The sequence below is a fragment of the Notolepis coatsorum genome (assembly GCF_963971535.1).
Source record: "Notolepis coatsorum genome assembly, chromosome: 5".
In the NCBI taxonomy this organism is placed as follows: Eukaryota; Metazoa; Chordata; class Actinopteri; order Aulopiformes; family Paralepididae; genus Notolepis; species Notolepis coatsorum.
This window is the reverse complement of record NC_140169.1, coordinates 92,826,201-92,891,312: the sequence shown is the minus strand read 5'-3', so window position 1 is coordinate 92,891,312 and position 65,112 is coordinate 92,826,201. Positions and strand designations below refer to the sequence as shown.

Here is a 65,112-nt window from a genome sequence, read left to right as displayed (position 1 = left end):
GTGTCACTGTCCACAATGCCAGATTACCACCCACGGCTTCCCTCCCCCTAACCCAGCCAAACGAGTTAGTATGACGACCGGCCCAAGCCCCAGGCAATGCTGACTCCGGGAGTCGAGACCGCAGCCTCTTGCATTGGTGACGAGCGCAAGTTTGTGTGTAATGCTCCGACGAGGGAGACAGAGAGGAGAGATGCGTCCCCGACACACACGCAGTCAAGTTTGTGTATGTGTGTGTCCCCGACGAGGGAGAGAGATGGCACACACACATTTACACACACTTCTGCAGTCCCTCCCGCCGTCTCTCTCTCTCTCTCTCTCTCTCTATCTCTCTCTCTCCCTCTCTCTCCTCACTCGTTCTCTGCCTGTCAAACCCCGTTTGAGGAAGTGTGAATGAATGAATGAATTAAAACTTTATTTAACAGATTGCAGAATGGGTACAATACAGTACGGCTCAATACATACAATTGTTAAGGGGATGCAGACCAGAGAAAGATGTTTGTCTTGTTTACATCAGGGTCCCCCATTTTCAATTCATAGTGACATTTATGACATACATGACATCATGACATTTATGGCATAGGGACATACATGACATACAGGTATATAGTACTGTTACATTTGTGACATATATGATATGCAAATATACAGTTACCCATAGATCCTGACAGAGAGTATATACATATGATGGGGAGGAGACTGTACATTAGGAGGGAGTGGGTGAGTGGGAAAGAAATATACATACGGTGGGGAGAGAATATATACATACGGTGGGGAGGAGATTGCACTGTACATTAGGAGGGGGTGGGTGGGTGGGAGAGAAATATACATACGGTGGGGAGAGAATATATACATACGGTGGGGAGGAGACTGTCTATTAGGAGGGGGTGGGGGGGGTTGGACATTTACGGTGGCAGTTTCGAATTGCAGCCTCCCGTAGGTTTTGAATGTGGGTAGGGATTCACATTCCTTTACAGCTTTGGGTAGGGCGTTCCACATTGATGTGGCATAATTGCGAAATGTGTTTAGTCCCTTGTTTGAGCCGAATCTGGGTTTAACATGATTTGTTGAGCTTCCTCTGGTGTTCTGGTCGTGGTATTCACTGACCTTTGGGAAGTATTTTGACATGTACATGGGTACCATAGTCGTATAGTGTATCTTGTAGACCAGGCCCTTTGCAAGTTGCTGTACTCTGTCGTCTACTCTAAGCCATCCTAGGTAGTCAAAGTGGGCAGGGGTGAGGTGGGTTCTAGGAGTAAGGTCAAGTAGTAGTCTGACCAGTTTGTTTTGTGATGTTTGTAATCTTGTTTTTAGCGCCTTTGAGGTGCTTTGGTACCATGAGGTGCAAGCATAGTCGTAGTACCCTTGAATGAGTGCTCCTGCCAGAGGCTTCAGGGTATTCTTGTTTACCAGAGAGGAGATCCGGTACAAGAATCTAGTTCGTTGGTTGACTTTTTTTTATTACCGTGGATGCCATTTTGTCACAGGAAAGATTTGCCTCTAGGATGGACCCTAGGTATGTAATTTCATCTTTCCTTGTGACAATATTGTCACCCACTGTAACTGAGTTACGGTCTTGCTGAGTTTGTTATTTGATCCGAAGAGAATGGACTCTGTTTTACCCAGGTGTAATGATAGTTTGTTATCAGCGAGCCAGGTGCAGATTCTGCAGAGTCGTCCGCGAAGAAGAACAAGTTGCAGTCACAAGCTGACGACATGTCATTTGCATAAATTAGGGTTACAATGCGGTCTCTGATCTCTGCACTATAATGGTTGATGTAGGCGGTGGAGGTGAGTACAACCAGGGGCGGAGTTATGCAAATCAATGCTATATTAACGTTACGGAAACCGTCAGATCAGAACAGTTTAGTTGAGTGAGGGAGGATCTCGTGAACTCGAGACTAGACTGATGAGTCAATATGGTAATTAGAGACACAGACCCATTGATACTAACCTGTATTACTATAACACCATGCTAAACACAGAAAAAAGGCATTTATAATGCATTTCCCCTTTAAGTTTTCATAGATTTGAGAAATCAAACCTTTACCGTTGATTATTAGACACACATTTAAACAGATACGTACATCAAATATTTCCCTAAACCACTGGCTCTCTTTAACCCTTTATCTCTAGGGTCATATACTGGGTAGGAATTTAACCCTTAGAGCACAGGAAACAAAAAAGTTCAGTATGTCAGTCTTCTCTTTACCATCTATTGGTTTATGATTGAAGTTCAGTCTGTCAGTCTTCTCTTTACCATCTATTGGTTTATGATTGAAGTTCAGTGATAAGAGCTACGGTTGTCTATCTATCTCAATCACCTACTCGAGATAGAACCCCGTGGCCTCTCGATATCCCCCAGCGAGGTGCTAAACTCGCCAAGTTCTCGAGTCAATTACTAATCCTAATCACGCTTATTTCATAGTCACTAGTTAGTTATATCCAGTTCATATGAAATATAAGCGTAGAAGAGTTGTTAACCTCTTCTTTGTTTGTAATAAACCGAATGTATGTCTGGGAAAACTCCTTTCCTATAATAATAATTATATATCATCATTATCATCACCATCATCATCATTATAGGAAAAGCCTATAATGCTAATCATTTGTAAGCCTGATGATATTACTACTCTTTTAATAAGTAGTACTACTACTAATAGTGTAATATTAGCGTAATAATAGCAATAATCATTTGCAAGCTCCAGAACCTCCGATCAGTTTGATAGACCCATAACTCCATGGCCCGATCGTCCGGCCCTGCAGTGGCCAGACTCTCAAATCCCCACAAACCCAATAGGCCCGTCACATCTAGAGATATTGGCGCTTGCAAGCAACAAATAGTGATATATATATATATTATATCATTTATATAACTTTAGCTAAAAGCAATAACCAGCAATTTATTTAATCTGTATGGCTTCCAGAATATAAGTATACCGTGTTACCTCAGATGAACGCAGGGCGCGGCCAGCGTCTTGAAACACTGTGATAGAGCAGCACAATGAAAGCAGTCCACGAATTCGATAAAAGTATTTTAACAAAGTTGGTTTAATTAGAAAAAGTAAGTTACAAAGATTCTGTCTTGGAAATGTCCAATCCAGTGATAATAATATAAAAACAACAACATGGCTTAAAGAACAATAAAAAACTCCTGTAAAAAATCATCTAAAAGATTTAGCTAAGAGTTTTGCATAGATCTTTGAATCTAAAAAACAAAGTATTGTCATAGGGACTCCACTCTGAAAAATAAACAGACTAGGTTCCAGTACAGCGCTCAACCTTGTCTGTTGCTATAAAAATCTCGATCTAACCCGGAGTGAGCGAGCCGGGCCTTATATACCCAGGTCTGCATCATATCAAGACATCTTATTATTGGTCTAAAAATACAGTCATGTCATTCTACCAGCCAATCAACACACAATTCAGTAAGGATGAACCCTCCTCCCTTTCTAGTCGTTACAGTAACTGGATAAACATATGCTTAATCCTTTACATCATACAAGTGACAGAGAGAACAGGATGTCAAAATAAAAAGGGTCACTTCGTGGCTCTTCAACATTCAGTCTGCCAGTCTCCTCTTTATGACTGACTGATCAGTCAGAGCACAGACATGAAGTACAGACATGGAGTACAGACATGGAGTACAGACATGAAGTACAGACATGGAGTACTGACATGGAGTACAGACATGGAGTACAGACATGAAGTACTGACATGGAGTACAGACATGAAGTACTGACATGGAGTACAGACATGAAGTACTGACATGGAGCACTGACATGGAGTACTGACATGGAGTACAGACATGAAGTACTGACATGGAGTACAGACATGAAGTACTGACATGGAGCACTGACATGGAGTACAGACATGAAGTACTGACATGGAGTACAGACATGGAGTACAGACATGGAGTACTGACATGGAGTACTGACATGAAGCACTGACATGGAGTACTGACATGGAGTACTGACATGGAGTACAGACATGACGTACTGACATGGAGTACTGACATGGAGTACAGACATGAAGTACTGACATGGAGTACAGCCATGGAGTACTGACATGGAGTACAGCCATGGAGTACTGACATGGAGTACATACATTAGATTCGATTAGATTCAAATGCATTATCATTATACAGCACAAGTACAGTACAACAAAAATATGTTTGGCATCCAACCAGAGTGCAAATGTAACAGTAAAGTTCAATAGTAATATACAATGTATAGGTGATTAAACTGAGTATAAAATATATAAGTTAGTACTACTGGGTGTAGTGCTAATCAGGTGTATGTACAGATTTGTAATACAAATATGTACAGTGATACAGGTATAAAGACAGTATCAGATTCCTTTATTGTCACTTATTTCAGTACTTTACAGCAAGAAGAGTGAACATCTATTTATTGTGGTCCCTCGACTATAGCAGCTTCCAATAATAAAATAGAATACATTTAGCATAGAATAAAATAAGATGACTAAAACAAGATTACTATATACAGTTCTAAAAAGTGTGCAGTGCAATACAATACATTTAGCATAGAATAAAATAAGATGACTAAAACAAGATTACTATATACAGTTCTAAAAAGTGTGCAGTGCAATACAATACATTTAGCATAGAATAAAATAAGATGACTAAAATAAAGATGACTATATACAGTTCTAAAAAGTGTGCATTGCAGATCAGGATTTAGATATTATACTATGAAATTGAATAACAAAATGGCTATGTACAGTTCCAAAAAAAAAGAAAGTATGTGGTCCACCAGCTCTGTCCCCTGTCCACCAGCTCTGTCCACCAGCTCTGTCCCCTGTCCACCAGCTCTGTCCACCAGCTCTGTCCCCTGTCCACCAGCTCTGTCCACCAGCTCTGTCCCCTGTCCACCAGCTCTGTTCACCAGCTCTGTCCCCTGTCCACCAGCTCTGTCCACCAGCTCTGTCCACCAGCTCTGTCCCGTGTCCACCAGCTCTGTCCACCAGCTCTGTCCACCAGCTCTGTCCCCTGTCCACCAGCTCTGTCCACCAGCTCTGTCCCCTGTCCACCAGCTCTGTCCCGTGTCCACCAGCTCTGTTCACCAGCTCTGTCCCCTGTCCACCAGCTCTGTTCACCAGCTCTGTCCCCTGTCCACCAGCTCTGTTCACCAGCTCTGTCCCCTGTCCACCAGCTCTGTCCCGTGTCCACCAGCTCTGTTCACCAGCTCTGTCCCCTGTCCACCAGCTCTGTCCCGTGTCCACCAGCTCTGTCCCCTGTCCACCAGCTCTGTTCACCAGCTCTGTCCCCTGTCCACCAGCTCTGTCCCCTGTCCACCAGCTCTGTTCACCAGCTCTGTCCCCTGTCCACCAGCTCTGTCCACCAGCTCTGTCCACCAGCTCTGTCCACCAGCTCTGTCCCGTGTCCACCAGCTCTGTCCACCAGCTCTGTCCACCAGCTCTGTCCCCTGTCCACCAGCTCTGTCCACCAGCTCTGTCCCCTGTCCACCAGCTCTGTCCCGTGTCCACCAGCTCTGTTCACCAGCTCTGTCCCCTGTCCACCAGCTCTGTTCACCAGCTCTGTCCCCTGTCCACCAGCTCTGTTCACCAGCTCTGTCCCCTGTCCACCAGATCTGTCCCGTGTCCACCAGCTCTGTTCACCAGCTCTGTCCCCTGTCCACCAGCTCTGTCCCGTGTCCACCAGCTCTGTCCCCTGTCCACCAGCTCTGTTCACCAGCTCTGTCCCCTGTCCACCAGCTCTGTCCCCTGTCCACCAGCTCTGTCCACCAGCTCTGTCCACCAGCTCTGTCCCCTGTCCACCAGCTCTGTCCCGTGTCCACCAGCTCTGTCCCCTGTCCACCAGCTCTGTTCACCAGCTCTGTCCACCAGCTCTGTCCACCATCTCTGTCCACCAGCTCTGTCCCGTGTCCACCAGCTCTGTCCCCTGTCCACCAGCTCTGTCCACCAGCTCTGTCCACCAGCTCTGTCCCCCGTCCAACATGCCACTGCTCATATAGCCGAAACACAACCAATCTTTCACCATCGACTAAAAACACACTTCTTCAATCAATATCTGAAATGAAAGAACATTTATTTTTTTAAATAAATAAATACTAACCTTCTTACTGTCTTCTACTATCATGCACTCTTCCACTAATTAATCTTTCTTGTCTATATTACTACCTACTATACTAATATGTCTCTACTACTATGCACACTGCAGCACCCAAGTTTCAACACTGTTTGATGAACATTGTTACTCAGCTGAAAGAGTTGTACCCTTCCTGCTGACTTGTCGTATAGAACTTGTAAGTCGCTTTGGATAAAAGCTAAAGTCAGCTAAATGACTAAATGTAAACGTACATACAGCACTGTTGTACATGCTATCATACAGAGTATATGGGTAGACTATAGTGAGGTGGGTAGTTAAGATTATTATGATTATTATGATTACAGTGTAGAGCAGTTGTAGACAGTGAAAGCACTATAGGTATAAATTGAGTAGGCAACAGAGTTCAGAGTCGTGCAGTATGGGTAACAGAGCCTAAGGTGTAGGCAATGGAGTCAGAGTTCAGAGTTAATAGGGTATGGGGGGGGGGGGGGGGGTGCTGTCAACGTGGCACAGAGTTCAGGGAGATGACAGCTGAGGGAAAGAAGATGTTCCTGAGTCTGCTTGACTTAGGGGCCTTTCTCACTCACTTTATTCGTTTCCATTCCATTCCGTTCTAGCCCGTTCCGAGATCTAATGCGAACTTCCCCCCTCCCTCTCCCCCCTCTAGTTTGTGTACACACTGCAGTCTTGGTTCGCTCCGGGTTCTGTTTACGGTTTGCCTTTTGAGCGTTTACGCTTGCCGTAGGCGATGATGTCACGTTCGAAAATGTAAACAGGAAGTGTCTTAACACGACGGCGGAGACTGGATGATGATATAAAATGAACAAATAACCAATAAATATGAAGTTATATTTGAACCTCTGTTGTCAAGCCTTGTCAATATAACCCACCCCATTTTATCACGAATGGATGGTGTTGTAGAGTCCGCTTTTGAGCGTTTTGCAGGGTTAGCGATAACACTAAGCTAACGGCTAACGCTAGTTATCTTAGCCTTTTACTAGTAACATTGCTGCATCGATTATATTGAATGTCATTGATCTACTGGTCGACCACGGCCGACTGGTTGGGCACCACTGGTCTAATAGAAATAAATGCATTCGAACAAGAAAGTATAGTATACAGCAATGGCTAACGCTAAGCTAATGGCTAACGCTAGTTAGCTTAGCCTGTCCAGCAGCTAACATTATCCCATCGCTCGTGGCAATTATATTACATGTCATTGATCTACTGGTCGACCACGGCCGACTGGTTGGGCACCACTGGTCTAATAGAAATAAATGCATTCAAACAAGAAACCAATGTATAGAAATAGCATGGCAAACAAAAATTGCCAGGCCTAATGCGAGCCAGAAGTGCTGTGCTTTGTAACGTGGCTTCATGTTTTCATCCACTGAGCTGTGAGGCTCCACAATGCTTGTTTTTGGTTGAGGTCTGAACTCTCAAATTGCCCATAAATATCGTTTTTCAAGCAAGCATGACAGTAACGACGTTGTGTGTGTCACGCCCCCCGCTCCCACTGGCCCGCAACCGAAACCACCTAATCCAGGTGTCCCAGGTTCAGCGGGGGGTAAAACGAATCAGCGCCGGTTCGATCCCAAAAGGGGTGTGTCCGTCTGAGTGAGAACACTCCCCCCCCGTTCCCGGGAGCACTGATTCGATCCCAATACGTGAGTGAGAAAGGCCCCTTAGTAGTGTATCCCGGAGGGGCTGATTCAAACAGTCCATGATTGGGATGAGAGGTGTCCTTGACAATGCTGCGTGCCTTCCTCAGACACCGTTTGTGATGAATACTGTAGACTCAATGGCGTACCTGTGATTTTCAGGTGTGAACAGCCAGGCTCCTGCTGGTGTGAATCGAGAATTGACACTTCACAGCGCTTTCCACGTCCTGTGTGTCTGGCATAAGGCTGGTGTTACACAAGCATACTTCTACATGCAATCAGACTGTGTGTGCCATGCTGTGTGTTGTACAAGAGTAGAGGCAGCGCTGCATAGGACTGTGTTTCAGGCTGTGTGACGTAGAGACAGCTCTGTGTAGGAGTCTGTTTCAGGCTGTGTGACCTACAGGCGTAGAGGCAGCTCTGCATAGGGGTGTGAGCAAACACGGCAACAGTAAGTAAACTCTGTTCCATTGAGAATGTTTATCTTGTAAGTTGAAACCGGCTATACACCGGCAATGGCATTCCAACTCCTGTGTCACCAGATAGGTGCCAGATAGGACCCGTAGACCCCAGGGAGATAGGATTAGGACTGTGAGGGCCCGTAGACCCCAGGGAGATAGGATTAGGACTGTGAGGGCCCGTAGACCCCAGGGAGATAGGATTAGGACTGTGAGGGCCCCGTAGACCCCAGGGAGATAGGATTAGGATGGGTAGGGGGCTCGGGTGACAAAAGAGGAGAGACATTGCAAGGTTCATCAGGGTTGGGGGACTCTTGAGACACAGGGGTTGAGAGATCACAGAGTTCATGAGGAGCAGATCCTCCCGGGATTACATAATGTAACCTCCAGGGGCCACAACTGGGGTTACAGACGTAACCTTGCTGTGGGGATAATGATTCTGCCTCGGCAGAACCTCCCCAAGTTCTGACTTGTTTCCCTGGACGGGTCTTCCCTGCATTGTGGGGCACCTGCCAAGGTAGTGACCTGTCTCTCCACAATATAAACAAGCTCCACTGCTCATCCGACCTCTCTCTCGCTGAGCGTGGAGCAATTCAGTGACTTCCTGAGAGCCGGTGAACTCCTCTCCTGACGTGGGACAAGTGAGAGCGCTCTTTCTCTCTTGGTTTGCGTGCACGGATTCAGCTATCTATCTTAATAGCTAACAAGATGAACCCCTCGAGCATGTCTGAAACGTCCTGAGAGGATAATTCATCTTAAAAGTGGCTGTCAGTGCCTCCCTATTCCACCCCTTATTGAATGGCTAGGGTACGGAATCGAATAGCGAATTCTGCCACGCTGATTGAACCCTGACATCACCCCATCAGAAGATTAGCCGCATGGTGGCCGCTTATATCATGGTCAAAAACACTCTTCCTCTCCGCTATGAAAAGATTTGCACAGGCCGGAGTCTGCCTATGGCTGTAGCCCATGAGAGGGCTTCATTAGAGAGAAGATCAATTATATAGGCTACTCTGGCTCTCTGTGCTGAATATAGAGGGTTGTAATTCAAAAACCAGACCGCACTGGGGTGATAAACCCTCTGCATCTTTGTTATAATTATTTAATTCTGAGGATGCCTGTAGAATCGAAGTGACCACAATCACCATGATTGATCAGAAATGAAGCTTTCAGAAGATTTGCCTAAAAATAGTTTTCCAGTTTCAAGTTTCTCTATTAGTTGTCATAGTAAAAAAATACAGAATAAGTTTCCATGAAATGCTTTTTTCTGTATGAGCTCCTGGGAGTGTGCTAGATAAAAATAGATAAAAAGTATAAAATAGAAAGTCAAAAGTATGTAAACAAAAAGTCAATATACAATATACAATACAGAGTAAAAAAAGAGTAACAGTGAGTTACAGTACAATACAGTATGCAGTACAATGCAGAAATGGGATGAGGTACAACTTAGGGTAAGGTGCAATGAGGTATGAATTGTAGTGCAAATCTCTTTACCAATATATATAAAGTGTGTTAAAGTGGGTGTTACGGTGCGTGTTTATTTAAAGTGAGTGTGTACATGTGGATGTGTGTGCTGTTGATGTTTTGCTACATAGTGTCATTGTCGTTGAGCATCCTGATGGCCTGGGGATAGAAGCTCCTTCTGAGTCTCTCTGTACTGGCCATGAGACTCCGGTATCGCTTGCCTGACCACAGCAGTTCAAAGAGGCAGTTGTTTGGGTGGCTAGAGTCTTTGATTATTCTCTTAGCCTTGCCCCTGCAACGCTTGTTGTAAATGTCCTGGAGAGTGGGAAGCCCACCTCCAATTGTGCGTTCGGCTGAACGGGCCACTCTCTGTAGTCTGCTACGGTCTTGTGTGGTGCTATTCCCAAACCAGGAGGTGATGTTACCAGTCAGGATGCTCTCTATTGTGCATGAGTAGAAGTTCTTAAGGATCTTCTGACTCACTTTGAAATTCCCTAGGTGCCTAAGGAAGTAGTCCACAATAATTTATTTTGTTTTGCTGACATTCAGGGAGAGGCAGCTCTCCAGTCACCACCGCGCCAGATCCTTTACCTCTTCCAGGTAGGCCCTCTCGTCGTTTGCAGAGATCAGGCCCACCACTACTGTGTCGTCCGCAAACTTGATGATTGTGTTGTTGTTCCGCTGTCAGGAAGTCCAAGACCCACTGGCAGATGTTGTAGTTCAAGCCCAGGTCTCTGAGCTTGACTATGAGCTTGGAGGGGACTATGGTATTGAGCTGTAGTCAATAAATAGCATTCTCACATAATTCCCCTGCCTCTTGTCCAGGTGTGATGCTGCTGTGTGCAGCACATGGGCTATGGCGTCCTCCGTGGACCTGTTGGGGCGATATGCAAATTGCAGGGGGTCCAGGTTGATGGGGAGGGAGGAACAGATGTAGCCCTTCACAAGCTTCTCAAAGCACTTCATGGCTATGGAGGTGAGAGCTACAGGGCGATAGTCGTTGAGGCAAGCAGGCGAGGATTTTTTGGGTACATGGATAATGGTGGACTTCCTAAAGGTGGGGATGACAGCCTGTTCTAAGGACAGGTTGAATATGTCAGTGAATACAGAGGCCAATTGGTCGGCACAGAATTTTAGGACGCGGCCGGGGATACCGTCCGGTCCTGCTGCCTTCCTGATATTCACTTTCTTAAAGGTCCTCCTTGTAGTGTAGTGTAGGACTACAACTCCCAATGTTATTGTGTCAAGTGTCTTGCGTATGATTGGTTACTGTTACGTTAACCAGAGGCGCCTCGGAGCGCTCTGAGTCAGTGTGAGGCAGCCGCCAGAGGGACTGCCTGCGGTTCTACTGTTTACCTGCATTAATACAAACTGTGAATAAAGCACAACTGAGCACTACCACGGTCTCTTCTATTAAGATACAACACTCCTCACCTCATGTTCTGTTCCTGAACACTGAGTCTCCATCGGCAGAGTCCCCCCTGCCGTAAAGAGAAGACTGCTCCACTTCTACAAGGTCCATTTGCATGTTCTTGGTATCTAGGGACATCTATGGATCTCAGGGAATGTATTACCAGTGTCAAATATTGTGTCTGTTACTAGGCTTGAGTAAATTGTAATGACCCAAAAAAAAAGAATTTCATCTTTGACGGTGAATAACACCATGCGAACATTGACCAGTGAAAAATTCAGCGCCTTCTTGAGATCACATGTACAAAAACTCTAAGCAAATGAATAAAGGGAAGATGATTTACAGGGGGTTTTGTAGATACATACAGTACTGCATTTTGCCATCCGGACACATGCCATTTGAAATATGAATATAGAATATATAATATCAGGCCTATAAATTACATTATGGCCAAGTTACACATCTATGGATCAGGCCAAATCTCTTTCCAATGGCAGAGTTCAATCTGGATTTATTACCACCAGACGCCCCTGACTGGGCAGCAAAAACCGTGAATGAAATCTAGTTTAATGCTGGAAGTCAGATGATTGACAGGGGCTGGCGTGAGCTGGGAAGTGTAGTTTTATGAAATTCGAAAGCCCTGGGTCTTCCCGTTCATAGGACTACACACACGTATGACAGCTTTCTTTACTTCCGCCTACTGTAAATCCTCCGCTTTCCGATGCAATACGCAGAGATTTTTACAAGCTCATATTTCACTAATAACACTTAAAATCATTGGTAAACAAATGTAGTGCTGAAAATATACACTTTGAGTGCTGTTTTGATAGGGTTAGGGTCTTTCCTCTTGGCTACATTTGAAAAAGAAACGCAACATTAATTACGTTCTGTATTGATCGACTTTTATAGCATGATGTGAATATCGTACCGAACCGCTCAGGCTTAGGTTAAGTTTAGGTTTAGGTTTACTTTATTTGTTCAAGGGGGACAGTGTACATTAATAAAACATTTTACAAATGTAAATGCACCCAATTTTGGCCAAAAGGCTAATTTCCATTGGCAGTCCCCCTGCCAGAAGGTACAGGCTAAAATCCTGTGTAAAAAAAGGGTTAGCAATAAAAACAGAATAAAATCAAGATAAATAACATTAGAATAAAAACACAACAAAAGCACATAGACATAGTAGGGATACAGGTCACAATACAGTCATGGACACAAGGACAGAGCACATCATGACATATTAAGAGACCCAGACATAGACAGACGCACCATATCCACACACACACATACACACACAGACACCTCAGTGTTGACAGTGCTGGTTTTCAATGAGCCATTCCCTAACCCTGCACTTGAATGAATGGTATGATGTGGACACTCTAATTGTTTGAGGAATTGAGTTCCATTGGTGGGATGCTCTGTATGAGAAGGGGCTTAAGGGGTTAACCAGTTTAATCACCTGTGCATTGTATGTTACTATTACACTTTACTGTTACATGTGCACTCTGTTTGGATGCCAAACTTATTTTCGTTGTATTGTACTTGTGCTGTATGATGACAATACATTTGAATCTAATCTAATGTCATTTTGATCAGTCACAAATAGATTTCGCTCTACAGAGCATGTGTGTGTGTATGTACAGTAACCTCACAATCTCCTGCATCAGCCGCTGCATTGTTAATAAACTATAGATTTATATGGAATTTGTTCATCTATTCTTAGTCCACTATATCCGTGCGATTGGGTTATTAACGCTGCAGCGCTGTGAGGCAGGCGGCTTAGTGAAGATACTGTACATAATGTGTGTGCACTGTAAAAATTATCCAGCATTTCACAACATTTAACAGTATTATCTTACAGTGACATATTGTAATCAAGGCCCCCTGTAATATCCCAACAAATACATGTAAAAAAGACAGTATCCTTTGATTTCACATCATTTAATTATTATTTCACAATAAAATACTGCAATCAAAATCCTCTGTAATATCACATCAGATGTTGTAATCTCACAATAGCATAGCAATATTTCACATAATTTAATTATTATTTCACAATAAAATATTGCAATCAAAATCCTCTGTAATATCACATCAGATTTTGTAATCTCACAGTAGCATAGCAATATTTCACATTTCACAAAATCCTCTGTAATATCACAATCAATGTGCAGCCCCCCCCCCCCCCAGTAAGGTTAGTTAGGGTTAGATTATTATTATTATTATTATTATTATTATTATTATTATTATTATTATTATTATTATTATTATTATTATTATTATTATTATTATTATTATTATTATTATTATTATTATTATTATTATTATTATTATTATTATTATTATTATTCTTTTTTTTTAATTATTATTTCAGATAATGGTTGAAGAAGTGTGTCTTTAGTCGACGGCGAAAGATTGGACGGGTTTAGGCTGTCCTAACTGTTCATTCAGTAGTTCATTCCACCATTGTGGGGCAAGGACGGAGAATAGGCGACTTCTCTTTGATGACCCTCCCGGAGCTTGGATAGGAGTAGGTCTGAGACGGCCAGAAGATGCAGAGGGTGTGTAGTTAGAGACCATTGACCGGAGGTAGGCAGGAGCGGTTCCCTTTGCTGCACGGTATCCTAGGTCGAGGGCCTTGAAGCAGATACGTGCAGCAATAGGGAGCCAGTGCAGGTCCCTAAGAAGTGGGGTGACATGGGCCGACTTCAGTAGGTTTGAGATCAGGCGAGCCGCTGCGTTCTGAAGAGGCCAGCGAGCAGTGCGTTGCAGTAGTCGAGGCGGGAGATGACTGTTGATTGGACGAGGAGTTGGGTGGCTTCTTTTGTCAGGAAGGGGCGGATCCTTCTGACGTTGCTCAGGAGGAATCTGCAGGTTCTGGTTGTCGCTGCGATGTGAGCAGAGAAGTTCAACTGGTCGTCGAGGACAACACCAATGTTCTTGGCGGTCGGGGACGCGGTCACAGCTGCATTCTCGACTGTGATGGAAAGGTCTGTCAGGGGGGAGGATTTGGCCGGCAGGTGGAGCAATTCTGTTTTGCTTAGGTTCAGTTTGAGGTGGTTGGTCGTCATCCAGGCGGAGATGTCGGACAGACAGGCAGAGATCCGCTCAGAGACGTGGATATCTGAGGGAGGGAAGGAGAGGAAGAGTTGAGTATCGTCGGCATAACAATGATAGGAGAAGCCATGAGACGTGATAATGTTACCCAGTGATTTAGTGTAGAGGAGAAGAGAAGGGGTCCTAGAACCGAGAACCTGGGGGACACCCGTCCGCAGGGGGCGGGTGGCCGACAGGGTCCCTCTCCATGACACTTGGTAGGAGCGGTCATTGAGGTATGATATCAGCCATGTCAGCGCAGAGCCAGCCACTCCCATTCCTGCGAGGGCCGCGAGGAGGATCTGATGGTGTCGAAGGCTGCAGATAGATCTAGGAGAATCAGGACAGAGGAGAGGCCTTTCGCTTTTGCTAGGTGAAGTGCCTCTGTGACCGCAATGAGGGCCGTTTCTGTGGAGTGGCCAGTCCGGAAGCCAGACTGATTAGGGTCTAGGAGGTCATTCTGTAAGAGATAAGCAGTAAGTTGGTTGGATACAGCACGTTCAAGTGTTTTAGAAAGGAAGGAGAGAAGAGAGACAGGACGATAGTTGCCTATGACGGTGGGGTTCAGGGTTGGTTTTTTTATGATGGGCGTGACTCTGGCTTGTTTTAGGGAGGTGGGGACCACCCCCGAGTTGAGTGAGGAGTTTATGGTTGCAGTTAGGAATGGGAGGATGTCTGGTGCTATGGTCTGGAGGAGTGGGGAGGTTAGCTGGTCCAGCTGGCATGTAGTCGGACGGTTCGACGTTACCAGTGTCAGGGTCTCGGCTTCTGTAATGGGAGAGAAATATGACCAAGGATGAGGTTCTCGATTCAGTATTTGGAATGGGTGGGGGTTGGGAGAAGGAGCTGCGGATGTTCTCCACTTTTCCATCAATGAAGATTGCGAAGTCTTCGGCAGAGAAAGATGAGCGAGGGGTGGGGGGGGGGGGTGAGGAGGGAGGACATGGTAGCATGCAGTTTGCGAAGATTCTTGGCAGAGGCCTCAATCCTATGGTGAAAGAAAGAAGCTTTGGCATTAGTAATGGTTTTGGAGAATGTTAACAAGAGGTTGTGATATGTGTCGATGTCAGCAGTGAGGCGTGACTTTCTATACTTCCTCTCAGCCGCTCTCAGGACCTGTCTTTGTTCTCTCACTGCATCCGTCAGCCATGGACTGGGTGGGGAACGGCGGGCAGGTTTCTCAACGAGGGGACAGAGCTTGTCGAAGGAGGTTGCAAGGGCTGAGAGGAGGGTGGAGGTTGCCATCTCTGTGGGGAGAGCAGAGAAGGTGTCACTCAAAGGTAGAGCAGATAGTAAGTCAGAGAAGAGGGTGGAGGGGGATAGGGAGGGCAGGTTGCGTCTGAGTGAGACTGTTTGAGTTGGGGTGAAGACCTTTCGGTTAAGCATGAGAGTTAGTGAGAAGGATATGAAGGAATGGTCAGATACATGTAGGGGAGTTACCGTGGGGTTAATGATGCTGGAGTTGCGGGAAAATATGAGATCCAAGGAGTTGCCTGCTTTGTGGGTGGGAGGCATGGCAGTGGGAGTCAGGTCAAAGGATTGTAGGAGGGAGACCACTGGGACCGACTGAGATGAGTCAGGCAGGTTGAAGTCGCCCATTAGAAGGAGAGGGGTACCATCTTCCGGTAAGGAGCTTAGAAGCATGTCCAGCTCATCTGTGAAGTGATCGAGCGGACCTGGAGGGCGATAGAGTGTAACAATGGTGAAATTGAAAGGATTAGAAACAGATACTGCATGATATTCGAGAGAGGAGAGTGATAGTTCTGGGAGTGGTGTTAAGTTTGTAGCCCATGAAGGAGATGTCATGAGGCCAGTGCCTCCACCCCATCTGGAAGGTCGAGGTGTGTGAGTGAAGTTATAGTTTGTAGATAATGCTGCAGGTGTTGATGAGTTATTGGGGGTTATCCAGGTCTCAGTTAGAGCCAGGAGCTGCAGATTTTGACTATGGGCGTAGGCAGTAATGAAGTGAAGTGACAGATGTATTAGTGGCTGTAGGAGGGTAGGAGAAATTAGCCGGGTTGCTAGCAAACTGCCGTGGGTGGGTTGAATCTGTTCTGGAGGAGCAGATTGTGGATATAGGTATGAGACACATTGTGGTGTCAAGAGTGGCAGGGAGAAAGTTGAAGGGAGTAGGGAGGAAGCGAGGTAGTAGAGAAATAGCAGAGTGGGAGGGAAAGGAAAATGTTTTCAGAGTGGAGTGAAAGATAGGATTATGGTGTACTTAGCACTAGGTGGATCCCTGGATCCCTCGGCGAAAAACTCCAGGAAAACTCATCTTTGTCCCTCTTCGTTTCTCGACGCTTCGCTGATGCTAAGCCAGCAAGCCTTTAAATCACTATCACTAATTACTGATGAGTGACACCTGCAGCAAAAGGCCCATGCACAGTGGCCACGCCTCCAGTTTCTGTCAGCTGGGTGAAACTAATTTACAATTAACAATTTCCACAACCCAATTCTTAGTCACACACTTCAAAATTATGTACACAAGTATTATTCAGTTAAATGATCCTACCCTTTCTGCTGTTTCTGTTTCTGCTACCTGTTGAACATAAGGGACACAATGGATAGCCTCTCCTTATAAGGAGCTGGCGGGGCGTTTCTGTATGCAAATGAAGGTATACGAGAACGCGCTTCCAGTTTAAGAATGAGTGACGTTTTTCATTCATGGGAACCCAGCTGCCACTTACGGAGACCATTTCACATGTTCAGGAATCCGGAGGGGGGGTTTTGTAAATTTGTTAGTACAAACTTTTTACCAAGATAGTCACAAAAGTACTACGAACAAGTTCGAGAATGAGAACCAATGTTTTTAATGCATAGGTATATCAATGACAATCGGTTCACTGTGGCATCTCCATGTTGTAAATGGGCTGGTTCCCGTAGGCTCTAAGAGCAGAACCTGTGTAATATTGCCCTATTGTGTTCAAAAGGTGTAACTTTATAGGCCTACTGAATATATATTTCAATGGACAATGATGGAAATGAATTTCCTCCAAAATCTGTGTTTTGTGCAGAAAGAGAGAGGACCAGACAGCTGAGAGTGCAAGAGGGAAGGGAGGAGGATGTGGTAACAGCGGCCATATTGGCCACGGCAGCTATGGCCCGTCGACCACTCAGGGACAAGGAGATGTAATGACACAGGAAATGGGTCCACTCAAAATGGAGTCTAGAGAGGCCCAGGTGAGGTGTATTCAAGGTTTGTTTCATAGGGAGAGATGGAGGCTATGAGCTTCCCATTTCAGGTTGTAAATACTATACTCCCATTTCTCCTGCTTCCTGAATTCAGGTTATAAATACTATACTCCCATTTCTTCTACTTAAATATATCAATAACCAATGTGACACAGGGCACCAGGTTTTTGTGGTCAAGTACAGTGTGGTATAAAACAAATACTAGGTCTAATTTTGAACAAATACAGTTTATTATTTTTTTACATTTGAAGTTAAGTGAAACTACTGTACTTGTTGTTTGCACCTTGAGTGGTAAAACACAGACCAGAAGATATAATAATTGCTCAGTGTGAAACATAATAGTTGTCTGCATTGTAATGCATTGTTTGAGCAATCCTCATGAATTATACACACACACAGGGCTAGATCCACAAAGAATGGATTGCACGGTGCTAATTGCACCCTTACTTACAATTCATTATTAATTGAAAATGGGGGACCCTGATGTAAACAAGACGAAAGTCTTTCTCTGGTCACTTTTAGTGCTAACATAATAGAATAACATAGGTCTGAACTAGTTTTTCTGTAGTAGTTAGTAGAGGTAGTATTTCCCCAGAAGGTGGTATGGCTTACAAATCCATACGGACCCATAGCCTGAAGCCTTATGTACAGATACAGCTGGGAAAAGTCCAGGAGCAGCTGTTTGCCTGCTGTTATCACGTTGCTTGGCATGGTTAATGTTAACAATGACCAGCGGGGGCGCTCTCATACAGCTGGTGACAACTGCCCCCGACGCGCCGGCTTTTTGTTCATTCATTGGAGGAGCTCCGCACAGCTGGTGACTTCATTCATAGGATGCTACAACGTCCTACAGTATGTCTACAGACTGCATGAATGAATGTTGCTGAATTAAAGAATGAATAAGTTAAACGTGTGCATAATACAATAGTAATAATATATAATAAGAATCCAACCAATAGAGCGACATTGTGCAATAAACAAGTAAACAACGTGTCAAATCTAACTTCATTAGATGGCCGACGTACAGTACGGCTCTCTTTTCCATTCATTTCATCAAAAGAAAGCGTTAGTGTAATACTTCTTGGTAACAATAGGTTTGTGTACGCAATGTTGCTGAAATAAAATAATTAAACCGTTAAGACCTGTCGAATTAGCAGTGGAGGTGCTACAGTAGGTGGGCTCTATTTATAATGGATATATTTTGTCTGGTACCGTGGTCTAGTGGTATAGGTTATTCCTTTCAAGCTGACGCCCGGGGTTCGAATCCTAGCCGGTTTAATATATGTATTTTTTTTTTTTATTATTTATCAAATGAAATTGCCCGCAACGATGTGCATAATACAATAGTAATAATATATAATAAGAATCCAACCAATAGAGCGACATTGTGCAATAAACAAGTAAACAAAGTAGGGCATATTTTACAGTAGGGCACTTTGAAACAACCAATCACGTTGCGCGATAGCACGAGCGATGCACAGTCAGGAAGTAATGTTACAGCTGAGTTCACTCATTCCGAACGGACAGCGTATAAATGTATAGATGGAGCTGTACTGTACTGTACCCATTCTGCAATCTGTTAATAAAGTTTTCATTCATTCATCCCCTTAACAATTGTGTGTATTGAGCTGTACTGTATTGTACCCATTCTGCAATCTGTTAATACAGTTTTCAATTAATGTCAGACTGCCAAATTACTTCCACCCTCATCTCCAAAACAGTTGGCGTGAACAAATAATACTAGAGACAGAATGAGTTTAGCTTCTTTTTTTGGTTTTTCTTTTAATCAGTGAATTATATTCCCATCCATATCCCCAACTTTGTGATTTTTACATACTGATCAGACGGAGGCAGAATAGCCTGCACATACATCAATGCATCTCTTGTAAGATATGAATTGCGGCATACATTTTCCCAAACATGGTGCTGTTGGCGTCAAGCACAGGAGGTGAGGGGTGGATTGTCACCACCTGTTTAGCTAGGGCAGAGCGCATGTAGAGGGCATAGAAGAACCAGACGAGGCTGAAGATGCACAGGCCGATGGAGATGTTGATGAACACTTTGCCCATGTCAACCTTCTTCTTCTTCTCCTTGCGGTGCCGCTATATATCAACAACAATCATTCACAAATAATAGACCGGAACAGGAATGGAAAGGAAACGTCAGTGACGTCACATACTGGATTTACTACATCGCCCTCTGTAGAACACAAATGAGCAAGGGCGCACATAATAATAATAATATATTTAACACCCCCACTCGAACTTAGCTTATTGTGGTACAAAACAAAAATATATATATATATATATTCTCCCTCTTTGGCCTTCAATACAAAATAAACAACAACAACAAAAAAAACATATTGGCACATCCATGCTTTTCTTTCACTCTAACTAAGTGCCAAACAAATACTGAGCAAACTTCTTCAGTTGTAGCTTAGTGGCTGGTTTTGTCATCACATCAGCAATCATGTTGTCAGTAGGACAATATTCCAAACATATCCTCCCACTATTCACAGTTTCTCTTATGAAGTGATATTTTATATCAATATGTTTACATCTTTGCCTGTTTACAGGATTCCTGGCTAGTGCAATAGCTCCTTGGTTATCATCATAAACCTTGGTTTGTGCATACTGACATCCATCAATACCCTTGAGTAGCTGTTGCAAATACATACACTCCTGTATGGCTGATGCTAAGGCCATGTATCCTGCCTCGCAGGTAGAAAGTGCAACTGTTGGTTGTCTTCTACTCTTCCATGAAATGAGAGAGCTTCTCTCACTTAGACTGGCACTACGTCCCAACAGGGGGGTAGTGACTAACCTGTGTAGGTGTGACATTGGATTGGCAACCCCCCCACACACCATTGAAATGCTAATTGTTGGGGGACCCTGATGTAAACAAGACGAAAGTATTTCTCAGGTCTGCACCCCCTTAACAATTGTATGTATTGAGCTGGACTGTACTGTACCCATTCTGCAATCTGTTAAAATTTGATATTACATTTACATTTAGTCATCTACCTATTGAAGCGTTGAGAGAAAAAGACAGCCAAGATTGTACTTTAAACTAAATTACTTTTATTTGCCTGTATTCTAAATTACATGCAATGCAAAGTAGAACTGTAATATGTACTTTCTCAGTCAGTGCTAAATGCAGTCCTCTTATGCAGCATCACTTTTCACATCAAAACAAAAGTAGAACTGTTAGTCACACTTATTTAACATGATCAAATAATTATTATAATATTTTTTACTTCACTTTGAAATATTATAGTGAAATATTTTGCAATGTTGTCGCATTTATCTTGTTGAAATCCTCCAACAGGCTCTTTTATGTAAGTTGACTGGTTTGCACACCAATAATACAGTGCAATAATAGAATAGTAGAATAGATAGTAAAATTATGCAATAGAATGGCCAGAGTAAAATAGTGCTACAGTACAATCAACAGCGGGGTGTATTAGAAGGCTATGGTGAAGAGGTACGTTTTTAGCTTATTTCTGAAAATATTAAGAGATCTAGCTTCCCTAATGTCCATAGTGTGTTCCATAACTTTGGTGCATAGTTAGTTAGCAAAGGCTGCATCACTGATTTTCTTTAGACTGTGACTCGGAACCTTCAATAGTAGATGATCGCAATGTTTATACTTTGTATATAAGGAGGAGGACCTTGAAATCAATTCTAAATGTTACCGATGATTACTGATGTAAACAGGGGGATCCTGATGTAAACAAGATGAAAGTCTTTCTCTGGTTTGCATCCCCTTAACAATTGTATGTATAATTGTATGTATAACATCTGCCAATTTTTTTTTATAGTTTTTGATTCGCAGCGGGATCCGGAAGCGCCACTGAACCGTGAGTCGAATCAGTGAATCGGTTCATTGCCGTGAGCGTGTATCGAATCGCTCACTCACTGAAATGATCCGTTGGGCACATCACTGACTGTTGCCTTTGACACACCTCTGATGTGGGAGATGAGGTCAAAGGACATGTCGTGACGCAGTTTGACAAGGGTGATAAATAGCTGATCTATGGGTGAGATTATGGTGCTCCTTGTCTTCTCTGTGTGCAAGAAAGAAAACAAGTGCTGAAGCACTGGCCAGGTAACACCTGTCATCATCTTGCATTTGGTGTCGTTGCTGTCCACAGATGAAGCGGTCAAGGAGCTTGACTCGACCTTGGTTCTCTGTTGGTCACCATCCTCCTTGGCTGCATCACTCTCCTTTTTTCACGCCGCTCATGGCGACTGATGTTTGTTGACGTAGATGGTGTAGACTGTGATGTTGAAGGGAATACAGGTATGTAGTCTGGGTGTGTTTGGTCATTGACCTTTGCTCCTGAATGAATGAATGAAAACGTTATTAACAGATTGCAGAATGGGTACAATACAGTACGGCTCAATACACACTCTTGGATCAAATAACAAACTCAGCAAGGCCAACGGCTTCTCTGTTACAGTGGGTGACAATATTGTCACAAGGAAAGATGAAATTACCTACCTGGGTTCCATCCTAGAGGCAAATCTTTCCTGTGACAAAATGGCAACCAATGTAATAAAAAAAAGTCAACCAACGAACAAGATTCTTGTACCGGATCTCCTCTCTGGTAAACAAGAATACCCTGAAGACTCTGGCAGGAGCACTCATTCAAGGGTATTACGACTATGCTTGCACCTCATGGTACCAAAGCACCTCAAAAGCGCTAAAAACTAAATTACAAACATCACAAAACAAACTGGTCAGACTACTGCTTGACCTTACTCCTAGAACCCACCTCACCCCTGCCCACTTTGACTACCTAGGATGGCTTAGAGTAGACGACAGAGTACAGCAACTTGCAATGGGCCTGGTCTACAAGATACTGTACACTACACCACTAAGATACCCATGTGCATGTCGAAATACTTCCCAAAGGTCAGTGAATACCACGACCACAACACCAGAGGGAGTTCCACAAATCATGTTCAACCCAGATTCGGCTCAAACAAGGGACTAAACACGTTTCGCAATTATTAAAATGATAATACTTTTATTAATATTAATTAGGCTACTGCTGGCCATTCATCAAGCGAGACATTGCTGATTGTTTATGTATTTTATAAGACAAGACTACAGCAGCCGTGTATCTTGGATGTAATGATTGATTGATTGATTGATTGATTGATTGAAAAAAATTAACAGATTGCAGAATGGGTACAATACAGTACAGCTCAATAAACACAATTGTTAAAGGGATGCAGACCAGAGAAAGACTTTCGTCTTGTTTACATCAGGGTCCCCCATTTTCAATTCATCATAACATGACATACAGATACAGTACTGCTACATCTATACATTTATGACATACCAGATTTACAAATACAGTACTGTTTGTGATACAAAAAGAGTCTAAAAAAGAGAGTATATGATAACGTTAGCACACTGTCGATGGCTCATTGATTTAACTGTAGCTACTGTACAGTAGCAAGCCAAGTTACTATGGGGGACCCTGATGTAAACAAGACGAAAGTCTTTCTCTGGTCTGCATCCCCTTAACAATTGTGTATATTGAGCTGTACTGTATTGTACCCATTCTGCAATCTGTTAAATAAAGTTTTCATTCATTCGTTCATTCACTTACCGATCTTTGTGCACCTTCTTAGTTCAAGTGTCGAACGAAGTTGGACGTTGCATGATTGCATCTCCAACTGTGATCCTCGAACCGCACGTTTTGCATACTGCGATTCGTTTTGTTTATCACCGCATAGTTTTTATAACGAAACGCAACAATCTTGGGTAGCATTTTACATTTCGCCGTTCGGAATGAGTGAACTCAGCTCTAACATTACTTCCTGACTATGCATCGCTCGTGCTATCGCGCAACGTGATTGGTTGTTTCAAAGTGCCCTACTGTAAAATATGCCATACTTTGTTTACTTGTTTATTGCACAATGTCGCTCTATTGGTTGGATTCTTATTATATATTATTACTATTGTATTATGCACATCGTTGCGGGCAATTTCATTTTATAAATAAAAAAATACCCGCTGGGATCCAAACCCCGGGCGTCGGCTTGAAAGGAATGGGCATTAAGCACTAGACCACGGTACTAGAACGAAAATATCCATTATATATCCCTTATATGAACCTCCACTAGCAATCGACAGGTTTTAACTGGTTAAAACAAAGTGGGTCTGGGAAATGAAGTGTGGATTCGCGCAAAATGAATTAATATATATACATTTACATACAGATCGTTATACAGTATACTGTGTAGGACGTTGTAGCGTCCGTCTAATGACTTTGCGCCTCCTGGCGGCATAAAATAGAACAGCAGCCTGGGTTCCTAATTCATTTCCGACGTGATATAACCGTGCTCACGTCGCGGCAAAGCGCCCAGGAAAACTAAACGCTTCATCTGTAGTACATGTCCAAATTTCATAAAGATTGATTAGAGAAGAGTGATTAGGAGTGATTCTGGTAAACTGTGTACAGTACAAAAGAAAAACTGAGTTTTCTCATAGACTTCAATTCATTCTGCTGTTTTTCTCTTCCTGTTTTCGCTCGTTAGGTTTTTCTTTTGTTTTGATTCATACATTCCCACGTGGGGGATCATTGGAAAGCAACACTCATTGGCTATAACCCTCCACAACCCTCCACAATCATTTTCGAGATCGGATCTACAGTAGATTGACGGAACTACTGCACCAAGAGTCGGGAGTGGTATTTTGCGCAATACCGTGTACTTTGCACAAGCCTCAAATACCGGCATGTAACTCCAGAACTCCGGATTTTCTCGGATTTTGTCGCTATCGATAGGCAACAAATAAGCCTTAAATTCGATATATATATTGTATTACATGATATGCACACCCGAGCCACTAGGGGTCGCCAAAGTGGCGGTGGGCAAATCGTCCTAAAAATTTCCCATATGTGGGACGGCGCATGCTATGAACAGTATTTTTTATTTATTACATTTGTTTGCATGGGGTCCATGTGTGTGTGTGTGTGTGTGTGTGTGTGTGTGTGTGTGTGTGTGTGTGTGTGTGTGTGTGTGTGTGTGTGTGTGTGTGTGTGTGTGTGTGTGTGTGTGTGTGTGTGTGTGTGTGTGTGTGTGTGTGTGTGTGTGTGTGTGTGTGTGTGTGTGTGTGTGTGTGTGTGTGTGTGTGTGCGCGTGTCGGAAATGCACACGTGAATTTCTGCGGAAATCAAGATCTGTGTCACAGTTACAAAGAGAAACACAAGCACGTATTCTGTTAGAAGCTGTGACCTATTTGTCAAACAGGAAAACCACCCAATAGCTTTTCTTCCTTGCTGTCTTGGTGTGTGCCTTAAAGGCACAGTCAGTGATCCAAATGTAAACAAAGGCTGGCACCACCACCAAAAAGGTAAAGAAACAGCAAAGGAGACATATTTATAAATGTATTGTATCGCTGATGAACTCAGCTCATGATACAAGGACTGACTAAAGGTAAACAAGAGCTTTTAAAGATCCCATGAAGTAAAACCAGGTTCTTTCCTCCATTTTACCCCTTTTATCTGAACCTAAATACATTTTCTGTCTAAATAAATCCAATGTTTTCTGTTTGTGAGCGCAGCAGCCTAGCTGTTGGCCAAAAACATGTCTCCCAGAGTTTTAAGCTAGGCTAGTGGTCCGTATCTGCTTCCATTAATTTGTGCTAAGCTAGGCTAGCTTGCAGCCGGATAGTGAAGTAGTCAAGGCTTCTGTTCTGGTTCTGATAAGATCAGAACCGGCTGGATCGTCCTCTGCGTTGTGTATGGTTCCCCTAAAAACCTTTGTACTACCAATAAGACCAAATGGTCTTTGTTTGACGACCAGCGGAGCAGCAGGAGAAATGGAGGAGAAGGTGTACTGACAGCTGTTTAATCAAAGTTAAGAGTGTATACAAATTACAATACAGATAAAAGATTCAAGGTACCGGAGCCCTATGCCGCTCGTCCTTACTAAGAAAACAGATTAAATAATGATAGTTTAATAAGTTGTTGATGGGCTTTGTTCTCTGGCTGATGAACAAAGAAGTCTATTCTCCCTCCAAAAAGTTCTTTGTCTCTTGAGTCTCCTCTGCCGCGTCGTCTGCCGTGTGAAAAAGGTGGGGTGTTCTCCTTGTGGTTCCGTGTCAGAGTGTCCTCCCACCGTCACAACACCCACCTCTTATATCAAAAGCCTGGAGTCTCTCGTGATGTCACCAGAGTGACATCACCAGACGTGTTCCTCCAATCCCAGGCCTGCACCGAGTATTTGAAAACGGAGGAGGGCCCACCCTCTTATTTCCCTTGTTTTTCAACCAAAGAACAAACTCCATCTAACTAACATAATATTTTAGTTATTGAACTTAAGATATATATATTCGAATTGAGATTGATTACCTAAACACATAGATATCATAATTGAACAGTTTATTTTGATGCTAAATGAGACTCATAAACATTGCATATTTCATATCATTCGACTCAGGATTGTTACCACAATATAACAGGCATTTGCAGTTATTTCACATTGAGGGTAAACCTCCTAACTCAGTAAGACACCTTTAAGTTATTTTAACTCAACTTTAAACGGTCTTACTTATTTCTTTAACCTCTTTATTCTTTTCTATGTGGGACTAGGAGACCAAATGGTGGTCTCATGTGTTTATTACTTATTACTTACTAGGAGACCAAATGGTGGTCTCATGTGTTTAACTAAGGCTTATCTGAACTCCTTCCTGTCCCCCACCCTGACGAACCCAGGTGGCTCTTTTGTTCTAGAACCCCCGAAGGGCTTATTCAAACAGTTCTTTATCGTTTACAGCCGGCTGTTGAGTGGCCCGACACCCAACCTTTTGTGAGGGTTCTTGCGTTAGTAAATAACCCTATCTATTTTAGTGAGACAGGGCAAACAAAAAAAAGTAATTTAATCACCAGAAGAATGTATTTGGTTGACTGATTAGTGCAGCTGTTTTCTCTAAATATAACACATTAGTTTGATTTGAACACCAGTTTCAGGCAACATGTGTCTATCTATGGTTACAAAATACTACTGCAATAGCTTTCTACTGAACGCAGAGAGGAAATTGGTCTTCTGACTCTGGAGAAGATTGTAAAGCACATTTCCCAAAATGTTGCAGCGTTTCTTTAATTTGATGTGCTGTATTTTGATGCAACAGTGTTTACTCTTTATCTAAAGACTCTTCAAATATTGTCATTAACAGTAGAGAAGACATTCTTTCAGGCCGTGTACTGTATCACTTCACAGTCCAGTTAATACAGCTCGATCGTGAGGCTCTAAGAAGGACTTGACGGTTCAAAACGAGATGGCCTATGTCTGTAGGCTGCAGTCATCCTCAGCTCAACTCTGCCAGAAGAGCACTGATGAGATTTTATAGTTTCCCATATTTCAACGCCTACTTACAGTAAAGCCTTCAAGCCTGTTAATGTGTTGCTGAACCGGTATCACCAGTGTTTTATTTGACAGGGAATCTCCTTCCAGTGACGTCTACTACAGTATGCTCTACAGTCAATGATACAGTCCTGCCTTACGCAGCATTAAATGAAGCAGTCTCACTGATTTCAATCTCTGATCATTTCGTATTTTCTTGTATTTCAATCTTGTTTTCAATTCAAATCAAAATCAATGGGCTGGACACATCTTATTTAAACAAGTCAAGAAGAAACATCACAATAAATCAAGAACAAAACAAAAACACCATAAAGTCCAAATTGTTTTTAATAAATGCAACACTCCCAGACATACCCCACGCGAAGGTAAGGAAAAACTCATTAAAACCTAGCAATAGGAAACAATGCACTACAGGCAATGTGGAGGAGAGAAACCTTAGAAGGGCCATTCAAGGGGGGATCTCCCTTCTTAGATGTCGGTGATAGTAGTGTTGCAATAAAACAGGCAGGCACTCATAATGTGTAATGAAACACAGATAAGTGCATGCGATAGCTACTGAACATTTTGAAAGATAAAAAATAGAGCTAATGGCGGATCTATTTGAGGCAAGGGGGCGTTCCCATGTTTGTAGTGGGCGGAGATGGAGCAATAAATACATGTAGTGAGCATATGCATACATGGTGACAGTAGAATCAAAGTATTGATTGAATTGTGAAATTGAGTAATAGATAGAACTACTGCAAGCGTATGGATACAGGATGAGATACAAGACAATAGCTCAGAGCCATATGCCCCGGGGGGCAGGAGAAACCACTCAGAATTGGTCAGGGCAGAGCAGGTAAGGTTCAGCACTGCAGGCCAGACAGAAGGCGGTATGTGTATTTTGTTCTCACCTTTTTTTCCTTTCTTCCTTTGATGAATTACATCATATCCTGGGTGTCGGTATAGATGCAGCTCGAGGGCACCGGTATGCGTGTATGCTTTTACCAACACAGTTGTGTTTCCGGGTTCCCGTTTTGCGCTCTGATTGGCCACTGACCTACACGCGTACGCCCCCCTCGCTACGAACAATTTACCAAGGATTTCCTTCGTAACTTGCTTTATGTATTTATTCGACATTCTTGAACGGCTTCGTATTGTAAATTCTTTGTAGGATTTACGTACTCTAAAAGGCAGACCAGACCAGTCGTACATCAGACAGACCAGTTTCAACAGCTTTCTCTGGGACAAGTCATTAATTCCACATCCGTGGAATTAAATAATTATAATGATAATTAATACGACAATATTTCATTAATAATTAATAATTACGTTTTGCATTTATAGTCCTGCCTCAATGAGGCATCGTGAGCATTACACACACACACACTCTGTTGGTACAACATTTTTACCAAGATATTTACCAAGGCACTTACGAACACGTTTGAGAATGAGGACCATTGTTAGGATGTGGCCAAGTGGTGGAAAAGTTAGTCTCTGAGGCAGTTTGTCATCACCCTGTGTTTTGTTTTTATTTTTTTGTTCACCAGTGAAAAATTGTCTGCAGCACATGTCCATACAAATAGAAAAATAAATGTAATTTTAAAATAAAATAAAACTTTCCAAACAAACAAAATAACACACAAAAACGTTGGCCCTTGACTATGGGTACTATAGCTCTAGCTATTTCAAGCACGGCTGTGTAAGCTCCTCCTACAGAGACAAACCAACATCAGTACACAATCAATAAAGAAATACAGACATTATTTTCCTGACTAAATAATACTGTACAAAATAGATACATTACTACTTCATACTGACATATAATTACAAACACTAAACAGTGTTTAGGGCACAAAAGACTATTCCCTTCTTACTATAAAGCCCCCTCCCCCCTCTGTACTCTACCACACTTTGTACATTCCGGATCTTCCCTCTAGAAAAGAGTTTGGACTCTCCCAGTTCCAGGAAACAAGGAACTCAAATACACAGGAACAAATGACAAACAAGAAACACCTGGGGTGATTATAACTGGAGGACACTTGAAACGAAACAAGGAACTACAACTATGGAAAACAAGACAATCATCACAAGACACATGGGACAAAACAAGAATACTACAAAGACTTAAATACTAAACAGTGAACCAGTGAATACAAGAAAATACAAAACTCTAAACTAACAGGGGAACATGAAGGAGAGTGAGAGAGAAAGGGAGAGAGAGAAGAGAAAGAGACAACACAGAGAAAGAGAGAAAGGAGACCAAATAATGACAAGGGGAGTTTGTGTATATTGTTTACATTGGTATTCATGAATTGAACCGTTGCACCAAAGAACCATATAAGTCCATTTTGCAATGTTCTATAGACAGTCCATGTACTGTATTTGCAGTTGTAAAATCAATCCAAATCACTGGGAGTGTGAATGTGATACATCACCAGCAAGTACTCTGCATCTACTGTCTTTAACTGTGAATGAACACAACACTCTAACTTACCATCTTTAGATAATAAAGTACTCAACCTCTGTCTTTAACTGTGAATGAACACAACACTCTAACTTACCATCTTTAGATAATAAAGTACTCAACCTTTACTGTCTTTAACTGTGAATGAACACAACACACTACACTAACTTACCATCATTACATAATAAAGTACTCAACCTACTCTTAACGTAAGGTTATGTATATAACCAAGTTCTATGAATTCTGGTGACGCTCAGCGTCAGTCTGCACTGACTTCACTTCGTGCACGTGCACTGAATAAAAAATTCCACAATGCACCTTTACATACCAACATTCGTCTGGCCACACCCCTATCCGCTTACCTTCATAAGCAGGTGTGTGGTCACCTACTCGCCTCCTTCCCAAACTTTCACCACAAGGCGAGATCAAGGGCCGCAGCGGCGTCCTGACGCTGAGCGTCACCAGAATTTATAGAACTTGGTTATATACATAACCTTACGTTCTATTTCATTCTGGCCTCCGCTCAGCGTCAGTCTGCACAAGAGGAGCTGAGCGGAAGCCAGAAGCTCGACAAATGTACCCCGCTGAGCCCCCCCACAACCATCAGACCGGGGAGGACCGAGCCCCCCGACCCTCCCTAATGGAGGGATACCCTCCCTATTGGAGGACGGGAGGGAGACGGATCCGACCGTGCGAAGAGGAACTCGAGCAACTCAACGCACAGGGTGAGCAGACCGTGGCTTGACCCCACGACTACGCACACGCACAACCCGCATGCCACCAGGGAACAAACGGAAGGAACAACCCTCATTACCGCCCCCAAAATCACGGGGTCAAGAGCAAACTCAACCCCGTGGCAAGGCCGTAGCAGCGGAGCGCGAAGGAAGACCCAGACCCACTGAAGGGACTGGCTCTCCTGGAAAAAGGGGGCCCGGAGAGGTCAATGACGCCAGGCATCAAGACCCCACCAGGCGGTCACTTAGTGACACCGCCCCCCACATCGCCAGCGTATTCGGACAGGGCCCCTCCAAGAGCGGGCCCTTTCCCCCATTAGTACGCCGCCTGGCACACTGACCCTGCAACACAGGCAGTCAGCATGGCCGTAAAGCACTCAAAAGGTTAACCAACGGAAGCAGGCAGCGCACCGGGGAAACCAGGCAGCAGGCTGTAGACCCGAGCCTGGAGCACTGCGGACGAGACAGGCGCCAAAGGGGTCAACTGAAAACAGCCCCCCGGCGGAAGGGGCGTATGCTGGCATTGTTGCGCACCATGACAAAGCCTCCATAAAAAAAAACCCACCCAGAGGGGTCGAGGCAGAGAAGGCTGACACGATTGGCAGACATCATAAACGTGCAGGGGCACACTCAACCGGGTAACCCGGGAGTTGACTCTGCTCCAACACACCAGGGAATCAACCACCCTCTTGGTACCACATACGGTGGTTGTTTCTATAACCCCTCAAGAAAAAAGGGTTATCCCAGGCCTACGGTGTCAACGAAACATTACTTCGGACCGGGCCCGGCGGCTTGGGAAGCACACAGGGTTACCAGAGGAGGTCCAGAAGACCACCCCAACAGCCCCCTCTTCGCCATGCGTAAGAGAGGAGCGAAAGAAAGGAGAACCAGCCCCTTAGGATAGTGCCAGGTACAACGTGTACCCAACAAAGGGTCTCCATAACATCTAACCCTGTGACACCCGGGCCAACCCGGCATTTTCCCCCCCGAAAAAAGCACAAGTCGCTCAGGGTACCAGAACAGCAGATCTGCATCCCCGGCGGACAACGGGTTAACTGACCTGGACCAGCGCGACCAGAACCAGTCCCGTGCCCTAACCACGCCGACATGCCCACTCCAGAAGAGGGGGTAGGTATGCGTGTCGATCTAAAAACATGAAAAGAGGGCGCCACCCAGACGGTCCCATTTGTACCGCGCTCAGTGGCCCACCCCAAGGGCGTGAGACCCCTCTACCTATGTTCTGATCTATTCCGTTAACATCCCCCAGATATGAACGAGAATTCATCGAGACAACCTAGTAAACTGGCGCTCGGAAGAGACAACTCCATCCCAGTTGCCCTATAAAACCGCTGTTTTAATAACGAGCAACCAAGGCGTACTTAGCCCCTTGCGTGATTCTTAACAGAAACACCCCGAGCCAGCACTATGTACGCGTCGAGACCCAAACACATCAATGGATAGTCTAGCAAGACACCAGACATTGTTCCTCCAAGTCGCCTGGGAGAACGACACAGAGCCGTCGTGCTTCATGTTCTTTCCTCTTTTTATTTAAAAAAGAGAGAAACACTGACTGACATGAATCCCACGTGACGCAGCTGAGGGTAATTTTTTTTTACATTTTTACATCCCGCCACCCTCGCCACAGGGAGGAGATGGAAATCCCCAGAGAGACTTCCCACGCGAGCTGTATAGATTGAAAAGAATATATTGCAACATTGAGCTATGTAACACTTGGATTAGAGCTCTCCGAGGAGGAGGCACTGAACCAATACACACTCAATAATCGAATTGTATCGAATACACACACAATAGAGCAGAACAAATTTTTTTGAAGTTCTACTCACCTTGACAATCTGAGGAGGAGGCTCTGAACTCTGAGGAGGCTCCCTCACTGGGAAGGAGAGTCCGAACTCACAGAAGACACTTCTCCCTGAGGAGGAGCTTCGTGAGGAGGAGCTCTGACAACTCCCTGAAACAGATCCATAACATGGACCTGAACAACCCACGGAAGTCTTACCAATAGAGACGCGCTCAGTGACGTACTCTATGGCGGGGGAATTTCCGCGGTGCACACGCCCAATCTTCCAGGGTGTGGGACCAGGAAACTCCCCCCCCCCCCCCCCCCCCCTTCCCTGTAACGTGCCGAACAGCAACGTGACATGAACCTTGAAGGACAGGTGGTTTTAACCCCTGACCAATCAGAAAAGGGGAGGAAAGGATTACCAGTTCACCCCTTTACGACCCCTCACCCATGATACGATGTAATGACAAATAGAGCATGACACAGTCATAGCATGCTACATGAAGCATCTAACAGCCTCACATAGCTCATGCGCTAACCTGCTACCTGAGTTTTACTAAGGAAAAACACAGAACAGAGAGGGCCCCTTTAAGAGCCCCGGTCCAGACTTACACATATGCTTCTGTGGGCCAAACCTAACCCAGTTGTAGATCACAAGACACACACAACCCTTCATCACAACAAAAAATGGCAAAAGTACACTCTTACTACAGAGGAACGCCGTTTTTCATAACGAGAGAAGACAGAAGTCCTCGATTATGTAATGGCCACAGACCTTGCTAAGCACACATGATAAGTGACCAAACAACCTTATCTTTAGGAAAAAATTGTTTCTCAAGCGGAAAGCACAACCCCAGCAATTAAGCTGATGGTTACATCTTATCCCCACAAACACAGTGACTATATATTGTAACCAAACATGTCTGAGAGGAGGGGGGGGGAAGCCCCAGGGAAACCGGGGGGTCACCCCTCCTATCTTACCCTTGATACGACCGAGGCGAACAGGCACCTCTGTTAACACTTTCAGCGCCACGCCTGGTTTTCCGTTTTACCGCTTGAATGCCACCATCGGCGCCAATGTTAACGTTAATATCGCCTAATCTATGTTTTAAATTATGGCTATGTGTCTAATCTGCCCATCGCATTATCAAAGACTATTTTCCAGTCAGTGCTGTGAAGGCAGATTGTTTTTTTATCGCGTCGTTGCCGTTTCAGAGCAGTTAGAAAAGCCCCCGTTTTGATATAAAAAACAGCTCATTCTGGAGCATTCTATGAAAATCGTCTTTTAGTGGAATATTCCACAACGTTGATATTCGTCGGCCTTTTTATGAATCGTTTTCAAATAAACGCTAGATGATCAATATTATACGTGCACGCACGCACATTACGGCCGCGCACTGATAATCGCTCCGTTGATTTCCTCACAGACTTTTACAGTGAAACCGAAAGAAGACATTTCACAAAACAGCTTATAACTTCATCAAACTTACTCTGATTATCCTACCACTGATAACATAGAGTCCTTACCTGACATCAGATGGTATCCAACTGGTATATTCCAATTCCTGATCACCATTCGAAAAAATCGATACGTGTATGGATCCAACGCGATACAGTAGAACTCCATGATCCGCGGGGATCTGAGGCTCCAGAATGAACTCTAGTAACCCCGGCTGGATCAGTGAACTGGAAAATGTGGAGTACCGGATTTTTTTCCCCATTCATTTTCATTGAGTCCATTCCAAAATCACTTATGTCATCTGGGAGACGACAGGGGGCGCTTTTTTCCACAGTGATCGCCGGCGCCCCTCGGCTATACTCGGGTAGGCTCGGGTGATGCAATAATTTTTCAGATCGCAAAAAAATAATAATAATAATAATTCCGAGAAATCTCGTGAGTGGCATGCAACCACCTATAAAAAAAACCGAGAAATCTCGTGAGTGGCACTGAAAGAGTTAATGTGTGAACATGCTGTTCATTGTCATCACAGGCTGAGAAAAAAGATTCATTCCTCAATCACATGTCACTAAGCATAGCTTTACAGGTTAATTAACCCTCTTAGTTGTGAGTTCACCCACGGTACAACGTTACATGAACACACCAGTTCATTTTTACACATGTAAAAAACAACGCCGATTTACTACAGAGAGAAAAGCTATACCAGTGACAAGACAATTCACACACAACACGCGTCGTATCCCCAATGTATTGCAGCAACACATGTTTTGGAAACATCGTTATTACAAAACATTTAGAAGGGAAGAAAAGAAGAAGTGTTTAAAGTCCGGTCAGGACTCTTACCTTCACCCTGAGCGCAGGCCGAGAGAACAGCAACACTGGTTAACGGGACACCGAGTTGAACCCAGCATCTCCTGCGTTGGTGACGAGGGTATGTCCGCTACGCCACCCAGCCGCCGTTCTCCATGTTGACTAAGTCCTCGCTGGCACTGGCACCCAGGTGTAGGGTCGACTAACATCCTCTGTCAAAGATGACGTCGTAGTCAGAGTGTTAAAGGCATGTCATAGTCACAGTAACGTTTCAACAGTGTAGCATTAAGCTAACAGCCGTCCGACTGATAGCAACAAGCTAACGTTTACTAGCGTAGTGAACACAACGAGCTAGCGCCGCAGCTGTCCAAGTCCCTCCCCATCCTAAGAGGGAAGAGAAAAAGAAATGTCAAACACAGTTTTCAACAGTGATTTACCAGACATACAGCGGAGCCGGCACAATTCCCATCCGGGCTGCAGCCGACTTGAGCATGGAACTCCCGATAATGAAGATCCTATGCCCACATTTCCTCGTTAGGGTGTACTTCCACATTTATGTGAAAGATGGGGCCTGCACAGGACAGAGAAGCATCCGCTCGTCCAGAGAATCCCGGGTTTTAACCAGGTCTTGGTCGCGGCCCACTAGGTTGACCATCATGGGCGTCAGACCAAGATCCTCCGTCCGCCGCTTAAGAAGCCGAGCAGAGGACCCCAGTCCGGGGTCGGCGTTCGTAAAATTGTCAGCTAACCCCCATAGCATAAACAGACAACCAGTGCTCGCAAGCAAAACAGTACTCACCCCACCCGGAAGCAAACCGGCTTCTCACAACAGCCGGTGCCTCCCACAGTCCAGCTGTATGACCGGAGGGCCAATACCCATCCAGCCGCAGCAAGGAGGACTGCAGTTGGGGAGTATGTCAGCGGCGCGAGCCCCTAATACGAAAAAGCCGGTGGAGGTCAGAATGATCATCATCTTCCAGACACTCCAGTGATGAAGACAATATCGCCGTATTTTCTCGAAAATAGTGAGAGAGAAAATAAAGATATGATGTCAACGTATCTTCCCGTTCTTTTGTTTTCCAACTTTCTTCAACTAAACAACCTCGTCAAGTGTGGGTATCTACCGAAGGCACTTCCTTGTGGTGAAAGTGAAGAAGGAGGCGAGTAGGTGACCACACACCTGCTTATGAAGGTAAGCGGATAGGGGTGTGGCCAGACGAATGTTGGTATGTAAAGGTACATTGTGGAATTTTTTATTCAGTGCACGTGCACGAAGTGAAGTCAGTGCAGACTGACGCTGAGCGGAGGCCAGAATGAAATAGAACTACAGAAGCCCTAAGAGGCCGTACATTCATACATTTAATTTACTCCGTTTTCCTGTGATAACGAGTTAATTTGAAACAAATGAAACAAAATTCTTAGGTGTGATTATAGATCACAAACTCTGTTGGAACTTGGAAGCCACATATACAATATATCAAAGGTAAATTAGCCAAATCTGTTGGCATTCTGTACAAAACAAGGGAGCTGTTAAACCAGAAATGTTTGCATATATTGTATTTTTCACTTGTGGTGCCATACATGTCATATTGTGTTGAGGTCTGGGGGAATGTTTATAAAACAAATATAGATCGTATTATTAAACTACAGAAAAGAGCTATTAGAATAATAAATAAAGCTAGTTATCTTGAATCGACAAACCATTATTCATAAAGTCCTGCACATAACATTTTTTAGATATGTTTTACATAAAAACCTTGGAGATAATTTTTCGTGCTAAGAGTAAGAACCTACCAGCTTGTATTCAATGTCTCTTTCAACCAAGAGAAGGAAAGTATAATTTAAGAGGGTTTGTGTATTCTTAAAACATATAAAAAGGTAAGAACTAATGTAAAAGCTAGATGTGTTTCAATTTTGGGAGTTAAATTGTGGAATAGTCTTAGTGATGGGTTGAAGTTGTGTACCTCTCAGGGGAGATTTAAAAAGGCCCTGAAGGATAAAATAATTCAGGAGTACAGTTTTGAGTAAAACATCAAACATTTATTTTCTCTTTTCTTTTTTCTCTTAAAGAAAAAGAAAAAAATTATATCTTGCAGCATATTTAAAATGTTTCTCTCTTATATTAAAGTATATTTAGTTTTTAAGAATTGTAAAGGATAGGCAAAAATAAGCATGTGCTTCAGCTTATTCCTTTTTTCGGTCATTGAGTTTGGATTTTGTGTGTGAGCTTACTTTGAATGTACATTTGTGATTTTTTTTTCTTTTTTCCTTTTCCTTTTGAAAGTCCACACATGTGTGTTTTTGATTTATCTGTAAACAAAGACCGAAATAAAACTATTCATCATCAATTTAATTTGTTTTCTCGTGATAACAGGATAATTTTCTCGAGATCTCGAGAAAACGAAACGTATAGTATATATTAGATCACTGCAGGAAACATCATTCAGTGTCGCAATGTCAGAGGAGCAGGTAGCCCCTTTCGTGACTGTAATGTGGTGCAGTGCGGTGCATCACAGTCACGAAAGGGGCTAAAGGAGCAGGAGGATATTGATCACCGCGTCACATATCTCTTCAATCAAGGCCTGACACAGGCTGAAATAGCTTTATGCCTTGCTGTTACAGATCATATATATATACACATTAGTGTGCATCATCTAAGAAGACGGTTAGCAAAGGCTTCAGCTTTACCGGCGGCGCAATTAAAGTGAGCTCTCAAAGAGCACCTGGCTACGGGAGGCTGTAACTCGAAACTGGCCCCCGTATGTCCAAACCCCCCCCACCCCCTCCTAATGTACGGTTTCCTCCCCCTCGTATGTATATTTTCTGTTAGGATCTCTGTTTAACAGTACTGTATATTTGCATATCTTGTATGTCACAAATGTAACAGTACTGTGTACCTGTATATGTCATGTACCCCCCTGAAATAAATTAATCCGTTATCACGGAGTAAATAAAATTTATGAATGTATGGCCGCTTAGGGCTTCCGTACTTAACTTACCATCTTTATATAATGAAGTTTGAAAACGTTGTTCCTCTGAAAACGTCAAACGGACTTATATGGTTCTTTGTCTGAGGTACTCAGTTGACCAGGTTTCATGACCATAAGATCAAAGGCCATAAAATAATATGCTAGTATGCAAGTATGTTTTGACTGTGGTCCACATTGTGCTACATTATTATTATTAATTATTATTATTATTATTATTATTATTATTATTATTATTATTATTATTATTATTATTATTATTATTATTATTATGGGGTGTGGCTTTTTTGCCTTTTGAAGTTCAATTGATTGATTGATTGAAAACTTTAATTAACAGATTGCAGAATAGTACAGTACAGCTCAATACACACAATTGTTAAGGGGATGCAGACCAGAGAAAGACTTTTGTCTTGTTTACATCAGGGTCCCCCATTTTCAATTCATAATGACATTCATGACATACACACAACACAGATATGCAGATATAAAAATCTAATCTAATCTTCTCCTGTGTTTTGCATAGTTTTTACACAATGAGGGGTTGTTTCAACACGGAGAAAATGTGAAATATGTACTTGGTGCACTTTCTGCAGCTCAGCTGTGACAAGAACCTTTGCTGCTGATTTTGAGTAATTTTGTGAGTGCTCTGATTAATAAATGTATTCTTTCATTTTGAAAAAGTAGCCTTATTAGTAGTCATTGTTATTTATCATTTTAAAGGCTATTGCATGGTTAAATCAAAGAAGACCATATTGGATTTTTTAAAGAATGTTGATTAATTGTTCAGCCCTGTATCTGTGTGCGCACATCTGTCTTTACTGTGTGTGTGTGTGTGTGTGTGTGTGTGTGTGTGTGTGTGTGTGTGTGTGTGTGTGTGTGTGTGTGTGTGTGTGTGTGTGTGCGTGTGCGTATATGTGTGTGTGCGTGTGCGTATGTGTGTGTGTGCGTGTGTGCGTGCGTGCGTGTGTATGTGTGTGTGCGCGCTCATGCCCTTGTGTGCCCATAGGAGCTGAAACGGGCGATAGAGGTTCTCCAGCAGCAGTTGGAGCAGAGAGAGAGTGACTGGACTCAGGCCCATAGTCTGCTACAAAGCCAGCTGGAGACACTGAACACAGAGAACTCTGAGCTGAGAGGAAAACTCACCGCTCCGCAACAGCACAGCCTAGTGGCACGGCAGCGTTCTGCAGCCAAAGACACTGAAGCCTTGAGAGGGATGCAGAAAGAGGTGATGTGAACAGAAATGCCATTAGATTATATAACGTAATGCACCTTGGCCCATATTTATCACACATGTGAGAGTGTGAGTACTGATCTAGGATCAGTGCTCAGGTCCCATGACCATATACACCTCACTATGATTTATGGACTTATCTTGTCTCAGATCAGCACTCCTACTTTCAGATGCTTTGACAAATACAGGCCCTGGATTTGAACCCAGGCCAAACATCTGCCGTTTATACAGTGTTATAAGTATATACAGTGTTTACAATAAGGGTATATACGCAGATATATATACACAGATATAGGTACATGTATGTATGTGAATGCCTTCCTGTGTGGATGCATGTGCCTATGCGGTCGCAGCTATTGAGGATTTGTGCTTGTTTCAATAACTATCATATTAACCTATGTGCCATGTCCATTTATTTGGTTGTATCCTACACTTCAGACCAGTTCTCAAAGCATAAAGAGATGGGGATCTATTTCCATATGTGAGTATTTTATATATTTTTTAAATCTATTAAATTAACTTTATTTCTATAGACCTTTTCAAAATAATTCTGTTGCTAGGAGAACAGGTTTGAGCCCCAGTTTATTTCCTGTCAGCTATTGTATTAGCAAATAATTGCAACAGGAAGTAAACTGGGGCCCATTTAGTATGTTTATGTTGTCAAGTTAGAATGCGATTCATCAACATCATTAAATCAGATGGTCTTGATTTCAGGGATGATGAAGATGTTGGTATTTTTGTTCTTGATTTCATTATGATAAAGATGCTGGTGTTTGTGGTCTTGATTTCGGTGATGAATGATAAAGATGTTGGTGTTTGTGTTCTTGATTTCGGTGATGAATGATAAAGATGTTGGTGTTTGTGTTCTTGATTTCGGTGATGAATGATAAAGATGTTGGTGTTTGTGTTCTTGATTTCGGTGATGAATGATAAAGATGTTGGTGTTTGTGTTCTTGATTTCGGTGATGAATGATAAAGATGTTGGTGTTTGTGTTCTTGATTTTCAGTGATGATGAAGATGAACCTGAAGGAGTCTTTATCCATTTGATATCTCTTTGTTCTTCACACAGCAGATGGTCTCTCGCGCTATTCAGGAAGTTCAGAGGACCGTGGTCACTGTGGAGACTGTAGTGTAAAACAGCACAGCGGGACCGCAGCTCAGAACAAAGGTGGGAGATGGGAGGGAGGCACAACGCTCAGCGGCCAAGGGACCCCCTCCTCTTCTGACTCTGAGTCCAAGGTAAGGGTCTTGCTTAAAGTTCTGGGAGAGGTGATTTTGGCCAACAGATAGGCTAGTGGTCGGTATCCACTTCCATTAATTTGTGCTAAGCTAAGTTAGGAAGATAGTAAGTGAATTTCCCACAATGTTGGCGTGTTCCTTTAAATAAGAATACCTCCCAAGACTGACTGCCAGATGGCTCGCAATGAAATCTCCTCTCATGAGATTCACAACCTAAACCATGACTTGGCGTGCAGACAGTACAGATTGTGACTTTTTACCGGTAGTCAGGGGTGTAAAGCACTTGAGTAATTGTACATTGTTACAATACTTAAGTTCTGTTTTGGGGGATTTGTACTTTACTCGAGTATTATTAGGTTTGTATACTTGTACTTTTACTCAATTACATCTCAGAGAAAAAAAAACATACTTTTTACTCCTTACATTTAAAATGCAGACCTACAAAGTACTAAATACAAATCTCGCAGGTCCAACTATTTTAATTAGTATAACTAACGTTAACGTTATTAATCCTGCGGTCACACTTTATTTAAAAACAGCCAATCAAATCCCCATCAATGGTAAATGAACCCACCCATACCGCTGATTGGTTCTTGTGCAAGACTAGAAAGCGGGGATCTTTGATTAAACACCTGCTATCAGAAGAATAGACAGTCAGAGTGACAAGCTACAGAAGATGGCCACAAACGATAGTACGAGTGATGAAGAGGACGAAACGGAACATTTCATTGCCCCGGAATAAAAAAAGTTTTTACTTTGACTTTTTAGTACTTTAGTACATTTAAAAGTAGAAACTTTTTTTCTTTTACTCAAGTGTGTTTTAGCCATATACTCTGACTTTTACTTGAGTAAGATTTTGAGACAGTACCCATACTTTCACTTAAGTATAATTTCTGGGCACTTCTTACACCCCTGCCGGTAGGCTGTAAGTACTTACTTTGTTCCCTCTCACTCTGTGAGAGAGCCACTTGTCTCATCAACAGCATTGAGCTTCATTTATACTCTGTGAGAGAGCCACTTGTCTCATCAACAGCATTGAGCTTCATTTATACTCTGTGAGAGAGCCACTTGTCTCATCAACAGCATTGAGCTTAATTTCCTGTATACTCTGTGAGAGAGCCACTTGTCTCATCAACAGCATTGAGCTTCATTTACTGTATACTCTGTGAGAGAGCCACTTGTCTCATCAACAGCATTGAGCTTCATTTACTGTATACTCTGTGAGAGAGCCACTTGTCTCAACAGCATTGAGCTTCATTTACTGTATACTCTGTGAGAGAGCCACTTGTCTCAACAGCATTGAGCTTCATTTATACTCTGTGGGAGAGCCACTGCCTCATCAACAGCGTTAAGCTTCATATATATATATATTTATTATATGATATTATATATATATTTGAGGACCTCAAATGGACCCCCCTGTATAAAAAAGGCCCCACAGCGGCTTTATTTTTTAAGGACACTTAGATAAATCCACCTTCAGGGCCTTCAAAGCTCCACACCTCCAGGCTGCAGAACAGCTTCTTCCCGAGAGCCATCACTGAACTGAACAATCACCCCCCCCCCCTTATTGCCACCACATCTACATCTACATCTACCTCACTATCAGGGCAGCCTGGGAGAAATGCGAGGCCCTGTGCGAGATTTAAACGCGAGCCCCCCCCCCCCCCCCCCCCCCCCAAAAGGTTAAAAAAAAATATATATATATATATATATATATATATATATATATATATATATATTTTTTTCATACAGTCAACATATTCGTAAATAATAGCGCTGCCCGAGGCTGGGCATGATACAGTCAACATATAGCAAGAGAGAGAGCGAGAGAGAGCTCCCGTTCTACAGTCAATATACAGTGTACAGAGAGAGAGAGACACATTGGAAAGAAATTGAAATGCTATTTGGCCCTAAACAGAGAGTACACAGTGGCAGAATACCTGAGCACTGTGACTGAAGATCCTTGACTAGGTACAGACTCAGCGAGCACAGCCTAGCCATCGAGAAAGGCCGCCATAGGCAGACTGTGTGTGTTAGAAAGAGAGAGAGAGAGAGAGAGAGCATGTGTGTTTGTCGTGTGTGTGTGTTAGAGAGAGAGCATGTATGAGAGAGATAAGCAAAGATGACCCCCTAAAGGATATTAAACTTTTAATGAAAGAACAAAACAGAAGGAAAAGATAACTTCACAAAGGCAACATGAATATACATAGATCCAAAAGGACAAAGATCAACACTTAAATCCAAAGAGAAGAGGGTCTATACCAGAGAAAACAAAGCAGCAAGGAGCCAATGGCCGACAGCTAAAGGCTAGCCAGGTAGGCTACTGACACCAGGCCACACACAGCTTTGGCCAACGGCCCAACGCTACCCAAGCTACACAAACGACCAAGACAATGAATTCACACACAGCACATGTCGTATCTCCAAATGTTGTGAAGTAACATATGTTTTGCCTGGAAAAAAACATCGTTATTAACAAAACATTCGGGAGGGGAAGGAAGGAAGAGTGGGGTAATGTCATGACATTTTCATTAATCTTACCTGCACCAAGGAACGCAGGGCGAAAGGCCGCAACACAGGTCTCCACGTTGACGAAAGGCCTCTCGCTGGCGGGACAAAAATAAGCTATGGCCAGAGCCCTGTCATGGTGCAGGCCCGACTACATCTTCTGTCAAAGATGATGTCGTAGTCAGAGTGCCAGAACCCCTTGCTATTCTCACGGCTAATGTCAATGGTCGTAGCACAAGCTAACAGCTAACTCAAGGCTAACTGATAGCATCAAACGAACATTCCCAGCCGAGCGCAGCCGGCAGCTAACGTCGTAGCTAAACAGCTAACTGGCTAACAGTTAGCTCAACCCGGCTATCGCTAACCATTAGCTAACGCAGAAGCAAGCTATGCGGCTACCACTGAAAAACTGTACAATGTGATAAAAGCAATACAGGTGCTGACACCAGGCCACACACCGTTAGCTACTAGTAGTACTACAACAGCTAGTCGGCCAGTTTGGCTCCAGAGAGAGAGAGAGAGAGAGAGAGAGAGAGAGATGTCCACGGCGGGAATAGAATAGAGTTAATAGAATAGGTTAAAAACTCACCAAACGTCCAAGAGGATGGAGACAACCGCGTGGAGTTGACAAAGTTCATCTGCCAAACGACCATCCTCTTCATCTTGGCTGCATGCGCTGTGTAACTGAGGGGTACAATTCCCTGACTGTATTGTTAGATATGGTATTTAATACCACTACCTCTTGTACTTTAACTTCTGGCCATCCAGTACATGATATAAGTATGATGAACACTTTCCCACCTGATGAAACGAATCCACACAAATGTACAAATCGAATATTTAATATAGCAAAAGGTATATACAACGTTCACTTGTTTACACTTATGATTTGAAATATGCACTTGTATGGCAAATGAGTATTCGTAGGTAAATCAACATTGAATGTCCAATCTCTGGTTACGCAGGGAGTAAGTATACAACCTGGATATTTAGGAAACTATAGCGATGGTACTTAAATGATTATAGCTGGATACACTAAGGGGGGGGGGGGGGGGGGGGGGGTCCCGCTGGTTGTAAGACAGTAGGAGGGGGGGGTTAGAGAAGCCGCTGGCGGTATCCCATCTGGCCGACAGTTTCTTGGGAGAATTCAAAGTCTTGAACACGGTGCCCACAGAACCTCGGTCCGCAGACGAATACAGCTGGACCCTCTGGTGGACGGTAGCTGCCGGTCCACAACGGAGAGACGTGAGGCGACCTCACTGGTGTAGAGCGCCGTCTCACCTGGAGTCCTCTCCGGGGGGTAGTTCCAACACTCCGCAGTGTTGGCCGTTATCCATGGAATAATCAAAGCACCCAAAGCATAATCCAAGCCGCGGAAGGCTCGCCGTCATCCGGGTAGAGTAATCCAATATACAGGTCCAGTCGCCCTGGCCCGGAGCTCCTCGGATGCAAGCACCACTAGGGGTCTGCCCAGCCTGGTTAAGCGTCCAGATAACGTCAGGAACGATGGGGGTACTGATAACTTTATAACTCTAACCGACACGATGCACCATACATAAATAGACTATTATTAGCTTAATAGAATACGTCCAACTCGACGGTATAGTGCCAAACTATGACTATTCAACTATTAATCTACACGATATCTCAATGCCTATTCTGAGGCCAAGTAGGCCTTACTACACCACACGTGCGTCGTGGGTGAGGCTTCGCGTCTGTCACTCTGTTGGAGGGTAAAGAACTGGACTAAAAGAAAGTTCTACTTTACTTGCGCCATATATATATATGCGCTATGAACAAATAGTACCATTCGTATTTCGCCCGACGTATTCCTACGCGGAACCGGGGCTTGCCACGACATGTTGGGCGGCACGATTGAACTTGGACCTAGGGGTATGGCAACCTGGCGCCAGGTTCTCGTCCAATGGTAGAATGAAACTATTATGGGCTGTTTAGTAGACTAAAGGGATATTCAGTGCATATTGTACAAGGAATATACAGGGGATATCAAACGATATACAAACACTATTTAAATATATATAAATAAATATATATATTCGGTTTAATCTGATCCTTCACAACACGCTGTCTCTAAGTTAGCTAACGCTAGTTAGCCTTTAGCTAAGCTAGCTACTAGCCGACATCATCATGGCTATATCCCGACTGCACCATGACAAGGCTCCGGCCATTTGTCCCGCCAGCGAGAGGCCTTTCGTCAACGTTCCTTGGTGACCGACCGACTGATAATGACCGACCTCTTCGTCTTGGCTGGCATAACTAAGCATAATAGTCAAAAGCTGCACGCGCGAAATAGTCAAACGCAGCTGACGCACGCCGGCGTACTACACATGATGTAAATAACCACTCCCTTTGTTGAAACCAATAGTATGTCTGCTGCAGAGCCCCAGAGCTCCAATAGTGAGTATGTCTGCAGACCCAGGAACAAGTCAGACACATTCTACAAACGTGTCTAATGTGAAATATATAAGCATATAAGCAAAACTAGATTTTAGGTCTGTGATGAAAAAGGGCCTCGCGGGAAGGGGGGCCTCGCAAAAAAATAAAAAAAAATAAAAAAAAAAATAAAAAAATAATAAATAAAAAATATTTTTTTTTTATTTATTTATTTTTTGCGAGGCCCCCCTTCCCGCGAGGCCCTGTGCGACCGCACTGCTCGCACACCCCCTGCTCACTATAATACTTGTATGTGCAATATGACAGATGTTCGGACATGTGCAATAATGGTATTCGTTAATGTGCAATATTTTCCGCCGATGTGCAATATATTTTTTCCGACTGTGATGATTTTGCAATGCTTTAAAATTTTTTTAAATTAAAATCAATTTTAATATTCCTGTGAATAAGTGCATATGCAGAGGGTATGCAGTGGGTACATGAATGTGTGGTGTGTCAGTGAGTATGCAGTATGGGTACAACAAATGTATGTATGGTAGTGTGTCTATGGGTACATGATGGATGTGTTGTGTGGTAGACTAGAGTGGGTATGTAGGTATCGTTATTTTAGGTGCTGCACAAACCAATCTCGTTATACTGTAGAAGCTTTCTACTTCTACTACTACTACTATATATATATATGTCTCATCAATTGGCAGTCAGCTAGTTGGTGAAGTGGCTGACAAGGGCCAATTGATTGCTCCATAATGTCCATAATTTAAACTCGCATTTAAAAGGTTTCTTTTCAGTTGCATTTGTTCATGAACTGGTCAGGAAAGACCCTTATGGTAATGTTCTCGTTGTTTTTGTAAGTACGTTTTGGTTAAAGGAACAGGCCAATATTATGGTAAATGCACTTACTGTCTTCTCCAGAGTCAGACAATAAGATAGATACCAATTTCCTCTCTGTGCGTCCAGTAGAAAGCTATCCAGCTGCAAGCTAGCCTAGCTGAGCACGAATTAATGGACGCAGATATCGACCAGCTGTGGTTTGGGCACAAGCACATAACTTGAAGCCTGACTAGATGGATTCTAATGTGATATTGTGATCTTGCGAAGTTAGCTAGCTACAGTATTTCATGCTGTCATAAAAAAAAAGTATATTTACCAGTATATCGGTTTTTGAAAGCTCCCAAATATGGTAATCACTATGGGAGCCAAATGGGTTTAGCACTATGCTGGATAAACGTTGGTCTCTCCAGACGGAGCAGATGCTGTGTAACGGCAACAAGCTGGTGACGTTCCCTGACGGCACAAGGAAAGAGATGTCAGCTGACCACAAAACTATAATCATCACGTTCTTCAACGGAGACGTTAAACGCCACCTGCCAGACGGTAAAGTGGTGAGTATACTGTATAGGGCTGGTACTGTAACTACTACTAATGTATTATACTACTATTGACGTGTTTATGTACCATTATAGATTTATTAGAATGTGTACTATTATAGGTGTATTACTGTATTTGTGTACTATTATGTGTATTACTGTGGTTGTGTGCTATTATAGCTATATTACTGTGTTTGTGTCCTATTATAAGTGTATTACTGCAGGTTGTGTGCTATTATAGCTATATTACTGTGTTTGTGTCCTATTATAAGTGTATTACTGCAGGTTGTGTGCTATTATAGCTATATTACTGTGTTTGTGTACTATTATAGGTGTATTACTGTTTGTGTGCTATTATAGGTGTATTACTATGCTGATGCCCAGACAACACACACCACCTATCCCAGTGGTCTAAAGGTCCTTCACTTTCCCAACAAGCAGATGGGTAAGGGTTAATGTCTCCTGTCATCCCCACTCCTCTGTCAACAGACCATGATTAAACTGGTTGCCTTCTGTCAAGTCAAGTCAAGAGTTTTAATTGTCACGGCATACAGGTATACAATGAAATGCGGGTGGTCTTGCCCGCAACGATGTGCAATACACTTCTTAAATGAGTGAGAACTTGAGAACACAGTCTTCGGTACTCTGAGAAACCCAGCAGCTCTATATTGTAAGACGGCTTTTAGGGTTGGAAGCGTTACGGAATCTGTGCGCGGGAAGACGAAGGTTCAAGGGTGAGGTCTAGGGCCCGGCTACGTCGGAACGGGTGGTCTGTCTGTCTACGTCTGTTTTTAATGATCTTTCGACGAGGAGTATCCATTTGTTGGACAGGGCTGATGATGAGTCCGTCTGACAGGCGTGTGTCCATTTTGAGGACAGAGAAGTTCTAAGAGGATGGACCTTTGGAGCCGATGGATATGACACTGTCCATATTAGCAAAGCTGTTGATTCTGCAAAAAGTTCTGCAAATTACGTTAGGTCCTAATTTAAAAACAAACCAACAGATAGCAAATACCATCTGTATGTTATCTCTTTGTTTTTTGCAGTGGTGGAAAGTAAACTCTGTTTTTATTCAAGTACTGTGCTCAAGTGCAATGTTGAGGTACTTGTACTTTACTTTATTGGTGTTTTCTAAGGAAATATTGTACTTTTTACTCATCTACATTTTTACATAGCTTGACATCAGACACTTGATGTTACAGGGGCACTTCACAAAAATACAATGCCAATTTATTTTGCACATAATCTTGCACACATAATTTTTTTTTTACAGTTATTGAGAGTAAATGAGATTGAATATGGCCACCAATGATGTCATTGGGGATATTGAATCCTTGTGTTGTGTTAATTACAGCACCATGATGTATTGTAGATGAAAAAAAATTCAATATATTTTCTTATAGGGACTGCTACTGTTAGGGTTTGTAACCGACCTCAAACGCAATGGCACAGAGAGAGTTGTTCAGAGTTAGCCAAAGCAAGGGCGTATTTATTTTCAGAGTTACAAGATGGAATGAAGTTGAGCAACCGAACAAACGGGGAATCTGGCATGTGAAGATTGTTGCGGCTCTGCAGATACTCCCAGTAGGTGGTGGTGAGGAATTGGCTTGTGACGTCTGAAGCGGCTCTGCAGATCCTCCCAGCTTTCACTCCCGGTGGAAACGGAGAGAGAGAGAAATCTGAGTTAGCCCAGCGCACAACAGAAACAGAGAGAGGTGACAGATCCAGTATATATCCAAGTGACTTGATCTTCGGTGTACCACACACAGTTAGCAGAGTCCAGAGAAAAAACAATACGGTAATCAAAAGTGTAAATCCAACACAAAAATAGGTGAGAACAGTACAAACAAAAACGGGATCTCTTCGGTGTTTCACAAACACACAAAAAACTGATGATCCAAAAGAACTGTTTCCAAAAACTCACCAGAGCGCAACGCGTAAAGCGGGCAGATAACAAGGCGCAGCTCAGAACGGGAAACCAGGTTCTCCACAGGGATTCTCCACGAAAGTCCTGGAGAGCAAAAGACAGCAAACAGCGACGGGGAAGGCAGGCAAATGCAGGAGTATTCAGAACGATCCCACATCGATAGTAGGGGGATCAGAGTATATAAAGCCACAGGGCGCTGATTACAAGCTGTGACAGCTGCGGGATGAAATTGATACTTGCTCCAGAAGCGCGTGGCGGGGAAAGCACCAATCAACACGGCACCTTACAGGAACGTAGCGTGTGGCGGGGAATGCAATTAATCAACAAAGTACCTTAAAGGAACGGAGCGTGTGGCCGGGAACGGACCAATCATCACAGTACTTTAGGAAGCCTGTGGTGGGGAAAGAACCAATCCTCACAGTACCCCTCCACGGGAGCCACCCGGCGACCCACTCGGCCCCGGCCTGCCCGGACGGGACCGAAGGAAGCCGGCGATCAGGGGCACTGGAGAGGGGGACAAAGATAGAGGCCCGGAGAGGGGGACCGGAGACGGGGACAGAGGACCGGCGAGGGAGGCCGGAGACGGGGACTGGGGCCCGACAGCGGAGGCCGGGCACGGGGACAGAGGACCGGCGAGGGAGGCCGGAGACGGGGACTGGGACCCGGTGAGGGGGCTGGACGGCACCTGAAGACACTGGGCACGACAGGAGGGGCCCCACCCCCTGATGGTGCCGGAGGACCAGGCGACGTGGGGCTCATGCAGCGCGAGCCAAGGCCTGCCCAGGACCACAGGGACAAGAGGAGAGCTGGTGATGAAAAACTGGAGTCTCTCAACGTGGTTACCAGCAATGGTGAGAAGGACTGGACAGGTGCTTTGAGTGACGTCAGCCAGGCGGCGATGATCCAGCGCGAAGACCTCCAAGGGCCTCTCGAGGTCCTCAAGTGGAATGTTGGCCCGGGTGGCAAACCCAACGTCCATGAAACTCCCATCAGCACCAGAGTCAATGAGTGCACCCACCATCGCCCGCTGGTCCGCCCAGGCTAGGGTGACGTCCGCCAGACGGTTAGGTGGTGCACGGGTGGGGGAACAGGAAAAACGGCTCACCAGGATCTCCCGGGGTCCCGGCGAGCCTGGTCTTCTTGGCTGGGTAGGGCAATTGGAGACACGGTGTCCATCCCGGCCGCAGTAGAGGCAAAGGCCGGACCTGAGCCTGGACTCCCGTTCGGCCGGGCTAAGGCGGTTGCGTCCCAGCTGCATGGGTTCCTCCTCGGTCACGGCTCGGGAGGGAAAAAACCCACCAGTCACGGAGGGGGCAGGACGGTTAGCACTGTAGAGACGGCCGCCGGGAAAGGGAGCCCCTGAGCGGAGGTAGATGGCACAGTCGTAAGGCCGGTGAGGCGGAAAGACCTGAGCCCTGGACTTACTGAATACCTCCTCGAGGTCGTGGTGCTCGGGGGGTACGTCTGGGGGTCCCCGTCGTGCTCGCTCACGCCTTCTCTCCCGGAGGCGTCCGTCGATGCGGATAGCGAGGCTGATCAGGCCCTCGAGAGAATCGGGCTCCTCTTGGGTCGCAAGCTGGTCCCTCACTGCGTCGTTGAGCCCCCTCAGGAAGGTGAGACGAAGCGCTTGATCGTTCCAACCGCTCTCCGTTGCGGCCAGTCTGAACTCCAGCGCGTAGTCTCTGACACTGCCACTGTCCTGCCGGAAGGTGCCCAACCGAGCTCCTGGGTCCTGGCCACGGGCTGGGTGGTGAAAAACCCTGCGGAGCTCTGCCACGAAGTCTGGGTAGGAAAAACAGAAATCAGCCCCCATTGCCCAGGAGGCAGTAACCCACTGTGCTGCTTGGCCCGTGAGCAGGTTAGTCATGTAGGCTACTCGGGATCCCTCTGACGAAAAACGGCTGGGTTGATGATGGAAGACCAACTCACATTGCATGATGAATGTGGCACAATCCTCGAAGTTACCATCGAACAGACGTGGTTCGGAGAGATGGGGCTCCCGAGGTGCGAGGTCTGCCGCGGGTGGTGAGCTGGCCGAGACTCCTGGGACAGGTGGGGTCAAAAGCAGAGTGTTTAATGATGTACGGAGAGCCTGAAGCTGGTGCAGAGCAACAACCTGCTGATACTCCTGAGTGCCAATGGCATCCAGAATAAGCTGGACCTCGGCCCGGAGGTCCTGTAAAGCGGCCGCAACCGCACCCAACTGTTGGGTGTGGTCGTTGACCAACTCGATCTGGACCGCCAACGCTGCCCTAACCCTCTCTGTGTCGGCTGAGGTCGTCATGGTTGGATCGTAATGTTAGGGTTTGTAACCGACCTCAAACGCAACGGCACAGAGAGAGTTGTTCAGAGTTAGCCAAAGCAAGGGCGTATTTATTTTCAGAGTTACAAGATGGAATGAAGTTGAGCAACCGAACAAACGGGGAATCTGGCATGTGAAGATTGTTGCAGCTCTGCAGATACTCCCAGTAGGTGGTGGTGAGGAATTGGCTTGTGACGTCTGAAGCGGCTCTGCAGATCCTCCCAGCTTTCACTCCCGGTGGAAACGGAGAGAGAGAGAAATCTGAGTTAGCCCAGCGCACAACAGAAACAGAGAGGTGACAGATCCATTATATATCCAAGTGACTTGATCTTCGGTGTACCACACACAGTTAGCAGAGTCCAGAGAAAAAACAATACGGTAATCCAACACAAAAATAGGTGAGAACAGTACAAACAAAAACGGGATCTCTTCGGTGTTTCACAAACACACAAAAAACTGATGATCCAAAAGAACTGTTTCCAAAAACTCACCAGAGCGCAACGCGTAAAGCGGGCAGATAACGAGGCGCAGCTCAGAACGGGAAACCAGGTTCTCCACAGGGATTCTCCACGAAAGTCCTGGGCCCTCATTCATCAACGTGGCGTAGAAAATGTTCTATTTCCACACGTAAGCACAGAATTTAGAATCAGTGCACGCACAAAAAAAACGGGATTCACCACACGTGCGTACGCAGGTTCTACGCACACCTGTCTTGATAAATATGACTTTGATCCTACGTTTGAGCTCGTGCACTGTTTTAAGTATTTGCATACCAGAACCGCCCCGATTAACCATATACGGTAATGGAATACCCCCATGAAATGTGGAAAAATGGACTAAGCCGAGGGAAGCGTGTTATGTGACAGGCTGACAGACGTGTACACACGTACGGTGATGTCGGATATAATATCTATTAACCATTGCTGCCTGGGCAGCGCAAACACTAATAAAGACCGTGCTGGAATATGACTGCCTTTTCCCGTTTTGTTTGATTAATACCCAGGGATTAAAGTTCTCCTCAATTTTATTCCAAATCGCGATGGATTTTCCGTCAATTTTCTACCTGCTGCATATGATTTCTAGAGTCATACAATCTATTTTGATGTCAGTATTGGGTAGCCTATATAAACAATAATACGAGAGCATAATTATACAAGAACAATGAATCTCACTGCCAATGATGTAGCGATACGCCATGTGTAGCCTGCCTATATGTGATCAATACAAACTTGAACTTGAATTCCATCATGTCTGTGTGCGGGTCACTGCGGGAACTCACAAGGCTGTTGTCACAATGTAAATAAGAACGTGCACTGAAAAGTTACAGTATGTAGTTGGTTGATTATTTGTATGACAGTCAGTAAACCCTTGCAAAAAGTATCCGTTTTATTTAATGAATTGAAAACATTCAGCATCGCCTTCCTCCCGGCATGCAGCAACAACATGTATCAGGCAAATGCGCATCGCAACATTGACTTAGTGGAATCCCTTTCTATTCACATAACTGCATTTGTGATGGAGCTTTGACAGCTACAGTAACAGTCTATTGCTCGATCCATCTCCAATATCACGATGGACCGTGCCGGTGGCAAAGACCCGAGGGTGGAGAGGATCTTGAATGAATTCCATCATCATATTTATATGTTGTGTGTCTGTCCACTATGTCTGTTACTTTGTTATTCCCCCCCCCCTATCTATGTAAAGCGACCTTGGGTCTCTTGAAAGGCGCTATATAAAATGAAGCTATTATTATTGTAACTGAGGGGTACAATTCCCTGACTGTATTGATAAGTATGGTATCATTAAACCACTACCGCTTTATGTACTTTAATTACTGGCCATACAGTACATGATATCTAAATATAATGAACACTTCCCACAATGAACCGGTTCTACACAAAGTTGTCTTTAAGTATTTATTGCAGCAAAAGGTACATAATACTTCTCTATTATACTTTGAATGCACTTGTAAGGCAAAGGAATGTGCGTAGGCAAATCAACAATGAATGTCCATTCTCTGGTTACGCAGGAGGTAATTATACGACCTGAATCTTAGGGAATTATATCTATGGTACACTAGTAATATATAGCGGGAGATACTGGAAGGGTCCCCCTGGTTGTAAGCCAGCAGGGGTAGAGGATCTGTCGGTAGTAGAGAGTCTGGTCAACGATGACTAAGGAGACTCCAAGTACAGGAGACGGTGCAATAGCCTCTTGATCCACAGACGAATACAGCTGTTCTCCGTAGACTGTAGCTCCACAGTGAAGAAAGCTAGCCGGCCTCAGGCTCTCTGAGGCGCCGACTCGACTGGTCTCCTCACAGGGTAAATTCAACACGCGTAAGCGTCGGCGATTCTCCGCTCCATAAATCACAGGACCAAAGCAAATATACTCCAGCCGCAAAGGGCTATGTAGTCGTCGGGTAGATTAATCCAGTGTACATGTCCACACGGTTCTCGTCTAGGTCTCCTCGGGTGAAAGCGCCATGAAAGCAGCCCAGCCTGGATAAGAACTCTAGCTAATACGAGGAAGCGTTGGCGATGCCACCGTAGAACTTTAGCCGCACGATACACTATACACAAATAGACTATTACTGACTTAATAGAAATATGTCGCACTCGACGGTATAGCGCCAAACTCTGACAATTCAGTTATTAATTTGCACGTGGTCTCAATGCTCTATTCTGGGGCCAAACAGGCCATACTTCACCGCACGTTGTATCGTGGGTGAGGCTTCAACTTATTGGTAACTCTTGACTTCTGACTAAGTAAGACTAAGTGCTTCTGTATTCACCTGCGCCATATTTATATGCACGGTGAACAAACTAGTGCCAACGACATTTCTGTCTCATATCCCTGGGCAAGGCCGGGCATGCACAGACATGTCTTGACGGTGACTTTGAACCTGACTCTGGAGGCTGGTCCCTGGCGCCGGTGGACCGCTGTCCAATAGGAGAATGAAATATTATGGTCTGTACTAAAGGGATATTCCGTGTATATGTACAAGGAATATACAAGGGATATCAAACAATATACAAATACTATGCAATATATATCAATCAATAAATATATATATTCGGTTTAATCTGATCCTTTGTAACAGCCGCCCCCTAATTAGTCCCACCTAATTAGCTAAGCAGAGACAGATTAACCGCACTGTCCACTACTCAATGTCTGTTGTGAGGGGTCGGTCAGTTCACAAAGTCATGGGGTCATGGTCGTCATCGATAGTATCGGGGAGCCTTGGCAGTTATATTAGCCTCGCCACGGGTCGGGTGTAGATCCGCCCTTGGACGAGCACTTCGGCCGCTCGGACCTTTCCGTCGGCACCGGTGATCACTTTGCTTACGCGGCCAGCCGGCCACATAGCTCGGGGTAGTGACTGGTCGATAATCATGACGACTGTTCCTTCTGTCAAATTGTCTCTCTCTTTCACCCATTTCTGGCGGGTCTGTAGAGACGGTAGATAGTGGAGTAGGAAGCTGTTCCAAAACTTGTCAGCCAATACTTGACTGTACCTCCACATTCTTCGGCCGTTCGCTTCTTCAGGCCTGTACATTGTCTGTGGTAGCGCGGGGTCCAGCCGCCCCATCAAGAGTGTGTTGGGGGTGACTGGGTCGACATCTGCTACATCACTTGAGACGTAACCGAGGGGCTTTGAGTTCAATACTCCCTCGATCTCCGTGAGGACTGTCATTAGGACTTCTTCCGCCACGGTCTGGGCCCCAAGCACGGCGTACAGGGCTGTCTTTATTGAACGTACTTCTCGTTCCCAAGTTCCACCGAAGTGAGGTGCGTTCGGGGGATTAAACTGGAAGTCAATCTGGGATGGAGCGAGGTGGGTCTTAAGTTCTGGGCCCATAGCTTGGAAGCTCTCTCTCAGCTCTCTTTCTCCGCCTTTGAAGTTTGTCCCGTGATCAGACAATAATATAGACGGTTTGCCTTTCCGCGATGTGAATCTTCGGAAGGCCATAAGGAATGAGTCTGTGCTCATGGTTGGAAGGAGTTCTATATGCATCGCTCGGGTGGTCATGCATTTGAATACAATACCCCACCGCTTCTCGGTTCCTCTTCCTTTCTTTATATACAGCGGGCCGAAACAGTCCATACCGGTAGAGTGAAAAGGCTTGTCGCCGAGTCGGAGGCGACAGGGAGGTAGGTCAGCCATCCGGGGTATACTGGGCTGTGCTCGCCACTTACGACAGTCTAGACAGGTTCGCTGGAAGCGCCGCACTGCTTCTCTCCCTTGCAGTATCCAATAACGACGTCTGATCTCCGCGAAGACTCTCTCTGCCCCGGCGTGATGCACATCCTCGTCGTATTTCTTTATGATCAGCTCTGTGACCTTGTGTCGGCTGTTTAAGACTATCGGGTACTTGACGTCATCCGGTAAGTCTGGAGCTCTCCGCAGACGACCACCCACTCTGATGAGACCATGGGCGTCGCTCTCGGGGGCTAGGTGGAGCAGTCTGCTGTCTGATGGGACGGGCTTTGCTCCCTGTAGACAGTCTAGCTCATCGGGGAACGAGTCTCTCTGGGCTCGTTGTAGTAGAAGAAGTTCTGCTTCTTCGTAGTCAGCTGCTGTAATGTCAGTAGTGAGCTGAACCTCTGGGTGGTGCCACAGGAATGTCTTTAGCTGCGCACTCTCTAGGGTGAGGCAATCGTCTATGTCGGGGTCTGTGGAGACGAGTGTGTTCAATCCACAGAACATAGATTTCTTGTTTTCGGCCTCCTCTTTACTCGCTTCCCGTGGGGTGGGTGTAGGCCACTCTTCTTCCGGGAGCTTGAGGAACTCTGGCCCGTCACTGTATAGGTTGTGACGGGTGAGGTCATCCAGGGACATTCCCCGGGTGATGACGTCAGCTGGGTTGTGTTTTGTGTCCACATACCTCCAGCTTGCTACTTCTGTTCAATCTTGAATCTCTGTGACTCTGACTCCCACGAAGACCTTGTATCTGCACGAATCAGACCGGATCCATGTGAGTACTGTCGTGGAGTCTGACCACAAGATTGTTCTTTGCACCGGAATGGTGAGTTCACGTTGGATTAACGTGGCGAGTTGCGCTCCTGCTAGGGCTGCGCAGAGCTCTAGACGCGGGATAGATTGTTGCTTTCGTGGGGCTATTCTTGAGCGAGCCAGGATGAAAGCAGTATGTATTTCTCCTCCCTCCTCTCGGGCACGCAAGTAGGCCACCGAACCGTAGGCTACTTCGGAGGCGTCGCTGAAGACGTGCAGGTCCATCTGGCACGTCTCCGGCCTCACTGTGGGTGGGAAGTAGCTGCGGCGTATGTTGACACCTGGGAGTGAGCTGAGTTCCGTCTCCCACTCTCTCCATGTGGATGCAAGGTGTTCGGGTATGGGGTCGTCCCAGCCCTGGTCCTTGTCCCATAACGCTCTTACAATCATCTTTGCCCTGGTGGTGTAAGGTAGAATACATCCCAACGGGTCATATTGTCTGGCGAGTGTTCTGTATACACTCCGTCTGGTGGTCGGTAGTGCAGTCGACCTTCCCTGCTCCTTGGTCAGGGGTGTGTGTTTATAATGGAGCGAGTCTGTTTTGAAACGCCAGTCCTAATGTCATTTCTTGGGCTTCTCCTGGGATGGTCGCCATCCAGGTCTCGCTGCTTGCTGCCTTGTCCTCGGGGGAGAGGCTGCGCAATACTTGCGGGTCGCTGCTGGCCCACTGCCTGAGATCAAAGCCGCCTTTGATCAGGGAGGCGCGGAGCTTGAGTAGAAGGGCCTCGGCTTCTTCTGGCGACGAGACGCTTTGCAGACAGTTGTCCACGTAGAAACTATTTCCTACACTTTGTCGGACCTCTTCATCAGCTGCTGGGTCCTCTGCGACGTGTTTTTGCAGTGCAAACGTAGCACAGCGTGGGCTGCATGTGGTTCCGAAAGGAAGGACTTCCCATTGATAGATGGCTGGTTGCTCATCCCCGATCCTCTCTCTCCATAGGAACCGCAGCAGGGGCTTGTCCTCTGGGTTGAGGCTGCGCAATACTGGGGGGTCGCTGCTGGCCCGCTGCCGGAGATCAAAGCCGTCTTTGATCAGGGAGGCGCGGAGCAGCGCACGACGTCGCCAGTCAATTTTCTTTATGTGTCCCGCTGTGATTCTCAGCGCGGTACACAGTCTCTTGAGCGGGGTCTCTGGCTAGGCGCCGCTCTGTGTTCAATAGATACCGCTCCGTCGCTTCTTTTGGGGCGTGGAAGGTAGGCATACCCTCTCGCCTCAGGAGTGGAGTTGCGTATCTCATCACTCCGTTGACTTTGACTCTCTTTGTCCCCTGCTCGAGGAGTGCTATAGCGTAAATGTCTTCCTTGGAACGAATGTCTTTCTTTTCGTTCTTAAAGGGCATTGTCTCTAGTGTCCATAGCCTCTCGACATGCTGTAGGAGGGTGGTGTCTTCTTCTGTCACTCTGGAGTGGAGGCAGTTAGTGGCTGCTGTTCGGTTAAGAGACTTAGCGAGGGGGCCTTGTAATGTCCATCCTAGGCGGGTCTCGACTGCTGCAGGACAGCCTCTGGGCCCTGTGTGGACCCGGTCAATCGGGACGATGAGGTCTGCATGGTCGGAGCCTATCAGCAGGGTCGGGGTGGCACCGTCTATGAGCGGTATAGGTAGTTGACGCAGGTGCACATATTTATCCATCAGCTTGGCGATGGGGTAGGTGTACTGCGACAGGCCTATTTCTTGGCTGGTGAAAGCATTAGTAATCCTATACCGTCTCTCTGGCTGCCCGCTTGCTGCGATAGTGAAGGAGACATTCTCGCCCTTTATCGTCTTTAGATCTCTTCTTATTGTCCGAATCGTCATCTGGTTTTCGCTCCCCCGCAGCCCCAGCTGGGCCGCAGCGGACGTGAGGAGAAGGGTCTTCTCTGACCCGTCGTCAAGGACGGCGTAAGTGTCCATGACCTTATCTTGGTAACTCAGTGTTACGCGGACCACCTTTAAGAGCACCCGGGCGCCCCCGCTGCTGGCGGGGTCAATGTACATAACACTTGCCTTTGTGCTGCTTGAGGGTGCAAGCTTTCTTCTGTTACTGTCGTGTAGGACATCTAGGTGGGCTCCGTCACACCGACTACACCTCTTCTTTAAGCGGCAATCGGCTGCCATGTGACTGCGCGCACATCGGTAACAGCGTCGGTTGGACTTTATCCATTGACTCACCTCGTCGGCGGTCATCTTCTTGAACGTGTCACATTGTGACAACCAGTGTTCCTTTTCGCAGTACGGGCACACCATCTTCCACTTCTCTTTCATCGAGGGGGTACTGTGGTTCCTGCTGCTCGGTACTGATTCTGATTGGTGCATGACGGTCACCAATCTTCGGCCATCGTTTGCTCTCCTAGGTCCCTCTCTGGAGCTTGGGGTGCTCCGCATGAACGTATCCAACCGTAGGCTGTTGACTTCTCTCGCCAGGAAGTCGGCTAGGTCTAGGAGGGATGGCTCGGGACCGTTAGGATCACGGTGGTCTCTTTGCCGCCTGAAGCGCTCTTGTCGGGCGGGCGGAAGCTTCTCTAAAATCCTCTCGACATTAGAGTTTGCGTACAGTTCGTGCATACCCTTTTCTCTTTGCGCCCCCAGCATCCCTACCAGGGATTGTACCTTGATACACAGGTCATCTAGTGAGCGATTGTCTGTGGCTGGGGGTAGGCGGTCAATATGCCTTATCTCTTGTATTACGTAGTCCCATATGCGTCCATATCTTTGGTCGAGTGCTGCTAGAGCCACTGTGTATGGGGTAGTAGAGGTGGCATAGGCCAGCGCTATATTGTGCGCTCGGGGCACCTTGAGGTGCTTCAGTAGGATAGCATACTTGTACGGTTCATCAGCTACATCGGACATCATTGTCTCTAAGCACATTCGTAGCTCCGTGTACTGTGCTCTGTTCTCGTGGGTGAAGTCCGGAAACGTCGGTGTGCCAATGTATGATGCCATGGATGGCTGGCACATCGGTGAGCGTTGGAAGAGAGGCCTCCTAGGCGAGTCTCCTCTTACGCCTCTTGGTGGGCTGGTACCTGCTGGGTACCATGGCCCGCGTATCCAGGTGCTGTTCCTCGGGGCTGGTCGTGCGTCAAGCTCACCCGTGAATTGAGTCGGGGGTCTGTAGCGCAGAGCCGCGGGGGTAGAGCCTGGGCTGTACTGGACCTCCTGGTCCTGTGGAGTACTGTGCTGCTGTCGGGCTTGACTCTCCTCCTCTCCCTCTTCTTCTTCCTCTGGCAGGTCCTCTAGATCCTGTAGTCGTCTATTTAGCCTCTCCGCGGTGTAGGCCGTTTCTTCCTTGTAGCTGGGTCTCACTTGGACCGATCGGGGAAGGGGTTCGGAGGGGGGTATAGGCTCTCTCTGGTGGTCGGGCTCAGGGTCGCTTGATCGGGTAGGGGAGGGTGCCCTTGACCCTTGTCTTGACGAGGCCCTGGAACCCCGTGCGGAGGGAGGGGGTGTTGCCCTGGTGATCAGCTGCTCCATTATCTGCGCTTGTAATCGGTCGCGCTCGGCTTCGCGCTTGGTGAGAGCGAGGTCGCGCTCTGCTTCTCTTTGGGCACCGGCAGCGGCGCGCTGGGCTTCGGCCCGGTCCCTTCCCATATTCTCTTCCGTCTGAAGGCGTCTAATCTCTAGACGTATACGATCTTCTTCGCTCCGTTGCTGCGCCTGAAGGCGTTCTCTTTCCATGGAAGAATGTTCGCGCTCACTAAGCGTCTGTGCTTGGAGTCGATCGCGCTCTGTTGAGGCTGCTAGGCTGGCGAGGAATGCCTGTGCCAGCATCTTGTCCGCCTCGCTGGGGGAAGACGCTGGTTGAGGTGATCCGCTCCTGGCAGTACTCGTTGGAGATCTGTTCTCCTGTGGCGAGTCCTGGAGATCCATCTCCGGGGTGCTCTCCTCTTCTTGTAGCGGGTAGAGTTCCATCCCTGGAGGGCTGTCTTTATCCTGGAGCTCTCCGGGGACTACTTCTTCGGTCTTGGCGGGGGGTAAAGTCGTGTCGGGTCCCTCCTGGTCCCTACCGTGAGCTTGGTCAGTTACGTTAGAACCCACTAGGGCCTCTATTGGCGGGGTAGCCTGGTCGATAGGGTCGGACATAATTTTACTATCTACTTTTTCCGCGTTTACCGTCTGTAGAAGGCTAGGTAGTATATTGGCAACGTAATCCTCTAAGTACTGAGGTGTCTGCCGTCTACGCTGCGGGCGATCTACTTTAGGAGAACCGTTTTGTGGAGTGTTCATCATAGGCCATGTCAATATTAATACCACTATATTAATATTACACTAGTTACCCTCCGGCTCGAAGGACCAATTGTAACTGAGGGGTACAATTCCCTGACTGTATTGATAAGTATGGTATCATTAAACCACTACCGCTTTATGTACTTTAATTACTGGCCATACAGTACATGATATCTAAATATAATGAACACTTCCCACAATGAACCGGTTCTACACAAAGTTGTCTTTAAGTATTTATTGCAGCAAAAGGTACATAATACTTCTCTATTATACTTTGAATGCACTTGTAAGGCAAAGGAATGTGCGTAGGCAAATCAACAATGAATGTCCATTCTCTGGTTACGCAGGAGGTAATTATACGACCTGAATCTTAGGGAATTATATCTATGGTACACTAGTAATATATAGCGGGAGATACTGGAAGGGTCCCCCTGGTTGTAAGCCAGCAGGGGTAGAGGATCTGTCGGTAGTAGAGAGTCTGGTCAACGATGACTAAGGAGACTCCAAGTACAGGAGACGGTGCAATAGCCTCTTGATCCACAGACGAATACAGCTGTTCTCCGTAGACTGTAGCTCCACAGTGAAGAAAGCTAGCCGGCCTCAGGCTCTCTGAGGCGCCGACTCGACTGGTCTCCTCACAGGGTAAATCCAACACGCGTAAGCGTCGGCGATTCTCCGCTCCATAAATCACAGGACCAAAGCAAATATACTCCAGCCGCAAAGGGCTATGTAGTCGTCGGGTAGATTAATCCAGTGTACATGTCCACACGGTTCTCGTCTAGGTCTCCTCGGGTGAAAGCGCCATGAAAGCAGCCCAGCCTGGATAAGAACTCTAGCTAATACGAGGAAGCGTTGGCGATGCTGGTCACCGTAGAACTTTAGCCGCACGATACACTATACACAAATAGACTATTACTGACTTAATAGAAATATGTCGCACTCGACGGTATAGCGCCAAACTCTGACAATTCAGTTATTAATTCACACGCGGTCTCAATGCTCTATTCTGGGGCCAAACAGGCCATACTTCACCGCACGTTGTATCGTGGGTGAGGCTTCAACTTATTGGTAACTCTTGACTTCTGACTAAGTAAGACTAAGTGCTTCTGTATTCACCTGCGCCGTATTTATATGCACGGTGAACAAACTAGTGCCAACGACATTTCTGTCTCGTATCCCTGGGCAAGGCCGGGCATGCACAGACATGTCTTGACGGTGACTTTGAACCTGACTCTGGAGGCTGGTCCCTAGTGCCGGTGGACCGCTGTCCAATAGGAGAATGAAATATTATGGTCTGTACTAAAGGGATATTCCGTGTATATGTACAAGGAATATACAAGGGATATCAAACGATATACAAATACTATGCAATATATATCAATCAATAAATATATATATTCGGTTTAATCTGATCCTTTGTAACAATTATTATTGTTATTATTATCACATCTGAGCGGGAGCTCACAAATAGACTGTTAGTCTCAGTGAAGTTTCAACGGAGGTCATCTATTCTAACCAACAAATTGAAGTAGAAAGCATTTCGTGACCAATCTTATTTGGAAACATGAAACACAAAATAATTCGCTTTTTATTTGAAACAATATTTAATCGCGTTTGGAGGTTGGTGTTTTGCGTCTGCCCCCCCGTGCCAAACAAGCAGGCCAACCTCTTGTTCGCGTGTGAGCCCGTTATAATTACACTACTGTCGCTATTTTATAATGAACTATAATGAATTACGGGTCATACACTGGGCGTCAGCTAAGTGTGCTCCGAGCTGTGCGTACACATAAGCACGAAGTCAAGTTCAAGTTGAAATTGATGAATCCCACTCTTTGCTTAGAAATTATCGTACGCACAGGTTAAGCACATATCTGTGCGTAAGACACGTTGATGAATGAGGGCCCTGGAGAGCAAAAGACAGCAAACAGCGACGGGGAAGGCAGGCAAATGCAGGAGTATTCAGAACGATCCCACATCGATAGTAGGGGGATCAGAGTATATAAAGCCACAGGGCGCTGATTACAAGCTGTGACAGCTGCGGGATGAAATTGATACTTGCTCCAGAAGCGCGTGGCGGGGAAAGCACCAATCAACACGGCACCTTACAGGAACGTAGCGTGTGGCGGGGAATGCAATTAATCAACAAAGTACCTTAAAGGGGAACTATTTTACTATTTCTTTCACTATTTGGGCACTTTTACACAATTCCTGTGAGTCTATGGAACACCTCTGTAATATATATATTTTTTTTATTCATTGTTTTGTATTTCTAATCAAGTCCTCAAAAACAGCATTTTTCTACCTCAAGATCTCGAGCCGTTTTGAGCTGATGTGGACTGGGGTGCAGGTGCTGGTGCCTGAGGAGCCACATTAACATGCAGCAGTGACTATATGACATCACATATAGGCACATTTTCAAACGACTCAGTTCAGTGAGGGTGAATATTGTGAGAGGAGAATTGGAAGAATGCGCCAATATGAGAATTTTGAGACATAGATCATATTAATATAAGTTCACATAGCTAGGAAACAATGCTAAACACTCAAAAAGGCCATTTATAAGATAGTTCCCCTTTAAAGGAACGGAGCGTGTGGCCGGGAACGGACCAATCATCACAGTACTTTAGGAAGCCTGTGGTGGGGAAAGAACCAATCCTCACAGCTACCTTATCATTTCATTGAGCTGTAATTAACACAACACAAGGATCCAATGTCCCCGATGACATCACTGGCATATTCAAACTAATTTACTCAAACTAAATGCATGTGTGCAAAACTGTTTAGAGTTTAAAGTGCCACTTTAACTCATTGACTGCCACGCTTTTTTTCCACCAGCACCAGCGTTTTTGACAATTTTCACGATGTTTGCAGACCCATCGTATATTCTATATTATAGCTATGGAGACAATAGTATGGCTCATTTGAAAGGCAATATTTATACTCCAACAGGGAACAAACCGTTTATTTCTACATACCTTCGTTCCTGCGCAATCCCAGGCTAAAACCTGTCCCGTTTCAAAATAATCCAGTCACGTTTCCTGGTTCTATTCACAAAGCCACCAGAGGTAGCAGGATCACACAAAGGTCCGGCTGACTGTTTAGTATAATAATTAATTAATTAATAATAATTAAAAAAAGATTAACGAGTGTACTCGTTTTTGGCTGTGAATGCATGGGTTCAATGAGTTAACATAAAGAGTCTGAATGTGTGTGAGATTATGTGCAAAATAAATCAGCATTGTTTTTTGGTGAAAATAAGAAATCGGAAGCTCCTTGAATGTAACATGTTTATTAAAGCTACTGTATATTTGTGCACAGGAACTCACATACAGAACACTGTACAACAGACACACATGGTACAATGACATGACAACCGGACCTCACATACAGAACACTGTACAACAGACACACATGGTACAATGACATGACAACCGGACCTCACATACAGAACACTGTACAACAGACACACATGGTACAATGACATGACAACCGGAGCTCACATACAGAACACTGTACAACAGACACACATGGTACAATGACATGACAACCGGACCTCACATACAGAACACTGTACAACAGACACACATGGTACAATGACAACTGGACCTCACATACAGGACACAGGGAAAGCATGACAAACAGACAGTAGACTATGCGCATCACTCTCCACATAAAGATTTAGCTAATGGCATATGTAAACCTTGTACGACACAGACTATGACTGATAATAACCCATACTGAAAATAGAATGAATGATACAGTATGTCTTTATGACGGCTCCTCCTGCTGTACCAGAGAAACACCACCCCGATGGGAGGAGAGAGATTCTGTTTCCGGACCAGACCATCAAGTATCTGCACCCCGATGGCAGAGAGGAGAGCATCTTCCCTGATGGAACCCTGGTTAGGCTCTCACAGTAAGGAGCACCTGAATACTGTTCCAGGTCACTTCCTAGTTGGAGAGTTCTCTCTCTGATCTCTAGCTTCACAAATACAAACTCAACTGTTCTGGGGCACAGGAAGAGAACGCTGTTGTTCCAAACCTACCCTCCTACCCCAGTGTCTAAAATACATGAAACACTGTATGCTCACAGATCATACGGAATGCATAAATAAATTTTTAGTGTAGTCAGACTCAAGCATGGCCATTGGCCGACTATTTCAGTCGGAATTCTCCTCCCCTTCCACTGCTGTGACACTATTTTTCAAGGGAACCGTTGCTGCATCCTGGGCTTAGTGCTAACAGTGTTTATTATTAAGAGTCCTAACAGTGTTTATTATTAATTAACGTCATAAACCAACTACCAGATTTATTTTGCACCAGGGAACTTGAAGGTTCCTGCCGCTTGCGCTCGCGGCAAAAGGGGGCGGGCTAGCGGCGTGGGGTCGTGGCCAATCAGAGAAAAGCTGAACACAAGTTGGTTGCCTTTAATATTCACGCCGCCAGGATGATTGAAATTGGTAAATAAATACAAACAAGCCAGAGCGTCTCCCCGTCCCCCCCCCCTATAGCTTAATGATAATAGATTCAGCCAGACCTCTCCAAACGCTGGCACAGCGCTAATGTAGTGTGGAGAGCAGGTATCGCTACGCAACACTATTTTGAATGTGACCCGCACACGGTCAATGTTTAGCTTGTCGTCAGCTGGTCTGTTGGTCTGTTGCAGGTTGGGTGTGAAGACCGTCGACTTCACCAACGGCCAGAGGGAGATCCACACCTCCCAGTATAAGAGGAGAGAGTATCCTGATGGCACAGTGAAGACGGTCTACTCCAATGGACGACAGGAGACCAGGTTCTCCTCTGGCAGGGTACGCATCAAGGAAAAGGATGGAGACATCATTATCAGGCTTCCCACTCGTCCTGGAAATTCAGAGACTAGATTTCCAGGCATGGAAAACCTGGAAAATTGACTAAAAAACAAATATCCTGGGACATTTCTTTTTGTTGTATTTTAGCTCCTCACTCAGATTGCCTGTGTAAACCTAGGTGTGTATTCTGTTTGAAACTCGACTGTTGTGGCCCACGCTCCTTTTGTTTTGTCCATGGCATTTGACAAGCTCATGCTTATTCTTCTCTTATTTTTAAAGTGCAGTAAAATCCTAATCGTAATGACAACAAAACATAAATTTTGTGTAGCTAAAAAGTACATACTTTTTACAAAGTTTTACAGCAATGTACAGCGCAGTGCTGAGTGCTACCACCGCATTTCACTGTATGCCCTGGTATGTACAGTATGTGATAAATGAACCTCTTGAATCTTGAGCACAGTGCTACCTCCCTATTGAATTACGTATGTAATTTATGAGGAATTGTTTGAAATTGAGATTTTAAGCTTCTTATACGCAATATTGAAAGGGCATCCATGGGGGCCTGTTCTTGTTCTCGCTCTTAATTTAATTGATCTAGATTTTAGTTGTGTTACTTGTCTTGTTTTTGTCTGGAACTTTTTTTAATGTATTTGTTATGTTTGTTTGGTGGATCGCTCTTGTAAATTAGATGATGACGTCTCAATGAGATTTTTTCCTGTATAAATAAACGTTTGAAATTGAATTAAATTAATACTAGACCTACCGGTAAATTATGTGACCGTTTGTGAGCAAGTGCTGTCCTGGATGGTCAAGAAAAAACCCTGGAAATGTCCTGGAAAATGATTTCGTAGGGGACCCTGATTATAGACGAGAGATGATTGTATGAGTGTGTTCTAGGATGTAAACATCATTATAGACTAGAGATGATTGTATGGGTGTGTTCTAGAATGTAAACATCATTATAGACTAGAGATGATTGTATGGGTGTGTTCTAGAATGTAAACATCATTATAGACGAGATGATTGTATGGGTGTGTTCTAGGATGTAAACATCATTATAGACTAGAGATGATTGTATGGGTGTGTTCTAGGATGTAAATAT

At 44.9% G+C, this 65,112-nt stretch overlaps 1 protein-coding gene across 1 annotated transcript; it reads left to right on the top strand.

Moving 5' to 3' along the window:
- Positions 1–17,337: 17,337 nt before the first annotated feature.
- On the top strand, positions 17,338–64,112 carry LOC311228275 (centrosomal P4.1-associated protein; the record flags this gene model as incomplete). The annotated part of the gene is made up of 6 exons (XM_084314183.1): positions 17,338–17,358; positions 37,997–38,215; positions 45,629–45,769; positions 46,115–46,199; positions 62,998–63,118; positions 63,869–64,112. 6 exons carry the CDS (start codon positions 17,338–17,340, stop codon positions 64,110–64,112), a joined length of 831 nt encoding a protein of 276 aa, XP_084170309.1.
- Positions 64,113–65,112: the final 1,000 nt, after the last annotated feature.